Genomic DNA, 71,852 nt, shown 5'->3' with positions numbered 1-71,852 from the left:
TAAAGTTAAAGACCAGCTGACCTGTGTTCTGAGGGAACCAGGACAATGGAAAAATCACTGATGTTGTTACAGATTTCTTAAGCCTTTTTTCCCATTCCTCATCAGTAAATGGAGCCATCTTCTTAGAGCTGACTGAAAAAAAATTAGGTCAATAACATCAAATAAAATCATTTAAAATTCATCTTTATAGCTGGCTTCAAGGCAAGAACTTTGTCTCTCCTTTCTAACTATGCTCACTGAAGTCATATCCCAGACAATGTCTATCAACCATTTCCTCACCTTGGATATCACCACAAGTTATTTAATCTAATGTCTCCCAGAATCTGGTGTGGCAATACCAAGGTTACCCTGATGATAATCCCAGAAGCTCTGGAACCAAGTCAAAAAGTGTCACAATCCAGCTTTGACCATCAGCTTAACAGCACCACTCCAACTTTCCTTTTCCCCAATGCCCTCATCTCCAGTTTCCACCATCTTGGTCTTGGAGTTCATCTCTCCCTGACCCCCACTGAGGCAGGCACATCGTCCTAGCTTTGGAAATCCTCAGGAGTCTGGCTGCCTTTTGCCACAGCCGTATTCACACTTCCCAGATTTCGGCCATTGTGCTGTTCTCCTGGCTCCTGGACCCCTGTGACAGTCACAGGAGAAATAGGTGCAGTTTCATCCTCTCCCCAACCTCAGCTGAAGGAACCAGCCAGGAGATGAGGATACTTTGAATTCATCCATTCAACAAATGTCTGTGAAGTAATTCCTGTATGCTAGCCATCTTTGTAGGTACTGGCTCTATCATGAGATCAGTTATCCTAAGGGCATTTGGAATTAGCATCTTTCCTCATCTTGAATTCTAGGAACAATGGAGGAAAAATACCCAGCAGTCACAACAGTGGTCACAGTTTCTGTTTCACCTAAGATCACAGCAGGAACACAAACCACAGCCACCAGTTCCATTGTCACAGTTCCTAGAGCAGGGACTCCAGTGGCCTTCACATCCTTCTTCTAACACCAACCCATCATCTCTGAGGGACAGCTTTGGAAAGTCTTCGGCTATCAAATCCTGACCACAGAGGGGCAGAAGCCTGAAATCACCCACAACAAAGAAATCTCTCAGAAATTTCAGCCTTTAGTTGCCAGGAGTGTCTGAGAGGATGACATCCTCATCCTTGACCTGGGAAGTGTAGACCGAGCTCTCTGTGAGTGACAGGTCATACGTCCTCGTTCCTCCTCTGTGAGAGGGACTGTGGCTGCATCCGCACGAGCATGGGGGCTGTGCCCATCCTGAGACTGACACGCACAAATGGCCTGGGCTCCCTGCACAGGACGGCGAGGCGAATGGTTCTGTCTCTTTCCTCCAACATCTACACACACACCTTTCAGGGCACTGCTGCCCATCGGTGAGTCAATTTTCTCTTCAAGATGAATCTTGCCGTTGGGTGATTTCCTTGGCTCTCTACTGCCCTAGGCACAGCTGGCGAAGATCCCCACAAATCAGGAAATAAGAGCAGAAAACTGAAATTTTGTGGGTGATACGCTGGAGCAGGAGACTCTACTCAACTCACCTCAAAGTTAGCAAGTTCTCTAAAGATTCAAAAGGACACAACCCTGTTTGACAAGATTTTTCTCAAAGGAAGAAGATATTGGACTGTTCTCGCTCATCCACTGCCAATGGAACTGTACTTTGGCATGACTTTTCTGCAAAGAAATTTGGCCGTATGTATTAATGACATGGGGCTTACATGGTGGCTCAGACAGTAAAGAATCTGTCTGCAATGCAGGAGACCCCGGGTTCAATTCCTGGGTCTGGAAGATCCCCTGGAGAAGGAAATGATTACCCACTCCAGTATTCATGCCTGGAGAATTCCAAAGACAGAGGAGCCTGGCAGGCTACAGTCCATGGGGCTGACACAATTGAGTGACTAACTCTTTCAGCTTTCATTAATTGACGTGAAGACTTTTATAAGCCTTAACCAGGCATTCTACTTACAGAAATTTATGTTGAGGAAATGAGCTGAATAAAGAAAACAAAACAAAATATCATTCAGAAAGATAGTCATCAAAACTTTGTTTATAATAGCAATATACTGGAAACAGGCTAAGTGTCCAACAATAAGTTAATATGGGAATATTATTTGATGTAAAAATGATGTCCAGTGTTCCACAAGGGACACAGACTCTCTCTCTTCCCTCTTCCTCCACTCCCAACACACTAGCAACACACGGAAAGAACATAAAGTAAGGTTTATTAAGGAAAAACTTATGAGCAAAGGGTACATGATCCTTGAGCTCCCATTATTTCACAGAGAGGTGGTTACGGCCGGACACAATGGAGGAAGTGCTCTAGGAGAGAGACCTGCCCCAGTGCTGCTGCTGTTTGTAGGGAGAAGGGAATGGTAATAATGCAAGTATTCAGGTTGAGGGAGTGGCTTTGTTAATAAAGGGAAGCCCCCAGAGCCTACTCAGTGGTGTTTACCTACAACATCCAAGATCTTGCTGTTGACCTTATCTGGCCCAATCCCTGTGAGTCAGCTCTTCCAGGCCTACAAACGGAGGAAGACAAAGAACTGCCATCCAAGATAAAAAAGGTCTGCTTTCTTCAGGGTATCTGCACCAAGAATAAAAGCACGAAGAAATGCTTACTATATCAGATAAAATTTTTTAAAAGAATGCAAAGTTGTATATACTAGGTAACTATGTATTTTTTAAAGCATAAGAAAAATTATAGAAGGACACATAACAATGTGATAGTCTGGGTAGTAAGATTATGGGGTTTGGTCTTTCAAAGATTTGTATTTTACAATTTTTATATAATGAGTATGTCTTCTTTAATATATTTCAATATCATTTAACTTTGTCCATAAAGATTAGCCACATCACTTGTTAGATTTATTCTTAGGTACTTTATATTTGTCGCTAACAAAAACACTACCACCAAAAAACTCTTTTTTTTTTTGCTGATGTATAGAACTTACCTACTGAATCATATGGTAATTCTATTTTTATTTTTTTTAAGGAACTGCCATACTGTTCCTGCCATACTGACGATACCATTTTATGTTCCCACCAACAGAGAACAAGGGTTCCAATCATCCCACATCTTCATCTGCAAACAGGGATAATTTTACTTCTTTCACATTCCAACTTGGATGACTTTTTTTCTTTTTCTTGTGTAATTGTTTTGGCTAGAATTCCCAGTACTTACCTTGGACAAGTTACTTATTAAGATTGAGTCTCTGTCTCTAATTTGCAAAAGGAGGGCACTTAACTAGATCTCTAACATAGCCTGTTTCTATATAATTTCTTCCCTTTCTAGAAGTTACTTTTAATAGAACAAATTTTCTATATGATAATCTTTTACTTACACAAAAGTAGATGCTGGCTAGAATTTTATTCTATTAACAGTTGGATTCTTCTCAATATTGATTAAATTTTGTATTGCTTGACTTTTGGGCTATAATTTTTTGTATTATACAGCTTTCTTGGTGGTTCAAATGGTAAAGAATTCACCTGCAATACAGGAGGACCCAGATTCAATCTCTGGGTCAGGAAGATCCCCTGGAGAAAGGAATGGCAATCTACTCCAGTATTCTTGCCTGAATAATCCCATGAACAGAGGAGTCTGGAGGGCTACAGTCAATGGGGTTGAAAAGAGTCAGACACGACTGAGTGGCTAATACTAATATCCAGTACTGTGTTGAATACAAGTGGCAAAAATGGCACCCTTGCCTTGTTCCTGATCTTAGAAAGTTTGCAGTGTTTCACCATTGAGTATGATACTTGCTATGGCATTTTCATATATGACTTTCATTATATTGATGTAGTTTCCCTGTACTTCTAGTTTGTTGAGGCTTTTTATCATGAAAGAGTGTCAAATTTTATCAAATGCTTTTTCTGCATCAGTTTAAGTGACCATGTCATTTCCCCCCTTCATTTTGTAATATGATATATCACATTGATCAAGTTTCTTATGTTGAATCAATATTACATTTCAGAAATAAATCTCATTTGGTCATGGTGTATAATCCTTTTAATATACTGCTGAATTCAGCTTGCTATCGTATTGTTGAGGATTTTTGCATCAATGTTCATAAGAAATATTGTCATAAGGGATATCATTTTCTTTTCCTATAGTGTCTTTGCCTGGGTTTAGTATCAAGGTAATGCTGGCTTAAAAGAATAAGTTAGAAAGTGCTCCTTCCTCTTCAATTTATTGGAAAAGTTTGAGAAGGATTGGTGTTAGTTCTTCTTCAAGTGTTTGTTGGAATTCACTAGTGAAGCCATCAGGTCCAGTGCTTTTCTTTGTTGGTTCACTCTCCTTACAAGTTATAGGTCTATTTAGGTTTTCTATTTGTCCATAATTTAGTCTTGATAGATTTTGTGTTTCTAGGAGACACATTGATCATTTTATCTAGGTTATCCAGGTTGTTGGTGTATAATTGTTTGTAGTAATCTCTTACAATCCTTCAAATTTCTGTAGAATTGGTAATAATGCCCCCATTCTTATTTCTAGTTTTAGTAATTTGAATCTTCTTTTTTTTCCTTTAGTCCATCTAGGTAAAAGTTTATCAGTATTGGATCTTTCCAAAGAACCAACTTTTAGTTTAATTAATTCTCTCTATTGTTTTTCTATCCTCTATCTCATTCATGTTCGCTCTGATCTTTATTATTTCTTTGCTTCTGCTAGGAGTGTGCTTATTTTGTCTTTCAAAAAACCAAGTTTTGACCTTATTAATTCTGTTTTCAACTGTTTTTCTATCACTAAACTCTGTTCTTAATTATATTGTTCATTCAGCTTTCTTTTTCTTTTTTTTCTTTCTGGTTTTACTAGGCCATCTTTTCACTGAGGGTTCCAGGTTACGCAAAAGATACTCAATTTATAGAAAACATTTCTTATACATTATCCGGTATTTGCAGGTTTTGTAAAGGCTTGTCTCTTCTGCCATTTTGCTGGAAATGGAGCTGCATTACTTTCATCAATGAACAAACAAAAACCTTTACTTAAGAATTTGGGTTGTGCAATCATAAAACTTTTGATACTGATATTGATTTTAAGAGAGGTGATGCAGGTTCTGAGAAAGTTTAATTGCTGAGAATCTATAATAAGTTTAGTAAGTTTGGTATGTAAATAGCGTCTGTCTGGTGACTCAAAGCCAGATGAGAGAGCATTGCTTTTATTTATGTTCTTAGGGGAATATAATGTCTGATGATAATTGCAGAGCATATGTTTTCCAATCCGAACTAGAGAAACTGAGTTTTGCAAATTTACTGAGGAGAGAGCAAGTATAGAATATGGAGTCCTATAAACAAGTCTACTCATTATTCTGAATAAAGGAAGTCCCCTTTTAAAGTTGAAGCAGATTGCTCAGATAAGTGCTTAATAAACACTTGTGGAACTGAAAAAAAATAAAATAAAATTGAAGCAGAGTCATTTTGGGTGAAGTAGAAACCCAAGGACTTTCTAACACAGGTCTGCAGCTCAATCCGTGCATTTATCCATATCAGCTTAGAAGCATGTCGCCTGTAATTAGTTACTATTAATAAATAGTAGGTGAGTCACTTTCAACAATTAGAGCTACAGGTGAGTCACTTTTTAATTAATTCGAGCTGAGTCATAGTCACTCTCACTCACTTAAAATTGAAGCATAGCGGGCTTCCCTGGTGGCTCAGAGGTTAAAGCATCTGCCCATAATGTGGGAGACCCAGGTTCGATCCCTGAGTCGGGAAGATCCCCTGGAGAAGGAAATGGCAACCCACTCCAGTATTCTTACCTTGAGAATCCCATGGACAGAGAAGCCTGGTAGGCTACAGTGCACAGGGTCACAAAAAGTCAGACACGACGGAGCGACTCCACTTTCACATAGTGGACTTAACGATGTCGAATTAATCTCTGCTGTATAGCTAAGTGCCTCAGTTATACATATATATCCTTTGCCATTATGGTTATCACAGGATACTGAATATACTTCTATTTATTATACAGTAGGAACTTGTTTATCCATCAAATTGCTTTCATAAGAAGAGAAAGTGGTGAAGTTGTGGTCACCTCCGGGAATGACACTCAAAGCTATATTCTTTAGAAGTTTGCCTGTGAACTACATCCCTCCAACTAGTTGTGAGCACAGAGGTTAATTTTTTTTTTTTTTTTTAAGAACAGCAAGGGAGCTAATAAAACCAAAGAAAGTGTGTTCCTGAGAGAGGAAAAAATGACTCAAGGTTTCTTGGTTTCTTTTTGGTTTTGAAGACTTGTGGACTTTAAAGATAAACTTCAGAAGGATGTTACACTCTCCTGGCTGGCTGAGGCTTTGTCTGCAGCTAGTGTGAGTGCAGCCAAATATTTAAAATAAAACAGGTTGAAATTTAAACATTCTGCCTGGTAAATAAACTGAAAGCAAACAAACAAACTAGCCATGATCAATTAGATTAACATCATATTATGATGTGGCCAGGGCTACAGTATGTGTACTTACTCATGAGGTTTCTGCTAAATTGGGAAAAATGTAAAAATAAAAATTAAAAAAGGTAGAAATTTAATTTGCTTCTTTAAAAAATTCAGGTTGAAAGAGTTAACACTCCTTTACGCCATGGAGTTTAAAATAGTCTTGTCACTTCTCTAGTCTAATCCTGCCACCTTCCTCATAAGGCAGACAGCTATAAGTTGTTATATTCTTGAGATTTTTTTTTCTTAACTGTTTGAAGCAGCCCTGATCAGGTCACCTTACTCTGCAGGAATCCTGCTCGTCCATCCCTTAGTGTTTATTGTAGCATTTTTCTAAGCCTCCCTCCAGGCATCTCTAAACCTCTGACCGGGTACAAGTTTTATTGACCAGACCTAACCTGGGTTCATTTAGCCTCAGTGATGCCTGGCAACCTAGGAAAGCACACCACACCTTGAGGCTGAGTGCTTTCCTCCTGCAAGGATACTATTTACTCTCCACGGTGAAGGAACTTGTCTTCATCTTCTTGTCTCTCAGTGCACTCTTAAGGGAAAGAGTATTTGGTAACTTCAGCAAGAAGACTGGCCATTTCAACTAAAAAATACTAAAATTTGATTTTCTTAAAATTCTTTGGGAAAAACCGATGATGTTTTTTCATTTCAAAAGCACGTTCCCTTTATAGGATTTTTTTTAAATTAGTGTAGGTAGTTGACAAATTCCCAGGTGGATCAGATGTAAAGAATCCGCCTCCCAATGCAGGAGACCCTGGAGACGTGGGTTTGATCCCTGAATGGGGAAGATCTCCTGGAGAAGGGAGTGGCAACCCACTCCAGTATTCTTGTCTGGAGAATCCCATGGACAGAGGAGCCTTTCGGGCTACCACCATGGTGTTGCAAGAGTCAAACACAACTGAGTGAACACAAACACACATTCACAGTTGACAAAATTACTTTTGAGGCCTTGAATGAATGTCAGAGCACTCAGCACCTAGAGGAGTGTTTTGAATCTGGCTAATCATGAAAAATCCGCCCCCTTCACTTAAGTATTTAAAAAAACCAGCTATCCAAAAGGGAGAGAATATATATAGATATCTATGGCTGATTCATGTTGATGTTTGACAGAAAACAACAAAATTCTGTAAAGCAATTATCCTTCAATAAAAATAATTAATTAAAAAAAACAAAAACTGGCTCTTTTCCCCTTGGAGAAGAGAACTCTTTTCAAAGAAAGAGTAGTGTCTTAGCCTTAATGTTCATATTACTTAAGAGAACATCTCCTGATAAATGGGAAAGGTATTTCTGTAAAGAACTAAATACTGCAAATTTACTAAAACTGGATTCATTGTTGTATACAACAAATTGTATTGGAAAAAATTCAGTGTCGACCTAAGGGTTGAATCAAAAAGATGTTAGCTCTGTTTTTTTTAAGGAAAAATTTTTTAAGTTAAAGGTAGTTTTGGGGGGAAAATCAGATAATGTACCTGAACTAATGAAAATGAAATTAGATTGTCATCAATAAACTGCTACTATTATATCTCTCTCTTTAAGACTGGGTATAGACTTTTGTTGAGAGCATCTATAAAAAGGGCCATCCAATGACTTTTATGGGCCCTAGGCACTTTTGTCTTCCTGGGCTTCTTCCTCTGATTAAAAAAAAAAAGCTATATTTTATGACTGTGTTGGACTAATGCAATCAAAGGTGGATTCATTATTACATATTCATTATTATTACACTGATTTTTCCCCCTTCTGATTGAAAAGAAAGTAACAGGAAAGTATCCAAAAGTAGCTTAGGCTCCAGGCCTGGTGAGCTCTGTACCTCATCTACTTGCCGGCCTGCTGGCAATTGTAAGGCAATGGTGCCTTGAGAAACAGCTTGCTGAGGTTTGTTAAAACAGCTTGCTGAGGTTGGTCTGTTTTCAGGACCTCCCACATGATTTTACAACCAACCAGAACTCATATTACTCCCAGTCAAAAAGAAAAGTAGGGAAAGTTCTGGATTGTAGGTAGAGGGACCACCCAAAAAGATGACAGTAAAATGAAATAAAAAATATATATCTGAATATAAGAGAGTCCTCCCCCCGAAAAAAAAAAATTATTCCAGAGAAGAGGGAGTCACTTATACACTTGAGTCCTCATAAATTATCTTGTATTATTAAGTGCACCCCCAAATGGTTCGGGCTTCCCTGGTAGCTCAGTTGGTAAAGAATTCGCCTGCAATGCAGGAGACCCTGATTTGATTCCTGGGTCAGGATGATGCGCTGGAGAAGGGATAGGCTACCCACTCCAGTATTCTCGGGCTTCCCTGGTGGCTTCCCAAATGCTCTACACTGATAAACAAAGTCATGTGAGACAGTACAAGTAATTGACGTGTACTGTCAGCGGTGCATGTATCTAGTCATGTTAGGTATTCAAACACACAAGTTCATACTATTTCCTTTTTCTTGCTTTTTGAAGAAAGTACTGATGGGTCAGGAAAATTCTTAGGTGTTTGAGGCAAGATACAAGAAAGAAGGGCTTCCCTGGTGGCTCAACGGCAAAGAATCCTCCTGCCCATGCAGGAGACATGGGTTCAATTCCCAAGTTGGGAAGATACCCAGGAGAAGGAAATGACAACCCACTCCAGTATTCTTGCCTGGGAAATCCCATGGATGGAGGAGCCTGGCAGGCTACAGTCGAAGGGATCCCAAAGGGTTGGACATGACTTAGCAACTAAACAGCAACAACGAGAGAGAAAGAAAAAAAAACACAAGATTGTCGCTGGGGGTGGGGTTGGAGGCGGGGAGTGAAAACTTTTTAGAGATGGGATTAGGAGACAGGTGGGAAGGAAAACTGAGAGATGAACACTAGGTTAAGGAAAAGAAAAAGAGGCTATGAAAAATACAGAAGGCTAGTCATCTCCTTTATCATGTTTGAACAATATTTGTAAAAGATATGCAAAAATTTGAAATTTTGTGATTGAATAAACAGTGTGTGTATTTTAATTAAAACAATGTTCTAAGATGGAAGTTCATGTAGTTTGGCTTCCATATAAGCCTTATATGGGGAAAGTAGGCATATATTGAGCCAGTTACAATGACCAAACCCACAAAATTTATGGTAATGGAGAAAATCTTAGCACAAAGACATTCATTGCAGTATTATTTATGACTAGGTGGCACAGTATTGGTAGAAATCTTGTTGTTTGTTGTTCAGTTGCTAAATCGTGTCACACTCTTTATGACCTTGTGGACTGCAGTCCACCAGGCCTCCCTGTCTTTCATTATCTCCTGAAGTTTGCTCAAACTCATATTCATTGAGTCGGTGATACCATCCAACCATCTCATCCTCTGTTGCCCCCTTCTCCCCCTGCCCTCAATCTTCCCCATATCCAAGTCTTTTCTAATGAGTCACCTCTTTTCATCAGGTGACCAAAATATTGGAGTCTCAGGGAAATGGCAACCCACTCCAGTGTTCTTGCCTGGAGAATACCAGGGACAGCGGAGCCTAGTGGGCTGCCGTCTATGGCGTCACACACAGTCGGACACGACTGAAGCGACTTAGCAGCAACAGCAGCAGCTTCAGCAATGGTACTTCTAATGAATATTCAGGATTGATTTCCTTTAGGACTCACTGATTTGATCTCCTTGCAGTCAAAGCGAGTCTTAAGAGTCTTTTCCAGCACCACAATTCGATAGCATCAGTTGTCACTCAGCATTCTTTATGGACCAATTCTCACATTCATACATGACTACTGGAAGAACCATAGCTTTGACTATATGGACCTTTGTCTGCAAAGTGATGTCTCTGCTTTTTAATATGTTGTCTAGGTTTGTCATAGATTTCCTTCTAAGAAGCAAGAGTCTTTTCATTTCATGGCTGCAGTCACTGCCGCCAATGATTTTGGAGCCCAAGAAAATAAAATCTGTGATTTTGGAGCACAAGAAAAGAAATCTTAGACATGGTTTAATAATTAATTCTGCAGCCATTCATTATGAAGCACTGAGATATAGAGTGCTACATGTGAAAAATAATTGTGTTATAAACTCTCCAACTTCACAGAAGGAAACTCTCTTGTCTCATGAGTCCTTGTATCTTATATTTACAGGCACTGCGCAAACCCAGTGGGCATCTTCGACAAGCGGACACTGTCTGACAAGCAGTGTTACTGAGGACCTGTCCCCTTCCAGCATCAGCCACACACCTCCCACATCATCAGAACTGATGACAGGAACAACCTCAGCCAACATCACTGTAGGTCAAGCAAAAGAAATATCACCCTCTGTTACTAGCAAGTTTGATCCAGTCACCTCAGCAGTCTCAATAGCAGCTGAAGGAAAAAAACAATCAAAGGCATTTTCTTCCAGTTCCACGACTCGAGACACATCAGCATCTTCTCAAAACCACCAGGCTCAGCTCAGAAAGACCAAGGAAGAATCCCAAACCACCACCATCACAGCAGTGAGGCAGTCATTACCTTCATCCTCTTCAAGTGGACATGCAACACAATTGAAAACTACCTATGAGACATTCCTTTCAGGCAAAACAATCTCTTCAGTCGCATCCAGTGTGAGTCACATGCTTGTAACAAAATAAAAAATGTTGACAGCACCAACCTCAACAGACAGAATGTTTCCCCGTCAAATGTAAACAATACATCTCCAATGACATCAGCATCTTCTCAGAACCACCAGAATCCGAGCATGAAAACCACCAGAGGAACGCAAACCACCACCATCACAGCTGTGAGAACATCAACTCTTTCATCATTGACACATGCACACAAATCTACAGGAGGCACTTCCCAGAGGACATCTCCTTCAGGTACAACGACCACTTCATTCCCACCCTGTGTGAGGCATACACCTGCAGTAACATCAAAAATATCAGGAACAAAAACCTCAGCAGACACCACTGTAGGAAACCCGAGGAACACATCACCAACTCTACCGAGACATATCCATCCAGTCTCCACAGTGTCAATGACAACTGGACCAAAGATGCAATCAAACTTACCCTCTTTCACCACTTCTACCGGGAAAATATCAGCATCTTCTCAGAATCACCAGACTCCGACCATGAAAACCACCAGAGGAACTCAAACCACCATCATAGCTGTGAGAACATCAACTCTCTCATCATCGACACGTGCACACAAATCTACAGAAGGCACTTCCCAAAGGACATCCCCTTCAGGTACAATAACCACTTCATTCCCACACTGTGTGAGGCATACACCTGCAGTAACATCAAAAATATCAGGAACAAAAAGGTCAACAGACAGCACTGTAAGAAACACAATAGACAAATCCCCTTTTGTAACTGGAAGTTCTCCATTCACTTCTAAAGCTTCTACACCATGGCAGTCAGCAGTAAAATCTATTCCATTCTCTACCAGTTCTTCAACTCCACAAACATCTATGATTTTCCATCCTCACCAAAGCAAAGACACAAAGACCACAGGATGGCCCTATACTAAAAGTTCAATCTCTACAGATATTTCTCATGAGACATTTACTCCAGATAAAACAATAACACTCACTTCTTCATCCTTCAGTGACAGCCACACAACTCAGTCAGAAAAAGAACCATTGTCAACACCAGTAGCTGCCAGTACACTGATCACAGAATGAGCATCCACCTCCCCCACTAGTATTTCTTGGGTTACATCTAAAGTCTCAACAATAGGCAAACAGGAAGAACTAACCACATACCGCTATCTGAGCACATCTTCTCAGTTAACAACAGTGGCATTTTCCCAGACTCACTGGACACAAGGGACAGAGACCACTGGGGGTATTCTTGTCAGCAGCATAAGCTCCAATATGACTCAAACCTTCAAAACAGTCATGTCTGTATCTCCTTCATCTAAGCTATAATAGTTCCAACAAGGCAGTCAACCCCACTGTCTACCAGCATCTTTCCTCAAGAATCATCAGCTATTTCTCAAATAGTTTCCACACAAGACACACACACCACACAAGAATCCCAAACCATGAATTTATTCTCCCTCATGGTGAGCACAATCAAAATAACCTCATCTGCAACTTCTTCATTCAAACCAAGTGGACACTCAACCTCCGAAAGTGTTCCTCAGGGTACATCCACCACAGATGAAGTGACAACCGTCACCCCAGCACCCTCCAGGGAAAGTCACACAACTCAGCCCACTACCACTATCACAGGACTGTGGACAGCACCAACCACCCTGGGAACCTCGGGTGGCACCTCACTTTCCATAACAAGCACCACTAATTCTTCATTCTCTCAATCAGCCCCTGGCCCTGCAGTCATCTGGAGCTCCACCACCCGATTCACAAGTCACCCCAGTCCTCTGTCTGTTACCGGCACTTTGCCAACATTCACAGGCTCCACCATGAAGGCTGAGACATCAGGTAGGGGGGACTCTGGGGTCTTGGTCTCTTACAGTGGCCCAGTTAGCTCAATTCAGCCCAGAGGAACGCCTGAGAGAGAACGGTGCGCTCGCACTGCCCGGCTGGAAGTCAGGCCCATGAGAAGATGAAGTCAGTGGCAGGTATAGTGGGTAACAGGCTCACCATCCCCTCTACCCCAGGAGATAACTGCAGGGGTTGGTTTGGGCATGACCAGAACACAGGTTTCTAGCTGTCTCTCCCAGCTCCTAAAGTCTGTGACTCTCTTAAATTCTACTACTCTCTGACTGTCAGACCCACGCCAGTCTTCTTTCCTTGCCTGCCCAGGAAAAATCACAACCTCACAGAGGGCAGACAGCGGGGGAAGCACAGCATCACTACCCTCAACAACCTCCCAGACCCTTACACCTCCACTCCTGGGACTTCTACAGGTACCCACTCCACAGCTGCACCAGTCCCTGTTAACCCTGGGAAAGGCAAGTGATTCCATAGAGCTAGAGCCTCTCTGCCCTGGGAGGGAGAGGATGGAGCTAGATGTGGTGGTTGTAGTTGTGGCAGCTGGATTGTATCTACCAATGATGGCCCTTGTGAGTTGTTGGGGGTTCTGTGGATCCCTCCACGGCTCCATCTGGGTCATGGGAAGCCCAGCTGCTCTCCCTATCCACCTGATAGGGATGGATAACTGAGTGCTTAGTCTCATCCTGCTTGCTCACAGACTATGTTGTTTCAAATCAGAAGAGCCCTACAGGGGACAATGCAAGAGCATCAGAGTTGGGTGTTGAGGGCTGGCTTTGCACACCATGCTGGGCTAGGAGCTAGAGATATAGAAATGACCAAGGGGCTGTTTAGAGAGAGACAGATCTTCTGCCTCAGTTGATGCCATTAGAGGAACAAGCCCAGGATACTAGGTGCACTTATTGGAAGGCCCTGAGGGAATGTCAGAGGTGGATGCAAGGTGAAGAAGAGGCTTCCTGGAAAGAGTAAATAGGAACTGGGGAGAGGAAGTGCCCCATGTGGGCAGGAGGGTCTAAACAGCTGGAATAAAGGCATGGATAGGAAAAGCAGTCCTAGTGTCACCTGGGGAGGAGATCCCCAAGGAATTTGGGGTTACCAGAAATAAGGTGAAAAGTGCTGAGAAGCAAGGCTGATGTGTGAGAGAATCTTGTAGATAACAGATTGTGTAGATGCCATCACAGCTGGGGTCAGGAAGAAATTTGTTGGAGGCCAGGGGAGCAGTGTAGGGCTTCCCAGGTTGCTCAGTGGTAAAGAATCTGCCTGCCAATGCAGGAGATGCAAGAGACTCTGGTTCAATCCCTGGGTTGGGGAGATCTCCTAGAGTAGGAAATGGCAACCCACTCTAATATTCTTGCCCAGAAAATCCCATGGACAGAGGAGCCTGGCAGGCTAAAGTCCATGGGCTCATCAGGGAAGGCTTCTTGGAGGTGAAATACCCTACCAACCTTAATGACTTTGGGGCTCTTGAGAACTTCCTGCTCCTCTTTGCACCAGCCCAGGTGTTCTCCTCTTCCCCTACGGGCCAAGCGCTGGAGACCGGGAGTTCGTCAGGAGGACTGTGGATTTCACCTCACCACTCTTCAAGCCCCAGATCGGCTTTCCCCTTGGCTCCTTTCTCTCGGATTCCCTCTACGTGAGTCCCCAACTGCAAACCAAAGGACAGGACTCATGACCTGCATTCCACGGGCCCTGCTTCCCCTCCAGGGCTCAGAGATGGCCCTGTGACCATGACCAGCTATGACTATGATGCTTGTCAGGACCCTCCTATGTATCTGCCGCTGGCTCTGTTTACACACACTGTCTTTAATGACAAGGCGCCAGCTGAGGAAGGCAAGGAGTGAGGCTACACCCTGCCCCCCGCCCCTACCACACATACACATGTGGACAGAGTGTTGTCACCTCAGTAGAGAGGTCCTGGGGCCCAGTAATCTCTCCACTGTTTCCATGGCCCCCACCCCCACTTTTTTTGTTTTTTTTTTTTGAGTAGGAAGCCCTACTTTGGGATACTTGACTGATGCTGTTCAAATTTTCTGTAATTATTTTCCTGGTTCCCTGGCCCAAGTACTTCATGTTTCATAGAAGAGGGCTGAATGGCAGTTTTGGCCCTCAACGAGGGGGCAGAGACAGGACACGCTGTGAGAGAGCCACACAGTGATGGAGTGAGAGTATAAATTCTTTCAGCTCTAACTGATATGGCACAAGCTTCAGGCGTGGGGGCCAAGGGGATTTACTCAGAGGCCTCTGCTCTTTGGTGGGCTGGTCTATGGATGGGTCTGCCACTGAAGCAGGACAAAACCTACCACCTTAGGAAGCTCTTAAGATGTGAGGACTGGCCTAAGAATGAAGAGTTTTTGTGGGAAAACTAGGTACCAGGACTCTCCCAGCGGGCAGGGAGATGGATGAGACCATCCATTTCCAGGGGTTGTTGACATCTCCAAGTTCTACCCTCACGAATCCTAGGAGTTGGCCCAAGGCTGGGATGCTCCCTCCCTGAATGCTAACCAGAGGAACCTTTGTGCTCAGTTCACAGATAATGGCCAAATCATTTTCCTGAAGTCAGACTACCAGATATTCTCCTACCCCAACCCTCCCCTTAAAGGCTTTTCAGGCTGGGACTCTGTGGCGATGGTGGCTCCATTCTGGGACGATGCTGATTTCTCCAGCAGCCAGGGAACCGTGTTTTACCAGGTGGGCCTTTCAAAGCTCAGCACACAGGGTTCTCCAGCAGCCAGCAAGGAGAGACAAAGGCCTGTGTGGAGGGCCTTGCAAGTGTTCCTGCTGTCAGAACCCTCCTGTCAGTGGGTGGGAGTTGAAGCTTTTATGAGGGTGGGGAGGAATCTGATTAGGACACAAGCATGTTCGGAAGACTGCAGGTGGTGGATATGGGCTGACCATCCACTGTTTGATTTTAGAATGAGGTTGCAGGGGGTTCATTCTATTAAGGCCGAGTCAAGCAGGGCCCCTGCATTTGCTCCTGGGTTGGGTTAATGGTTCCACTCAGAGAGAGCTCTCAGTGTAGTGAAAGCTACTGCAGGCGAATACTGATTGTGCCCTGGCCATGGACAATACACTGTAGAAGGTCCAAATGTGGAGAAGCACACACCTGTCTTAATGAGCCTCTTGTTGGACCCAGAGAGGTACAAATGGATGCAGGTGGTTGCACCATCAGAGCCAGTTTATGCTAAGAGATGCACAAGTTCAAGTTAGAAGACTTGGGTTTCTGGGTCTTCACAATCCACTTCATACATGCCAGGTTTCCCTGCAGATTGATCTTCAGGTCACTAACTGAAAACATAAGTCTGGAAGGGGGAAGGATGGGAGACATGGGTGGACTAAAGTGAGTAGAAAATGGGGGGTTCCTCAGGAGTATTGAGATGGGATCCTCATTTCCTTTTCCGTATCTGCCTTCTTTTCCTAGGAATATGAGACTCTCTATGATGACTACAACACACTAGTGCAGAAGGTGGAGTCTTCAATTAATATGTTAACAAAGACTGGAAACTACAAAGCCAGGTGGATGCTAAAGATCACGTGGGTTCATGTCCCTGCCTATCCTGCCCGGGTGACCATCGGGGTGAGTGGACCAGTGGGCAGTGTCCTGTGAACCACCTGGAAGTCAGGCATCCTAGAATCCTAAGCAGGGACCACTTTTCTAAACTCCTCTCTGAGTCAAGGACAGATGGCTGATTAGAGCACTTCCCTCCCAGCCCACCTCTCTGCCTCCCTATCCCCCATCCCCACCACCTCCAAACCCCTCTGCTCTGTCTCCTGAGCACTTACCACATGTCAGGGGTGCCTCAGGGCTTTGCTTACATGCCTCACAGTAGCCAGAGCGCTGGGTATTAGAAGACGGAAACGTGGAGCATGCAATTTCTATAAGTAAAAAGTAGCTGTGCTAAGTCACTTAGGTAATGTCTGACTCTTTGTGACCCTATGGACTGTAGCCTGCCAGGTTCCTCTGTCCATGGGAGTCTCCAGGCAAGAATACTGGAGTGGGTTACCATGCTCTCCTCCAGGGAATCTTCCTGATACAGGGATGGAACCCACGATTCTTAAGGCTTCTGTATTGGCAGGCAGCTTCTTTACCACTAGCGCCACTTGGGAAGCCCCCAAAACGGCTGGCTATTGGCAATATTATATGGCTCAATCTAATGTTATTATCCACATATTAGAGATGAGGAAGATGATGGTTAGAGAGGTTAAGCAACTGCTCAAGGTGACCCACCTAGCAGATGACAAAGCCAGCCCTGGAACCAAAGTTTTTCTGACTCCAGACTCTGGCTCTTGATAGAAAAGCATCCATTGGAGAGGGTCCATGCCTCATGCTCCCCCTAGCCTTCCCTCTGGGGTCTCACCACTCTGACAGTTACAGAGTTCTTCCTTGTGTCTGGTTTAAAGTCACCCATTTCTTTACTGGCTCAGCAAGTTCATTGCTTATTCACTATGTAGAAGCACAAAGCTTGAAACCTGCCTTCAGAGAACCTCCAGTCTCACTTGCATGGTTCCTCTATGCTATTCAGAATGAGGGCACATTTGGATGATATCCTTAAATATCCCAAAGGAAGCTCCTCAGGCCTCTTTCAGCTCTGTGAGGTCTTGGCTAATCTCTGTGGTTGCTGAAGCTTTTTCAGACAGACCTTCTTCTAACAGGATTCCAACCCAGAATCCTTTACCTTTCCTCTCTGGAAAGAAGTCACAAAGAAGGCAAATCCATCACAGCAGGTGCTTTGACAGTTAGGGTGGAATCTCTGCAAAATTCCAAACTTGCCTGTATTTTAAGCCCATGCCTTTGCTCTCAGAGGTCTGGAAAAGGTGATGTGGGTGTCAGAGTGGGAATGTGGGATGGGTGATGGGACACCCCAGATCTCTCACAGGCATCCCTGTTTGTCTCCAACCAACCCCCAGACCAACACCTACCAGGCCATCCTTTCCACAGATGGGAGCAGGTCCTATGCCCTATTTCTCTACCAAAGCGGTGGTATGCGGTGGAATGTGACCGGGCGACCGGGCAACCCTGTCCTGATAGGCTTTTCTAGGTAGGACAGGGACGGGCTGGCAGCCCTGAGCAGATAATGAGAGGTGGTGCAGAGCAGGGCTTGCGCTGCACACACACTCTGTCCCCCAGAACTGGGCAGGACTCTTCCTCGCCAATGCTTCTGACTCACGCTGGTTCTGGTTTCCACTTCTTTCTGTTTCAAATGAAAAGATCCCGCTTCACCCTGCCATTCCCTTTCCTATCTCAGTTCCCGTGCATGGTGATGTTAAATTCCAGAGCTTTGACTTCTAGGATTTCCATTGACATTAGCTAACCACTCTTGACTTGTCAAGTATCAGTCAATATTTATTACACCAAGTACTTAACAGGCATTATTTCATTTGACAATCACAACCACCCCATGAAGGAGATACTATTTATTACCCATTCTGCAGGTGAGGACCCTGAGGTACAAATGGATAAGTCATTGCCCAAAGAGATGGAAAGTAAGTAGCAAAGCAGGAAGTCGAATACAAAATATAAGGCTGAAATCTGCCTTCCTGACTTTATTAAAACTTTTTATTTTATATTAGAATATAGCCAATTAACAATATCGTGATAGTTTCAGGTAGATAGCAAAGGGACTCAGCCATACATATACGTGTATCCATTCTCCCCTAAACTCCCTTCCCATCCAGGAACTCCCATCTAGAGTTCCCTGTGCTATACAGTAGGTCTTCGTTGGTTATCCATCTTAAATATACCAATGTGTACCTGTCGATCCCAGACTCCCTAACGATCCCTCCTCCCCAACCTTCCTCCCTAGTAACCATAAGTTTGTTCTCTAAGCCTGTGAGTCTGTTTGTGTTTTGTAAATAAGTTCATTTGTATCATTTCTTTTTAGATTCCACATACAAGTGATATCACACAATATTTTTCTTTCTCTGAATTATTTCACTCAGTATGATAATCTCTAGTTTCTGATGGGCTGAGAATTAACCTCTCACCCAACGGCACCAACAGCTTGTGTGGGGTCAGTGGCAAAGAAAGAAAGAAGAGAGATGGATGGGCTGTGGTTGTGGACGTGTGTTCCCAAGCGTGGGAATGGCTCATTCTCTAACACAACAGTTTTCAACCATGACGTATGTGTAGTCAGTTGTGAAGGTCCCATGTAATCTATTACTGGTAATTGCTGTAAATGCTTTTCTCCTAGAATGTGTTCAGGATTGCCGCATAATTACATTGCTTTCACTTGCTTTTGAACATGCCCTGGAGGAGAAAGGAGTGGAATTATCTAACTAGCTAGGAATTTCACATCATTCTGAGGGCACCCATGGAAGGTGTCACACCCACGTGCGTCATATGTCCCATGTCAAAGAGGAGAAAGGATCCGAGTGGCTGCTCTGAGGCATGACCCAGAGAGTCTGCAGGCCCCACTCGGGTTTCCTCCTTCCTGGAGCAGGGTTTAAGCACCATCCCCTGGGCAGGGGAGTGGGGTGGGATGGGAGTGGGGTGGCACACACATTGTCCTCCTAACTCAAAGACTAGCTCTTAACCTGCACCACCAACCATCCCCTATAGCACCGCCTCTCTGACACCTAGTTGAAGGGAAACTAACAGGAAGGAGGCCTGAAATGTTGCTTTCAACCCCTGTCTCAGGATCAATTCACTGCAGTTTGTGCTCAGATGTGAGATAAATTAGGTCCTCCCACTCCTCCCCCCTGCCTCCTCCCCTCTCCTGCTTAGCAGAGGGGGTCAGTGATTCTGGCTGGCTGACTGACCAACTGGCTCGATAGCTGACAGGCCAACTGATAACTAATGACTGGCTGGACAGACTGGGTGACTGGCTGGTTGACTTGCTGAATGAATGAGCAACTTGCCGACTAAGGGGAAGGACTCTGTGTGTGATGAAGGCCAAATATTCTTTTCTTTTCCCACAGTGGAGATGGGTATTTCAAAAACAGCCAATTGACATTCCATCCAGTATGGGAGAAGTATCGTCCAGACCAATTCCTGGCTTCCAACACAGGTAAAAGCACACCTTATCAGACTGGAGGGACTCAAGTCCTCCTCTGTCTCCCACTCCGTGTGCCGAGACAGTCCTCAAAGGGCAACTCTGCATGTCCACGAAAGGGTGCTTCCACACCCTCTGACCTCCCACAGGTGGGATCTGGACTGGCACTTCCCAGGGAGCAGCATACCTTCTGCACACTCTTGCAGTGCAGAGTGTCCTCCCTGGAATCAGCCCAAAGCCAGCAGGACTATGAGGGGGACCCAGATCCTGGAAGTGAGGACACGGGTATGGCAGGAGGCAGGGACATGAATGGGCAGTTAGGACAAGTCTCCAAGTGTCCTGTCCCAGAGCTGGATGAGAACCCACATGAGATCCCTTAATGGATCTACCAAGAGGAGTTCAGGGGGTCTGACATCCATTCAGTCACCATATATTGAGTACCTGCTGTGTGCTGGAAGCTGTGCTAAGAGCCAGAAGTATGAAAAATTTTAAAAGACCAACTCTATTTGCTCTCAAAGAGCTCTCACTTTGGTAAGAAGGCCAGTACTTTAGGCTCCATGAGCCTCCTCCATGACTTGTACTGTCTGGGGGCACCAAAGGGAAAGAAATGACAGTTTCCAAAGTGTGATAGAACGAAAGATATTTTAGCATTAGAAATTAGCCATGTGGACCATGAAAGCATAAATCCAGTTCTGTTCTGTGGCAAGAAAGCCTAGTAAACAATAAGCCAAGTCGGATCATTGGTGCCATCTGGTGGAGAAAGCTGTTCTATCAGATTGGTGGTGATTTAGTTGCTCAGTCGTGTCTGACTCTTTGTGACCCCATGGACTGTAGCCTGCCAGGCTCCTCTGTCCGTGGGACTCTCCAGGCAAGAATACTGGAGCAAGTTGCCATTTCCTTCTCCAGCAGATCTTCCTGATCCAGGGATTGAACCTGGGTTTCCTGCACTGCAGGAGGATTCTTTACTGACTGAGCTATGAGGGAAGCTCCATCCTATCAGATTAAGGCCCTTCTATCCAGATGCCTCTGCTTGTGACATAAGGGATGTGATTGTGTGTGTGTGTGTGTGTGTGTGTGTGTGTGTTGGGGGAGAATATCTGGTATGTTTCTCCTGATTGTGGAGAAAATACAAAAACAGATATCATAAAAAATGACTATCCTTTTCAAAACCTCATCAAACTTTAATCATCTTGATGATTTCTTCTTTTGTGTGGGAATAGGGTCTAAATCTCATACATTATGTCCTATTGAATTCTGCTGTATTCTGGAGCCCTGTTTCTCACTCATGGCAGCTAGGAGGGCAGTAAATAACTTACAGTTAATTAAATGTCTGGGCTTCCCAGGTACCGCTAGTGGTAAAGAACCTGCCTTCAATGCAGGAGACATAAGAGACTCGAGTTCGACTGTAGCTTGCTAGGCTTCTCTGTCCATGGGATTCTCCAGGCAAGAATACTGGAGTGGGTAACTACTATACCCTTCTCCAGGGGGATCTTCCTGACCCAGGGATCGAACCCAGGTCTCCTGAGTTGCAGGCAGATTGTTTATTGCCCCTCCAATGTGGTACCTCCTTTTTTCCAGCCTGGATGGTTGGGGACCCCCACATCACCACCTTGGATGGTGTCAATTATACCTTCAATGGGCTGGGAGACTTCCTGCTGGTCCGGACCCAGGACGGAAACTCCTCCTTCCTGCTGCAGGGCCTCACTGCCCAGACTGCTCAGCAAATGCCACCAATTTCATTGGCTTTGCTGCTGAATGCCGCTCCAGCAGCCTGCACCCTATCACGGTAAGTTGGAGGTGGGGGCACTCCCCTTACATGGAGCCTTTAGCTCAGGGACCTTCAGCTGGAGACTGAGGCCCAGGTGGAAAAAAAGGAGGAAGGGAAGGGACTAGAGGCAGTGAGGACACATCCTTGCCAGAGCAGTGGTTCAAATCAGGAGTTTGGGATTAACAAGTACACACTACTATAAATAACATAGGCCTTCCCCAGGTGGCTCAGCGGTAAAGAATCCGCCTGCAATGCAAGAGCCACAGGAGTCACGGGTTCGATCCCAGGGTTGGGAAGATCTCCTGCAGGAACGCATGGCAGCCCACTCCAGTATTCTTGCCTGGAGAATTCCATGGACGGAGGAGCCTGGCGGGGCTACAGTCCATGGGGTCACAAAAAGTCAGACACAACTGAAGCGACATAGATACCCAACAAGGATCTACTGTATAGTACAGGGAACGCTACTCAAGATTTTGTAATAACCTATAAGAGAAGAGAATATGAAGAATTACATATATATATATATATTCTATATATGTATGTATGTATGTTTGAATTGCTGTGCTGTACACCTGAAACTAGTCGGACACGATTAAGAGACTTTACTTTCTGACCCCAAAGCCCATGCTCTGTATGCCTAACATGATTTTGTAAATCAACTGTATTTCAATATAAATAAAGAGTCAGCCCTGGAGACAAGGGCTTAAGGTCCTGTGAGACTGAAGAAACAACATCCAGCACCTTTTATTCCTTAGAGTAAAAAAGGTATGATAATAATACCTACCTCACAGGACTGTTGTGAGATTTAAAAGCTAATCTCTGAAACGTACCTTGCTCAGAGCCTGGCCCAGGCCAAGCACCCTCATGCTTGATAGCTAGCATCACCTCATGGTCACACTCCCCATCACTTTCACCATCGTCCAAGCCCCAGGCTCCTTCCGCTGTTTCCGGCCCCATGCAGGTTGGGCTGAGGTCTCTGCCAACTCCCTTCCAGGTTCAATGGCTCCTTAAGCCCAATAACACAATCCATGTTCAGCTCAATAACCAGACCGTAGCATTTGAGGCTAATGGTGAAGATGCAAAAGGTAGGCTGGGCCTCTCCTGCCTCCCTGGCTCAGGGTCGGCGAGGTGCCCAGCTTTGGGGAGCAGGGTGCTGGGGTGGAGAGGCAGTGGTCTTGGGGCGGAGCAGCATGGTTGTCACCCCACGGTCCCTCCAGCAGCCGTGCCGGAGCAACTTCTTCACTGGAGCTAGGCCTTAAACGTCCCTCTTCACGTCTCTCCTTCCTCTGGGGCCTCATCCTCAGCCCCCAGGGAGAAGAGGGTGGGATGGGCCGAGAGCACGTCCTGTGAGTGTGCTTTGTAGTCACTGGAGAAGGACCGTGCGGGGCATCTCCCAGCTGCTTTCAGTCTCTGCAGCTTTAAACTTTACTGCTGACAAGTCCTGGGCCTCCAGGCCTCCAACACTGGCTTTTTGCTCATTTGTCTCCCAGCATTCTAGACCAGGAGATCTTCAACAGCTCTGGAGTCATAATGACCCACTACGGCTCCACGGTATCAGCCAGTTTCGATGGTGCTGTGGCCGTCTCTGTGCTCGCTAGCTCCAACATCCTCCACATCTCCTGCGGCCTTTCGAAGGGGTATCAGAACCACACTGAGGGCCTCATGGGTAAGGAGCGGGCAGCACTCTGCCTCTGCAGCAGAGCTCAGATCCCCAGCCCACAGGCAGCTTCCCCTCCAGTGCACCTGCGGACATCCCGAGGAGGGTTTTCCTTTCTCAGCGGAGGCGGAGGTGGGACCTCTTCAGGGGCCTTTGAGGCTCACTTCCCGTCCTCCCTAAGCTGCAGGCCCAGGGCAGCCGAGGGGCCACTGAGGATGGGCTCTGGAGACCATGGGGCCGGCAGCCACCCTTCCCCCACCTCCCTCTCTCCCTTGGGCTTCACACCCTTCTTCCATCCCCCACATGACCTCCTTTCTTTCTGCACTTCCTCCTTTCCCTGAAACAGAGGGTAGGCTCTGAGGTCATAGTCCTCTCCCCTCCTCCTGAGCAGAGCAGATGCCACCGAAAGGGGCTTCCCAGCCCCCTGCTCCTCCCTACCTCGCTCTGTGCCCTGCTGGATGCTGCCTGGGGGAGGGAGGGCCACCTCCCAGGGTGGCTGAGTCCTGCTCCGTCCCTCAGGTTTCTGGAACGGCAACCCAGATGACGACTTCAGGATGCCCAATGGCTCCACCATACCGAAAAGGAGCTCCGAGGAGATGCTTTTTCACTATGGAATGACCTGTGAGTCTGGGTCTTAGGGTCTTTGAGCAGATGGGGCAGGCCCTGGGTGAAGGAAGCTGCTGTATTGTCTCCCTCAGGCCCATGGGAATGAGACTTCTGTCCTTCATGAGAGAGGAGTAGAAAGGAAGAGACCTGGGGATGCTGGTGCCACCGCAGCTTTGTCCCCGCCACCCCAGATTGGTGCCCTCCATTCCCATCCCACCCACAGTCCTACCTGGAAGAGAAGATGAGGGAGGTGGGTGGACCTCACTCCCTAGAGCAGAGATTTCCAGACTTAGAATCTGGGAGTCACTCTGTCCTCCCCAATCCCAAACTATATAAAGCGAGGGTAAGGGGTGGACATAGGAGGCACGAGTGATAAAGAATCTGCCTGCCAATTCAGAAGACTTAATATACAGGGGTTCCATCCCTGGGTTGGAAGAATCCCCTGGAGAAGGGCATGGCAACCCATTTCAGTATTCTTGCCTGGAGAATCCCATGGACAGAGGAGTCTGGTGAGCTATAGTCCATAGGGTCACAGAGTCAGACATGACTGAAGTGACTTAGCACACAGCACACACAAGGGGTAGACACAATAGAATATAGCTGGAGTCCCACCCTGGTACCACCACCATTGCATCACATAATGTGTTTTAGGGAAAATCAATGGAACAAGTCTTTTTGGCAAGAGGGATGACAGTTTGCCTTCCAGCTTCACTCCTGTCTTCCTTTCACAACTGCTGCGAAACACATCCTTGAATAAAAATTTGACCTCTTCTTGTCATGGAGATGATCAATGCATCTTCGATGTCTTGGCCACAGGAAGCGAAAACCTCGGAAATGACACTAGGGAGATATTTAGACTCTACCAGCAAATGAACACTACCCTGAGTAAGTGGTGTGAGGCCTGGGGAGGTGTGTGCAGAGTTAGGGCACAGATAAGGGGATGCCCTTCCATGACACTCCTTTGAACTACACATTTGTAAAATTTAACAGATTCTTTTGCTCAAGCTATTGCTTTATTCAAACCCTCCCATGACTCCCCAGCTCACTCTGTCCTTAACGATGATCTTCAAAGCCCTATCCAGTCTGATCACATTGCCTCTCCAAACTCTTCTCCTAGGACTTCCAGCCCCACTCCCTCCACACCAGCCCCACTGGCTTCTTTGTATTCCTCAGACATGCCTGGCTCCCTACCAACTCAGTCTGCATGTGCAGTTCTCTTGGCCTGGAACACTTTGCCCCAGGGTACCTGGCAGGCTACCCCAGGTGCCTGGCGCCCCTCACCTCCTTCCGGTTTCTATCCAAATGTCACCTTCTCAGCAGTGCCTTTCTTGGCTAACCTGTCTAAAATTTCACATTCACCCACACTTCCTATTTGCCTTCCCTGTTTTGTTTTTCCTCCTTAGCATCTATAACTATTAGTTAATAACATATTTTCTAATTTTCATAGGCATCTTGTTTATTATTTGTTTGTTGTAGCATCCTTACTACATAGAACAGTGGCAACCATAGAGTAGGTGCTCAATAAATATTTGTTAAGCGACTGGCTGAATGAGTGAATGAATAAACAACGAAATGGAAATAGCAGGGCTCCAAAACACAGACGCCAGTGAAAAGGTTATACTCCCTCTCTGTTCCTGACAAACACAATGCCCGTGATGTTACCCTCATGGTTTTCAGTCCTCTTCCAAATGTAAAACTCCTCAATAGTCTGAACAACACTGTCCTCTGATTCACTTCATATCACACCCAGCATAGCATTCTGATCAGGAAAGAACTTGCAATAAATCCTGTCTGGGGAGAAGGTTGGGCAATACAACTGCAGCCTGATCTTCATGGGTTGTGAGCTGGTGCACAGACTAAGTCCTGTTTCTGGAGATGGGTCCCAGCCCGAGGAATGCCTCCCACAAGCCAGAAGACTGAAAAGAGACGGCCTAGAAGGTAAGGGAGTATCCCGTCTTAAACCTCACATCCCTTCTTTGTGTCTCAGATCAGTACCCACCCTCTATCAAGGGTCCTGATGTGATAAAAGCCTACATGGGACAGACCACAGTAGTTAATTACACCAGCAACGCTAAGGACATCACATTCACCCTCAGAGAAAACTGCACGGACTTCAAGCTCTTTGGTAAGAACACTGGCTGGGGGTTAGCGGCTAAGGTCAGAGTTAAACTTTGGGTAATTTTGCATTATTATATCCTGTGCAACTTCATGTCACTTCTTCACTGGAATATCCAGGACCAGCACTTCTTAGGAATGATTGCTATAATTCAAATAGGTGCCCCACCCCCCAACCCCAGTGAATAGCAGTGATGGGCTTATGGAGATTTGGCCAACTAGTTAGATTGCCTCTGGGCATATACAATTTATTCAAAGATTCATTTCATCTCAGTCTTGAAATATGTTATCATCTTCATGTAATCAACAAATTATTAGAATAAATATACCAATTAACAGGTACTAAATTTAAAACACTGCCTATCTATTAAAAGAAAGATATCACATGGAACAAGATTTAAAGAAATACAAACCTTTATTTGGTCCATTTCTCACTATTTTTATGTTTGTCAACCGTGTTTACCTCAATTTGTCTCTCCTTGTCTGCTTTTCTGTGCTTGGGCCAAGGAAAGCTTCATCTTTCTCTCACAGGAATGGTGTGAAGACCCCATTTCAGGCCTGGAACCATGATCTGGCTCAAGAGTCAAAGCCCAGAGAGCTCCCTGGCAGTCCAGTGTTTAAGACTCAGCACTTACATTTTCACTGCCATGGGGCTGGGTTCAAACCCGGTTGGGGAACTAAGATGCCCCAAGCTGTGCAGCGTGGTTGAAGGAAAAAAAAAAAGAGTCACAGCCCACAGCATGCAACTTGTCTTCTGTTGCCAGCACTAATTAAGCTGGTGACTGTTCTTGGCTAAACCAAAGCCCTTAGGGACCTTATTATGAACTCTGAACACCTCTCTGACTCATTTTCTTTCTCTGTGCATAAGAAGGGACTGCTTTGGCTGCACCCTGTTGCTCTACATGGCATCCTCCCAGGTGTCAAATTAATGGCACCAGGAAATTTTCCCGTCCACTTGGCTCCTATCCTGAAGAGTGATGGCCTAGAAGTTATACTTGTCTGGTCCCTACTATCAGCTCTTCTCAATCTACTATTTTCAGGAGATGTTCTTAAAAACACAAGACATGTTGGATCAGAAGAGTCCTTATTGATAAGTAGCAGTGTTTCACTGTGGTCTGCTGTCTGAAGTTGGCTGGCCAAAATTCTAGGAGATGAGGGCAGTGAAATCAGGGCGATGGTGGGGCTGTTGTGAAGCTGACGTCAGTTTGGCCTGCAGTTTAGCCTGGGGAAGTGTTGGGAGGTTGGGAGGAAGAGTTGGGAGGTTCCTGGCCTTCATCCTCTGTCCCCCTCCTGATGAACCATTCTGGTGCAAGCCCAGGTCTCTTCAAGGGGCAGGCAACTGCCTTCTCCTTGTGGAGTGCTGCCCCACAGCCACTGAGTTGGGCTGGTCCCACCTCCAGTTTGGAGTACAATCAGGACCACCCCAGGAAACTAGCCTTGCTCAAGGAAACGCCAGAGAAGATCAGAGGGGTGGTCTGAGAAGGGTGGGGGAAATCCAACATCTGCACCTGAGGTATCAGACAGCAGAGCAGATGGGGCTCCCAACTCCCAAAGATCTCGTCTTCCTCGGGACAGAGAACGGAACATTGCTATGGACACCAACGTTGCTGGAACCATTTACTCTGGAGATTCTAGCAAGCAGTGCCCAGGGAAACTTGTCATCTGTACTCAAGCCAAGGACAGTGGTCTGTGAGTGCAAGGCAGAGAGCCAGTGTTTGTACAACCAGACCAGCTGGGTGAGCAACTCCTCCCTAGAGGTGAGTGTTAGAGAATGGAGTAGGGGCAGTTTCCCTGTGGAGGGGAAAGGAAGTGGGAATTGAAAGGATATTTTCCTTCAGCCCCTTTGTATCAGGTGTGTGTTGGGAGGTGGGTAGTGAGTAGAGCAGATACCAATCTCGGGTCACAAACTTATGAAAGTATACGAAAGAACTTTCTTTAATGCTTGTAGCTCAACTGAATTTTTATCTCCCAGCTCCCATTCAGCCAGGTTGGTAGGAAACTTCCACCTCAGGCTTTCTTGGAGTTTCCCAGTTGTTTCCAACTCCATGGTTCTGGAATAAGGCAGTGAAGCATGGGGTAGGAAGGTGCCTGTGCAGTCCCTGGGCCTGAGTCTACACAGATTCCAGCTCCAAGAGCCCTCCCTTCAGGCTCCATGGCTTCTGTACTTTGCTCAGACAAAAGAAATCTCCTGTAAGTTGGCTTAGGGTCCCATCTGCATAGAAGCACTGCACAGATACTTTTTTTTGGTGGGGGGGGGTGGGGGGGTCATTTTTACAGTATTGGGAAGAGAAGTACAGATCCCCTCTGATCTTAGTCCCCTCCAAACCCTTTTTTCCCCCTTTTACTCTCTTCCTCCAACTGAAAGAAGCATCTCTTTCGCAGTTGGGAGAAAATCCTTCTCCATTCAAGTTTCTAGCCAAGATACCTGGCTTAAGTAATGGATTTGGCCCCATCTCTTTTGTTTTTTCTTGTCACTTTTGAGAGCAGCCAGAAAGGAAAGTGTTTGGCTGGCAACACCCCATCACCCACCACTTCTTTCACGTCTTACACATACACACCCTCCTCCTGAAGCATGAGCAGAGAATCCCCACTTGAAAGGACCGAGATAAAGGAGTCCAGAAAGCAGAAAATGAAAAAAATACAGATTGGGGGGGGGGGTTAAAATCCATATAGTATTTTAGATATCCCAAGATACCTAGTCTTGACAGTAGAAAGTGTTGAAAGGTTCCATTTCAGGGAGCTTTCACGTGTCATCCAGTAGGGGAGATAGAAAAGAGAGACATGAACTTGATGAGAATCTGGTTGCTTCCCCCACTGTGCCCTTGTTCTAGTTACTGCTTGCTCTCAGTAATACCCTGCTCAGCAGCAAGCCTCCTTCTTCTTGGTTGGGAGTCAGCAAGGGAAAGGAGAGCAGCAAACTGTGGCTTACGTGGGATCCAGTATTCCAGAGATGGTAAAATATTGTTTTAGCCACCGTCTTACTCTAGAAAGGATTTCAGGCAAGGGGATTTGCTGTGAGAGGGAAGAGGCTGGGACCCCAGGGCAGGGGCCGGGCACAGAGCTCAGGATGGCCCAGGGAGGCCACACAGCCTGGAGGACAGACAGCCTGCCCTTGACAGGGTCGGGTGGGCCCAGGGCCTGTTCGAGAGGGTGGTCAGTGGATACCGACATAATTAAGACAGGGACGTGGGATCCATTGGTTTTCAGACCAACAGGGTGGGTTACAGCAACACCCCAGAAACCCTTAATGGTCCAGCTCCTTGGCCGCCCAGTGATCAGCAACCCATTCTAGGCAGCGGACTGCAAGTGCGATGGCAATAACTCTGGTCGCTACTGCAACTACTCCAAGGACCCCTGTGATGAGCAGTGCTTCCCGAATGTGAAGTGCATTTCTGGAAAGGGCTGCAAGGCCTGCCCCCCGAACCTGACTGGGGATGGACGTCACTGTGCATGTGAGCTGGGAACGAGGGCTTGGCAGGAGGAGGTTCTGGGGACAGATGACGTCTCGAGGGAGGGCCTAACACAGCTGGGCAAAGCATTTCTCCCCACACTACAGTGAGCCTCTAGAATGTTCAGTGCAGGTAGGTGTGGTAAGGAGGCGAGGTGGGTATGGTAGGTGTGAAGCTGAAGGAGAAGAGGTTGTACAAGCATGGGGGAGGGACCAGAGCAGAGCAGCCCTGAGTCACTGTTGGGAGAAACCCAGGGCAAGAGACTGAAGATGGCCTGGAGAGGGAAGACTTCCAGCAGTATCCAGGGAACCAGAAGCCAGTGGGGTGGGCCCTCAGGCTCCTGGGGATTTTCAGATATGCCAGGCCCAGGGTCTCTGCATTTCCCCAGTCAGGACATTTGGGGACAGAGGCTGCTGTGGGCATCTGGCAGCATGGGTGCCTCATCTTTCCTTTGAGTCCTCCTCCCACCATGACCTCCTTCCTTGACCTCTGAGCCACCAGAGTCACTGGGGACATCACGGTGAGGTGTCCACTAAGCCCCTGAAGTGCCTCAGTGAAATCTAGGGACCATTACATCTTTGGAGCAGAGACCAAAGAGGGTAAAACTACAGCCTCATAAATGCAGAAAAGGGGATGGAAGTGAAGAAAACAGGCTGGTGGGCTTTCCTGAAAGAGGGTCCTTTCCTGATGGGGAGGGTCTAATAAACATTCCATTCCCTCAGCGGAAGTGAGAGAACCCTTACCTGGCAGAGAAAAAAAGGGTTACCTGGCAGAGAAAAAAAGGGTTGCCTGGCAAAGAAATGCCTGGAAAAAGAAGGATAGTTTGGGGTTCAAACAGAACATAGTTTAAGTGGGCTTTGTGAGAAAGAAAGCTAGCCTGTCCTGGGAGCAGGTTTCCGTGGGCTGGGGCCTGCCCCCTGCTGCCTAGTGTGGTGCTGCTGACCTCTCAGCTCCCCCTGCAGCTCTGGAGGAACCCTTCCTCTGTCAGAACGAGTCCTGCCCTGAGAACTACTGCTACAACAACGGCCTGTGCTCCATCTCCCACACTCTGGGCTGCCAGCCCATCTGCACCTGTCCTGCGGCCTTCACCGACGCCCGCTGCTTCCTGGCTGGGAACAATTTCACTCCAACCGTCCATCGAGGTTAAGACCAGATCCTCTGCCATCCCCACTTCTCTCACCTTGGGTGAAGATGGGGGACTCCAGGGGCCAGGCTAAGTCCCTCAAACCCACAGGACAGAGCTCCAGATTTCCCTCAGGTGGTGGTAGCTTGTAGGCTATGGGAGTGAGTGGGAGGCAACTGTCACAGCGGGAATCGCCGGCCTCAGCGGTCTGCTGAGTAAAGATTGAAGGTGACCTCACAGCTCAGCACAAGTCGGGGGAACCGTGACCGTAGTCCAGCGTACACTAGCGTGAGGGTCAGCAGACTTGGCCGCTTCTTCTGTGACCTTCTGTCAGTGTAGGATAGGGTGGTCTCTGGGCTGGGTAAACCTGTGAGGTGATTATAAATCTGCTTTTCCCATCTCCAGAGCTTCCTTTAAGGATCATCCAGCTCTCGCTCATTGAAGACGAAAATGCCTCCCAAGCAGATGTCAACGCCTCGGTCAGTGCTTCAGGCCAGCTCTGGGTGGGGCGCGGGCCTTGGCAGGTTCAGGCAAGGTTTTAGCCCTGGCTTGTGCCTTCTGAGTGTCAACTGGAGTCCATCTGAATTCTACTGCCAGAGGAGGCAGGAGCCTCTTGTTCCAGAGAAGGCTGAGGGTGAGGAAGGCAGGAAGGCCCAGGATGAAGATTTCCAAGAGTGCTGAAATGGCCAACTTGCAACGAATAGAGTCCAGGGTGACCGGGTCAACACGTCCTCTCCTTCTGAGCATCCCTCGGGACCTGCACTTGGATATTATATGGAAGAAACAGGGCATTTCACATCCAGGAAACCTTCCTTGACTTCCCTAAGGGGCTTCCTCTTCCTGGCTCCCATGCCCTAGTCCATTGCCCAATCACAGGCACAGTAGCACAGTAGTTGTTCCTGAGGCTCTAGAATCCTGCTGCTACTGCTGCTCAAGTTGCTTCTGTCGTGTCCGACTCTGTGCGACCCTACCAGGAGCCTGCCAGGCTCCCCTATCCCTGGGCTTCTCCAGGCAAGAAAGCTGGAGTGGGTTGCCATTCCCTTCTCCAGAGGATCTTCCCAACCCAGAGATCGAACCCGGGTCTCCTGCATTGGCAGATGGATTCTTTACTGCTAAGCCACCAGGGAAACCCATATAGAATCCTAGCTGGGCTCAAATCCTGGTACTACCACTCACTAGAGCAGGTATAATGATTAGACAAATTATTTGATCTTCCATCTGTAAAAATAGAAATGATGATAGTACTTAGGTCAATGGTTTGTATGAAGGTTTAAATGATGATGTAAAGTGCTCGGTTCAGTGCCTAGAACACAATGTGTTAAAAAAGAATATCCAAATAACTATTACTGCTGCTATTACTACTACAGCACTCTACACTCTGTTTGGTAAAATCTGTTGACATTTGTCTACTGAGTCACACTATGACCTTTGAGAATGGGCTGTTCCTAAGTCATACTGACATCCCCCGCACCTGACTGTCCCCTGCTGCTGCTGCTGCTGCTGCTGCTAAGTCGCTTCAGTCCTGTCTGACTCTGTGTGACCCCACAGACGGCAGCCCACCAGGCTCCCCCGTCCCTGGGATTCTCCAGGCAAGAACACTGGAGTGGGTTGCCATTTCCTTTTCCAGGGCATGAAAGTGAAAAGTGAAAGTGAATTCGCTCAGTCGTGTCTGACTCTTAGCCACCCCATGGACTGCAGCCCACCAGACTCCTCCATCCATGAGATTTTCAAGGCAAGAGTACTGGAGTGGGGTGCCATTGCCTTCTTCGGACTGTCCCCTAGGTCTGACTAAATATAATCAATGTTCAATATACACGTGGGGAGAGAATGAATGGGTAAGTCAGGAATTAGAGGCAGGTCAGGGGCTATTCATTGAAAGTCCTTCATTCACCAACAAACTTCTATTAAGCAGGGATGTGTGCCAGTCACCAGACTAAGCTGGGGTGTGGGGATGAAGAAGTGATAAGAAACATTCTGCTGGTCCAGTGTCCTCATATTCAAAGAAGGAAATAGGGAATTCCCTGGTGGCGTAGTGGTTAGGATTCTGAGCTTTCACACCTGTGACCTGGGTTCAATCCCTGGTCAGGGAACTGAGTTCCTGCAAGCCAAGGGGCTCCACTAAAAAAAAGAGAGAGAGAGAGAGAGAGGGAGGAATAAGTTCATTAAAGTGGGAAGGGTCTTCTCTGTGGGCTGGGCCTCACTCTTGCTTCCACTCCCCACCCAACCCCCATCTCTGCCCTAGGTGGCCTATAGACTGAAGAACCTGGAAGTGTGGGCCTTTCTCTGGAACAGACAAGTGGATCAAACATAAGCGGGACTGTCCCTGCCTGGTCCCTGGGTCCTCCCCCAAACGCCTCTCCCCTTGGCGCCTCACTGTGCCCCTCCCATACAGTAAACCCTCAACAGCACCAGCCTCAGGAAGCTCCCTTCACCACTGGAACATCATCTCTGCGTTCCAGTACCACCCTAAGGGCCTGTCATTGACTTCCTGAACAACCGGCTGCTGGACGCGGTGGTGAAGGCCTTCTTACCCCCGGCTCCCCAGATGAGGGGGAAGAGAAGTGGCAGGCCCAGGAACAACGTGGCCTTCCACTCCATCTCCAGGAAGGACGTGTACAGTGTGAAGGCTCGTGAGTCACTATTTGGGGGATAGCTCCTGGGATAGGTGAGGGGGGAGGTAGGCAGTGGGAGCTTGTCACAGGTCTGCAGCCCACACAAACCCATGGCTGAAATGTATTCTATAGTGGGCCACAGATAAGAAGCAAGTCAATTTAGTTTTTTTGTTGTTGTTGTTGTTTGTAATTTTTGAGAGAAATTGTGAACATTTTACCCACTAGTCTTCTATATTCAAGAACAGGAGCACAAAGTACTGCTTGGTGAGTCCCCATGTGTACAATCCCCAACTGCTGCTTTCCATCGCTGCCAAGGGTTTTCTCTCTCTAAAACTGTTAATGATTTGGTTAAAAGGCCATTGCACTTTATAAACATAAACGAAGACATTATTTCTGCCTTTGCCCCCCACATGGAGATAGTTAAATTGAAACCTGGAGACCTGGCCCAGGGGCAGAGAGACTCCCTCCCTGAAAAAGTGTGACCCTCTGCAAAAGCCATCCCCAATCCAGGTCTCAGTACCCCCACCTGGAAAATGAGGTGGGATTTCTGAGGTCCCTTTCAACTCTGACAGCCCCTAATTATGCTGGAACAGGAATAATATCTTGGTTGGCAAACTTGCCAGAGAAGGAAAGAAATAGCTCACCCTATTTTTTGAAGTCAGGCAGAGAGCTGGCAGGGACTATGCTAAATCCAACAGAAGCTGCTGTTACTTGGATCAAACAAGAGCTTCTTCTAGAATCCAGGCTAAGGCTCCTCCCTCCCAGCGGCAAAAATTTGAAATCCTTCAAACTACTATGTGTATATGTGTGTGTGTTTGGGGATGGGGGGAGGTAGGGTTGGGGATAAAGGAATAACTACTCCAGACCTGATTGACTTTTAGTAGCAAAAACAAAAACCCCACAATTTTTATGACACAAGTACAATATATTTATTATAGAAACTTCAGGAAACACAGATTAACAAAAAGAAAAAAAAATTACCTATAATCCCAAACCCAAGAGACAAATTCATTTTGCTCATATTCTTTTGAACTTTCTTGTATGCATAGGAACCCTCACACATATCAATTTATTTATTTTTTTTAAGATAAGAGGATCAAGTCATGCCTAATGTTTGATAACCTCCTCGTTACTCAAATTGTGAACATAATGCCTTGTCTATTGTATACACATTCCATTGGATATTTTATAACACACAATATTCATTGGAAGGACTGATGCTGAAGCTCCAATACTTTGGCCACCTCATGCAAAGAGTTGACTCATTGGAAAAGACCCTGATGCTGGGAGGGATTGGGGGCAGGAGGAGAAGGGGACAACAGAGGATGAGATGGCTGGATGGCATCACCAACTCAATGGACATGAGTCTGAGTAAACTCCGGGAGTTGGTGATGGACAGGGAGGCCTGGAGTGCTGTGATTCATGAGGTCGCAAAGAGTCGGACACAACCGAGTGACTGAACTGAACTGAACTGAACATACGTGCTATATTTTAAACAGAATGTTATACTAACAGTGACTAGTTATTGAGGGTTACTGTGTCAGGCATCAACTGAGTACTCTGCATATATTATCTCATTTAAACATCGAAGCAAGGTAGTTTCCTTTTAAAAATAAGGAAACTGAGGTTGAAAGAGTTAAGAAACTTCTCCCAAATCACACAACTAGTTAGCAGTAGAGTTTGAGTTTCAGTTCAGTCTGGCTGACTTCAAAGCATACGCTCTTAACCAATGCATATCTGGAGCTCATCAGTTGCACAGTATGCTTTGTTTAACAAAACCACTCTCATGAAACGTTGCTGCTCTTATAAACCATGCTTCTCTGAACCTTCATGAACATATGTAGTTTTCCTGTGGTTTCCAATTATGTCTCAGGATAAGTGCCTGAACATGCAATTCTTCTTCGAAAAAGTATAGGCTTGCTATTAATCGGTTGCTTTCCATGTTCCCTTGCGTCCTACCCGACAGTGAATGTGAGCATGCTGGCAACTTACTTCCAATGCAATGGCTACAAGGACTACCACCTGGTCTGCAGCCCCCAGGGTGGCTTCACCTGCGTGCCCCCCTGCAGTCAGGGCTACTGTAAGCACGGAGGCCAGTGCCAGCACCTGCCGGATGGGCCCCGCTGCAGGTACCTCATGGTGTCTGAAAATTAGGATGATTCCCTTTGCCACTGAGAGAACAGGGATCAGAGAAAAAGGGAAATGGAAAAAAATGTCTGAGTGCCCACACTGGGTGGAGAATAAAGATAGTCTATTACCTCTGCAACTCAGACCAGCTACTGGGGGGCAGGTGATATGCCCATTTTAAAGATGAGAAAACTGCAGCTTAGAGAGGATAAGAAACCCAGTAAGTTAAGTAGCAGTATTCAGGCTCCAAAGCCAAACCCTTACACATGATTTTACTTCTTGGGTGGAGAGCCTGCTGTCTCCTGGTGGAAATGGAACCCTCTGTCTTGGGTCTAGACCCGGCCCTCCTTAAGATTACTACTCAAGGGTGGTCCTCTCAAACTAGCGCCCTTTGTCCTGTTGTCTCATCACCAATAGTGAGGGGAGCGCGATGAGCCAAAGGCCTACTAAGGAGAAGGGCAGCGCCACCCGGGCCCTCTTATCACAAGAGCGCCCTCTGTCTTCGCTAGTACCCACTACACTTGCAGATACAACCAGCCCGCTCCGCACCGGGTCCATGGAGGACTAGGGGCAGGGCTGGGTTTGTGTCTGCGCATGCTCACCTGCGACCAGCCCCGCCCCCTCCCTGCGGTCCGGGTGGAATGGACCTTCTGTGAATTCACCCCACAGCTGCCTGGGTTGCCCGGGGTCTTCCATCATCTGGGCAGCAGGGCTGACTCCACCCGTCCCCTAGATGGGGGCCCAGCCTGCCGGGAACACCTCCTCCTTGGCAGGAGAGGGGGGATGGGGAGGATCAGCGCCAGCCTCCTCCCCTGCTGACCGCGTCCCCTCTGTCCCCAGCTGTGTGCCCTCCTCCATCTACACGCCCTGGGGCAAGAGCTGTGAGCAACTGAGCATAAAATTCCGAGCCTTCTTCGGGATCCTCTTCGGGACCCTGGGTGCCGTCTTGCTGCTGGGGGTCGCGGTGTTTGTGGTCCTGCGCTGCTGGGGCCGCTCCTGGGCCCGTTTCTCCTACCCGCTGGACTCCGAGAGCTGAGGCCTCGCGTCTAACACAAACACCGGCCTAGGATACCTCCGGACCCACCCCAGCTTCACCTGTACACACTTTCAGGCATCGTGCTTTTGGGATACTGAAAAAGGAAGATGACTGATGACGATTCATTATTCTTCAAGAAGAATGATTAATGGGAATGAATAATAAAGACCACACCTGGTTAGTACGGAAGACACAGAGGCTGACAGGAAGAGGTCATAAAGATCTACTCTATAAATAGATGGGTTCTCACCAGACCTAGCCACAGAGAGACCCACAGAAACACAGAAGTCACATATCAGAGTTGATGAGGTGGTGGCTCTAAATTAAAACCCAAAATACATTTGCATACAAAACTCTCCAGTTCACTTCTAATTAAAGCCTATTTAAATAAAATCCCTCTGGCTTTTTGTATTTCCAAAGTCATGGATTTCATTCATGATTTTCCTCTGGTGGCTGAGGGCCTTGGCACGGAGGGTGGAGGGAGCAGAGGTCAATTGGACTCAGTCCTCCTTCAGCCCTCAGTTACTCCATGTTGGGAAGTTGGGTTGCTCCAGCCCAGACTTGGATCTTTTCTTCAGCCTCCACATCACTTTCTTCCCCTCCCCACAACACAAGCCAACGCCTGGCTCTCTGAGGAGGATGGTGAAGATATCCCAACAAGGAGTATCCCCAACTTTTTCCGAGGATCCCTCCCTGCCTTGCTGGTCTGCTGCTGACTGTGTTCCCTGGAGGAAGGATTGAATCATGACAGCTCCCTTTCCAGGAGCCACTCCATTCTTAGATCTAGGGTCCCCAACCCATGATGTGCTTTCTCTGTCCTTTCCTGGGTCCCGGTCAGAGCTTTTGAGCTGCCCCATCCCATATTCCTTAGCTTCATTCTGCTTGTTCCCAGGAACCTGATCAATTTCCACCCCATCCTTCTCTCTTAGCAGGCAAAATTTCATCCATATCTGGTAGAACAACTCCAGCAACAACTGGTTCACACCTCCTTCGTCTAGAGCACCTCAGTTCCAACTCTATGCAGAGACTAGGTAGTTGCCTTTTCTTATCCCAAACCCATGAAGAGAGAGAGAATCTGATTGGTCCAGCTTATGTCAGTTGTCCATCCCTGATCCAGTCAAGTGTAGCCATAAGGTATAAAAGGTGGTCACATGATACAAACTTGATGTTCAAGCTCAGACTTGTAGATGTGTGTGAGTGATGTTGAAGGAAGTTCCCAGAGAAACTTGATCTCTGATCTGAGCAGAGGCTCCAAACTGCTTTTCATTAGAGAATGACTTCTCCCAGCAGATGAAGCTCCTGTCACTGTGTACAAGGCTATTGTTTTACCTTCAAATGCCCCATAGTGTAATCAAGTCTCCACATAGAATCACATTCGTTTAATCGCAGCATTCATGTGTCAAGAATTAAGCACATTGAAATTTCCTAGTAGTCCAGTGGTTAGGACTTTGCACTTCTGCTACCTCCACTAGAAGGGGCATGGATTCAATCCCTGATTGGGGAACTAAGATCCTGCATGTTGCATGGTTCAGTCAACAAAAGAAAAAAAAAGAATTAAGCACATAGCTCAAATGGGTTCACTGGTGAATTCTATTTAACTTTTCAGGAAGAAATTCTACCAACTCTATAATCTTTCAGAAGACTGAAGCAGAGGAAGTCTTCCTAACTAATTCTGTAAGATCAGCATTTTCCTAATAATAAAACCAGAAACACATCAGAAGAAAAAAACTATACATTAATCTCTCATAAATACAGATGTAAAATTCTCAACAAAATATTAGCGAATCAAATCCAACTATGAATAAAAGTATTATACACCACAACTGAGTGGCATTTATCCCAGGTCTGCAAGGTTGGTTCAGCATTTTTAAATAAATTAATGTAATTTATCATGTCAGAAGACTGAGAAAGAAATCATATGATTGTATTCATAGATGCAGAAAAAGCATTCAACAAAATTCACCACCTTTTTAAGTACTTCCCAGGTGGCTCAACTGGTAAAGAACCTGCCTGCCAACACGGGAGGCATAAGAGGTGTGGGATCCATTCCTGGGTCAGGAAGATCCGCTGGAGGAGGGCAGGGCAACCCACTCCAGTATTCTTGCCTGGAGAATCCCATGGACAGAGGAACCTAGCGGGCTACAGTCCATGGGGTCTCACAGAGTCGGACACAACTAAAGTGACTTAACACAGTGCAGCGCACAGCATAACACAATTTTATGACCAAAATTCTCAGCAGACAAGGAATAGAGGAGAACTTCCTTAACTTGATAAAACCTTCTTTCTCTTTCTCTCCAAAAAATCCTACAGCTAACGTCAAACTTAATGCTGAGAAACTCAAAACTTTCCAGCTAAGATCAGAAATAAGACAAGGATGTCCCCCTCTAGCTTCTCTTGCCTCTAAGGCAAGAATGTCCAAAATCACTGTAGATGGTGACTGCAGCCATGAAATTAAAAGATGCTTGCTCCTTGGAAGAAAAGCTATGACCAACCTAGACAGCATATTAAAAAGCAGAGACATTACTTTGCTGACAAAAGTCTGTCTAGTCAAAGCTATAGTTTTTCCATTAGTCATGTGTGGATGCGAGAGTTGGAATATAAAGAAAGCTGAGTGCCAAAGAACTGATGCATTTGAACTGTGGTATTGGAGAAGACTCTTGAGAGTCCCTTGGACTCCAAGGAGATCCAACCAGTCCATCCTAAAAGAAATCAGTCCTGGATATTCATTGGAAAGACTGATGCTGAAGCTGAAACTCCAATATTTTTGCCAGCTGATGCCAAGAACTGACTCATTTGAAAAGACCCTGATGCTGGGAAAGATTGAGGGCAGGAGGAGAATGGGATGACAGAGGATGAGATGGTTGGATGGCATCACCAACTAGATGGACATGAGTTTGAGCAAGCTCCAGGAGTTAGTGATGGACAGGGAAACCTGATGTGCTGCTGTCCATGGGATCAAAAAGAGTTGGACATGACTGAGCAACTGAACTGAACTGTCACCTTCTTACCACTACTTTTACTTGTACTGGAAGTCCTAATTCAGTAAGACACACACACAAAAAAAATTGGGAAGGAAGAAATGAAGCTATCATTGTTCATAAATGACATGATTGTCTATGTAGAAAATTTGAAAGAATTTTTTTAAAACCTTATAAAACTATTAAACAACTATAACAAGGTTGTAGGATACAAGATACACAAAAGTCAATTATTTTCCTTTATGCCAACAATGAACAAACAAAATTTGAAATTAAAAGCACATTACCATGTACATTAGCAACCAATAGAATTAAATACTTAGATATAAATCTAACTAAATATGTTGTTGTTTTAGTCATTGAGTCATGTCTGACTCTTTTGTGACCTCATAGTCTCTAGCTCACCAGGCTCCTCTGTCCATGGGATGTCCCAGGCAAGAATACTGGAGTGGGTTGTCATTTCCTTCTCCAATGAATCCTCCCAACCCAGGGATGGAACCCACTGCATTGACAGGCAGATTCTTTATTACTGAGCCAGTAGGGAAGCCCAATAAAATATGTACAATATCTATATATGGAAAACTATGAAAACTGATGAAAGCTATCATAGAACTAAATAAATGGAGAGATACTCCATGTCCATGGATCGGAAGACTCAATATTGTCTACAAGTTGTTAATAGCTCTTCCAGCTCAATCTATAGATTCAATGCTATCCCAGTCAAAACCCCAGCAAGATTTTCTATAGATAATGACAAACTGATTCTAAAGTTTCTGTGGAGAGGCAAAAGACCTAGAATAGCCCATTCAATATTGAAGGACAAGAACAGAGGACCTGTATTACTCAACTTGGAGACTTTTAAGCTAAGTACTTTATAAACTACAGTAATCAAGACAGTGTGCTATTATTAAAGGAACAGACAAATCAATGGAACAGAATAAAAAACCCCACAAATAGACTCACATGAATATAGTCAACTGATCTTTGACTAAGGAGCAAAGGCAACACAATGAAACAAGATAGCTTTTCAAACAAATGGTACTGGAACAACTGAACATTCACATGCAAAAATATGAATCTAGACACAGACTTTACACCCTTGACAAAAATTAACTCAAAATGGCTCAAGACATAATGTAAAACACAGAGCTATAAAACTCCTAGAAGGTGGAGAGGGAGGTGGGAGGGGGGATCAGGATGGGGAATACGTGTAACTCTATGGCTGATTCATATCAATGTATGACAAAACCCACTGAAAAATAAAAACAAACAAACAACCAAAAAAAAAAAAAAAAAAACCTCCTAGAAGTTAACATAGGAGAAAACCTAGATGACTTTGAGTATGGTAATGACTTTTCAGGTACAACACCAAAGGCATGATCCATGAAAGAAAGAATTGATAAGCTGGACTTCATTAAAATTAAAAACTTCTGTGACAATATCCAAAGAATGAGAAGGTAAGCCACAGACTGGGCAAAAGATTTCAAAAGATAACATCTGATAAATAACTGTTATCCAAAATATACAAAGAACTCTTAAAACTCAGGAACAAGAAAACAATCTGATTAAAAAACAGGCAAAAGACCTGAGCATAGACCTCACTGAATAAAATACATGGATGGCAAGTAAGCTATGAAAAGATGTTCAACATCACACATCATTAGAAAACTGTAAATTAAGACAATAAGATTCCACTACACATGAGAGGCTTCCCTGGTGGCTCAGTGGCAAAGAATCCTACTGCCAATGCAGGAGATGTGGGTTTGATCCCTGGGTTGGAAAGATCCCCTGGAGAAGGAAATAGCAACCCATTCCAGTATTCTCGCCTGGGAAATCCCATGGACAGAGGAACCTGGCAAGCTATAGTCCATGGGGTCACAAAAGAGTCAGACATGGCTGAGGGACTAAATAACACACACCTATGAGAATGGCCAAGATCCAGAACACTGACAACACCAAATGCCGTAAGGATGTGGAGCAAAAGGATTCTCATTCACTGCTTCAGGGAATGGCAAAATTATGTAGCCACCTTGTAAGACATTTTGACAGTTTGTTACAGAACTAAACATACTCTCACCATATGATCCAGCAGCTGCACTCCTTGGTATTTACCCAAATGAACTGAAAACTTACATCCACTACAAAAACCTATACATGTACATTTATGGTAACTTTATTCATAATTACAAAATTTGGAAGCCACAAAATTGTCTTTTGGTATCAGTTCAGTTCAGTTCAGTCACTCAGTCATGTCTGACTCTTTGTGACCCCATGGACTGCAACACACCACGCTTCCCTGTCCATCACCAACTCCCGGAGCTTGCTCAAACTCATGTCCATCTAGTTGGTGATGCCATCCAACCATCTCATCCTCTGTCATCCCATTCTCCTCCTGCCCTCAATCTTTCCCAGCATCAGGGTCTTTTCAAATGAGTCAGTTCTTGGCATCAGCTGGCAAAAATATTGGAGTTTCAGCTTCAGCATCAGTCTTTCCAATGAATATCCAGGACTGATTTCTTTTAGGATGGACTGGTTGGATCTCCTTGGAGTCCAAGGGACTCTCAAGAGTCTTCTCCAATACCACAGTTCAAATGCATCAGTTCTTTGGCACTCAGCTTTCTTTATATTCCAACTCTCACATCCATACATGACTACTGAAAAAAACCATAGCTTTGACTAGACAGACCTTTGTTGGTAAAGTAATATCTCTGCTTTTTAATATGTTGTCTAGGTTGTTCATAGCTTTTCTTCCAAGGGGCAAGCATCTTTTAATTTCATGGCTGCAGTCTACGAAATGGTATATGAATAGATAAATGAACTATGATACTTGAGACAATGAAATGCTATTCAGCACTAAAAAGATATAAGCTATTAAGCCATGAGAAGACATGAAGGAAAGTTGACATACTCTATGATTCCAAATATATGACATTCTGGATAAGGCAAAACTATGGCATTGGTAAAAATAAAAGCGGTGGTGTCCAGGGTCTTAAGAGGGAGGGAAGGATGAATCAGCAGAGCACATAGGATATTTAGGGCAGGAAAATTACTCTGTACATCACTGTGATGGCAAATGCATCTTATAATACATTTGTCAAAACCCATAAAATATACAACACCAGGAATGAACGTTAACATCAACAATGGACTTTGGGTGCTAATAATATGTCATCATAGGTTCATTGATTGTAACAAATGCACGCTGATGGAGGATGTCAATGGTGGGGGAGATTGTAAGGTGTTGGGGGAAGGGCCTATACGGGAATTCTCCATACTTTTGGCTCATTTTTACTATGAACATAAAACTACTCTAAAAAATAAAATTTATTAACTAAAAACCAGTAAAAATTCAAATAAAAGAATTAAGCACATACAGAAGAGAAATGGGTTGGGGGTGGGCATTATCCAGCTGTTAGAAAGAAGGGAATGTAAAACAAAGAGGGAAGGATGATTTAAGCGTAATGGACTGGTGAGACTGCGACGCCCTGACGACTGCAGTCAGTCCCAAGCTATGCGATGAGGACTTTATAATGTGACTTGAGGTGGGTTGGGGGCAGGGGCCCCCATGAGAAGAGTCATGTCCGACTCTTTTCAACCACATGGACCGTAGCCCTACCAGGCTCCTCTGTCCATGGGATTCTCCAGGCAAGAATGCTGGAGGGAAAATGGATTAAAGATCTAAACGTAAGACCAGAAACTATAAAACTCCTAGAGGAGAACATAGGCAAAACACTCTCCGACATAAATCACAGCAAGATCTTCTATGACCCACCTCCCAGAATATTGGAAATAAAAGCAAAAATAAACAAATGGGACCTAATGAAAATTAAAAGCTTTTGCACAACAAAGGAAACTATAAGTAAGATGAAAAGACAGCCCTCAGATTGGGAGAAAATAATAGCAAATGAGGAAACAGACAAAGGATTAATCTCAAAAATATACAAGCAACTCCTGAAGCTCAATTCCAGAAAAATAAATGACCCAATCAAAAAATGGGCCAAAGAACTAAACAGACATTTCTCCAAAGAAGACATACAGATGGCTAACAAACACATGAAAAGATGCTCAACATCACTCATTATCAGAGAAATGCAAATCAAAACCACAATGAGGTACCATTACACGCCAGTCAGGATGGCTGCTATCCAAAAGTCTACAAGCAATAAATGCTGGAGAGGGTGTGGAAAAAAGGGAACCCTCTTACACTGTTGGTGGGAATGCAAACTAGTACAGCCACTATGGAAAACAGTGTGGAGATTTCTTAAAAAACTGGAAATAGAACTGCCATATGACCCAGCAATACCACTTCTGGGCATACACACTGAGGAATGCAGATCTGAAAGAGACACGTGCACCCCAATGTTCATCGCAGCACTGTTTATAATAGCCAGGACATGGAAGCAACCTAGATGCCCATCAGCAGATGAATGGATAAGGAAGCTGTGGTACATATACACCATGGAATATTACTCAGCCATTAAAAAGAATTCATTTGAATCAGTTCTAATGAGACGGATGAAACTGGAGCCCATTATACAGAGTGAAGTAAGCCAGAAAGATAAAGACCATTACAGTATACTAACACATATATATGGAATTTAGAAAGATGGTAACGATAATCCTATATGCAAAACAGAAAAAGAGACACAGAAGTACAGAACAGACTTTTGAACTCTGTGGGAGAAGGTGAGGGTGGGAAGTTTCGAAGAACAGCATGTATATTATCTAGGGTGAAACAGATCACCAGCCCAGGTGGGATGCATGAGTCAAGTGCTCGGGCCTGGTGTGCTGGGAAGACCCAGAGGAATCGGGTGGAGAGGGAGGTGGGAGGGGGGATCGGGATGGGGAATACGTGTAACTCTATGGCTGATTCATATCAATGTATGACAAAACCCACTGGAAAAAAAAAATCTACAAACAATAAAAATTAAAAAAAAGAATGCTGGAGGGTTGCCATGCCCTCCTCCAGGGGATCTTCCCAACCCAGGGATTGAATCCGATCTTATGTCTCCTGCACTGGAAAGTGGGTTCTTTACCACTAGGGGCACTTGAAAAGCCCTTTGGGTTAGTAGTTTCTTCTTCTTCTTTTTTTTTTTTTTTTTGCCTTTTTAAACTTTTTATTTTGTAATGAGGTATAGCTGACTAACAAGCAATGTTGTGATAGTTTCAGCTGAATAGTGAACTCAGCCATACATATACATGTATCCATTCTCCCCCAAACTCCCCTCCCATCAGGACTGCCACATAACATTGAGCAGAGTTCCATGTGATATCCTTGCTGGCTATTCATTTTAAATACATCAAGACATGATTGTTATAGCTACTTTGTGTCATCAAACCTGCTAAGAGGAAACTTGATAAAGCAAAAGCAAAGTGGAAATAGGGAGCAAGGCACCTAGACCTAAAGTCTTTCCTCCTCTCAGCCATGTTCAGACACCAAACTTCTTCTTCCACTGAGAGAGGAAGAGGGAGCAGAAAGACAGAAAGTGCGTGATGGATGATCCTATCAGAAGCAGCAGCACTGTCCAAAGCCTAAGAGAAGGTTGGAGGCTTGCCACAGCAGAAGGAAACTCACAGACTGGGAAAAGGGAAGAAGTGGGGACACTGGTAGGAGAGGAGGCATTAAAAGTAGGGTTGCCAGATTGAGCAATAAAATTACAGGAAGCCCAGTTAAATTTACAAATAAAAATTACAAATTATTTACAAATAAAATTTCAGCATAAAATGCCTATGAACTATTTGGGACATCCATATATTTTCAAAAGCATTCATTGCTTATCTGAAATTCTACTTTAACTGGTTGTCCTATATTTTATCTGGCAACCTGGTCAAAACGGCTGGGATGCTGTGCATGTAGAGAGAGGGTGTCATGGCAAAGGAGGATGGCACCTGGGAAGAACAGGCTTAGATCAAGGACACAGCTGCATGTTTCCATCAACTTCCTGGCTCTGTGATTCTGTCACTTATACACCTGAAATGAAGAACTGATGGGTTTTTCTTCAGGGTTGCAGGCAGAGAAGAAGGAGCAGACCACTCATCCCCACCTCTGGTTGGTGGCAGGCAGCTGAGACACTCTCACTGGGCACTGGGGGTCAAAGGAAGCTGTTTGGGGAGAGGTTTGGACACAGATACCCCTGCCCAGACTTCCCTGCTGTCAAGGAACCTTCCAAAACCTCCCTGTGGGCCCGAGGAAAGCAGTTTTTAATGACCAGGGTGATGCATGATTGATCACTGACAGGATATACCGATGTACTTATTTATTGATACCAAAAACATGCCCACTCATTGGAATTTGGGGTGCATCCATGGGATTAGTTACCATTCACTGCTTTCTGCTGACTGGTGGCTGGTCCACCTCACAAGAGATGAAGGAAGGACAGGCCGAGGCAGAGGCTTCAGTTAAAGTCGATCATCAGAAAAGTTCCACCTGCTGTTGTCCTCATCGTGGCCTTGCATTTTTGCCTTCTGAATCTGCGCTGAGTCACAGGTGACTTTAAACAGGCTGTCTTGTTTAGTCCCCACCCACCTTTGTCTTTATGAAATATGTGGCATCTTCATCTCACATATACACACTTTTGAATCTTAAATAATTGGAGAATTTTCTCCAGGCACTGCTGGTTCTTGCTGGTTTGGTAACATTACTTCTGCTAACTTTAGTCATCTCCAGTAGCTCTCTCTCCCTCCCTCTTTCTCTCTCTTTCACACACACACAGAGAAGCACAATTAAACTCTTACACCTTAATTCCTAAATACTTCTATCAATAGTTGGTGTAGCCCATATTTTACAGATATTTTTGGCTTCCGATATTAGAAATCACCACTGTATGTACATGTATGTCCTTATATGTATGTAATTAAGATTAAATTATCCACTTTAATAGGTATCATCTGTTTCAAAGAAAGGTATCAAAGAAAGGAAAAGAACTATTTTAAAATTGGATTTATGTAACAGCAGTGTTAAATAAGCTGTTCTCCATTCATACCTAACTATAGTGTAGCTTAATTATAACTTTTTTTTCCAAATATATATCATTACATTTATCAAATTTAAGAAATTAAATATACATTCTATTACTTCAACACTGAATGCCATTTTCTTACCTTTTAAAGCCCAGTGCTCATATTTCAAGGTCATCTGCTCACATGGCCCATCACCTAAGTCATTCAGCAAATATACAAGTGCTCTCCATGGCTCTGTGCTAGGTTCTGTGGCTACAGAGATGGGTACTATATGGTGATTTGTCCTGATTGAACAAAACTGTAAATAAATAAATCATGACATGGCATGTTAAGTATTAAGAAGAAATGAAGAGACTAAGAAACTAGCGCCTCTTTAGGGAATTTGAGGAAAGCCACCATGAGGAGGTACTGAATGAACTGAGCTTCTAAGCATGAATAGGAGTTTTCCTTTCCCTACTAACTTTAATCCATGTGGAAAGAGACATCTTTGAATTCCCCAAGGCACACAACGTGGTCTTCCTTCTGTTGTTGGTGTTGAACAAATACACTGAAATGAAAGTTTACATTATTTTTGTCCAATCTGCTTTGTAAAACTCCACTCTGCAAAAGGAAGTGGGTCAATTAAATACACATACTCCCCTATTCAGAGTCATATCCTAGTTGTTATATTTCCTTCTTTTACTTAACAAATATTTACTAAGAGCCTTTTTTGTTTGTTTGCTTGTTTTTTACTGAGAGCCTTTTATGTGCCAGGCACTGTCCTAGACACAGGGATACTGCAATGTATAAACTCTTCATTCTAGGTGAAGAAAAAATAATAAGCAAGACAAATAACGTATGTATTATATCAGGTTGTGATCAGTGTTACAGAGAAAAAGCAGAGGAGAGGGGTCAGTTAGACCCACTAAGAAGGTGGAGGAGGTGGAGGAGTTAACCACGTGAATGTCTGGAGAAGCGTTCTAAGCAGACTGAGCATGCATTAGGACCTGACACATTTGAGGAACAACAAATAAGTCAGTGGGACTCATGTGCAGTGAGCAAGTTCAAGAGGCTGGAGGAGTTGAGCAACTCACGTAGAGTTCTGCAAGTCACTGTAAGAATATGGCTTCTTCTGTGAATGACATGTGAGGATTTAGAGCAAAGGAGTGACAGAGTCTGCCTTACATTATAGAAGGACAGCTCTGGCTGATGTTCCAGGACTAGACAAGGGGTGAAGGGTAAAGGTAGAGACAGGGAGACCTGTTAGGAAGATACTAGTCAACCAGGTGAGAGATGATGGCAACTTGGACGAGGTTGAGAGCAGTGGAGATGGGATCACATGCTGAGCACATTTTGATGACACTAGAGTCAACAGAATTTCCTCATGAACCGGATATATAATGTGAAAAGACAAACCCAGAGAAATAAGAAAGAGTTCCTTACAATTGACATTAACTGAGATGAGGAATATTGCTCTTTACAGCATCGGACCTTGCTTCTATCACCAGTCCCACAACTGGGTATTGTTTTTGCTTTGGCTCCATCCCTTCATTCTTTCTGGAGTTATTTTTCAACTGATCTCCAGGAGCATATTGGGCACCTACCAACCTGGGGAGTTCCTCTTTCAGTATCCTATCATTTTGCCTTCTCATACTGTTCATGGGGTTCTCAAGGCAAGAATACTGAAATGGTTTGCCATTCCCTTCTCCAGTGGACCACATTCTGTCAGACCTCTTCACCATGACCCTACCGTCTTGGGTGGCCCCACATGGCATGGCTTAGTTTCACTGAGTTAGACAAGGCTGTGGTCCTGTGATCAGATTGGCTAGTTTTCTGTGATTATGGTTTTAGTGTGTCTGTCCTCTGATGCCCTCTCGCAACCCCTACGGTCTTACTTGGGTTTCTCTTACCTCGGATGTGGGGTATCTCTTCATGACTGCTCCAGCAAAACGCAGCCGCTGCTCCTTAGCTTGGAGGAAGGGTATCTTTTCATGGCCGCCCCTCCTGACCTTGAACGTGGAGTAGCTCCTCTCAGCCCTCCTGCGCCCGGCAGCAGCCGCTCCTTGGAGGTGGGGTTGCTCCTCTCGGCCGCCGCCCCTGACCTCGGAGGTGGGGAAGCCCCTCTCCGCCGCCGCTCCTGCTCCTGCGCTGTCGCAGCCTGGCACTCTCGGTCGCTACCCCTGACCTTGGGCGAGGGGTGGCTCCTCACGGCCACTCTGTCTGCGCGGTCCGTCGCAGCCCAGAAAAACATCTATTTCTGCTTTATTGACTACACCAAAGCCTTCGACTGTGTGGATCACAATAAAGTGTGGAAAATTCTGAAAGAGATGGGAATACCAGAGCACCTGACCTGCCTCTTGAGAAACCTGTATGCAGGTCAGGAAGCAACAGAGCTGGACATGAAACAACAGACTGGTTCCAAATAGGAAAAGGAGTTCGTCAAGGCTGTATATTGTCACCCTGCTTATTTAACGTATATGCAGAGTACATCATGAGAAACGCTGGGCTGGAAGAAGCACGCACTAGAATCAAGATTGCCGGGAGAAGTATCAATAACCTCAGATATGCCGATGACACTACCCTTATGGCAGAAAGTGAAGAGGAACTGAAAAGCCTCTTGATGAAAGTGAAAGAGGAGAGTGAAAAAGTTGGCTTAAAGCTTAACATTCAGAAAACTAAGATCATGGCATCCGGTCCCATCACCTCATGGGAAATAGATGGGGAGACAGTGGAAACAGTGTCAGACTTTATTTTGGGGGGCTCCAAAATCACTGCAGATGGTGATTGCAGCCATGAAATTAAAAGATGCTTACTCCTTGGAAGGAAAGTTATGACCAACCTAGACAGCATGTTAAAAAACAGAGACATTACTTTGCCAACAAAGGTTCGTCTGGTCAAGGCTATGGTTTTTCCAGTGGTCATGTATGGATGTGAGAGTTGGACTGAAGAAAACTGAGGGCCCAAAAATTGATGCTTTTGAACTGTGGTGTTGGAGAAGACCCTTGAGAGTCCCTTGGACTGCAAGAAGATCCAACCAGTCCATCCTAAAGGAGATCAGTCCTGGGTGTTCATTGGAAGGACTGATGCTGAAGCTGAAACTCCAATACTTTGGCCACCTGATGTAAAGAGTTGACTCATCGGAAAAGACCCTGATGCTGGGAGAGATTGGGGGCAGGAGGAGAAGGGGACGACAGAGGATGAGATGGCTGGATGGCATCACCGACTCAATGGGCATGAATTTGAGTAAACTCTGGGAGTTAGTGATGGACAGGGAGGCCTGGCGTGCTGCGATTCATGGGGTCACAGAGAGTCAGACACGACTGAGTGACTGGACTGAACTGAGATGAGGAAGATGCAGGCAGAGCAGGTTTAGGGGTAAGCTGAGTACTTTCATCTTGGAAATATTGAATGTAAGGTGCCCCTTGGTGGAGATCCACTCAGAACCATGCATGTGGAGAGGCTGAACGTATACATTAACAATGGTTTTGTTAGATACAACTAGACAACTCCAGACAACTAGAGGTGGATTTTAGATGTTTCTTTCTTTCTCCTCCCCTCCTCCCCTCCTCTTCTCATTTCTTTTTTCTCCTTCCTCGGTCCTTTTGAATTTCTCTAAGCTTTAAAAGCAAGTTTTACCTCTATAATGGAAAAGAAGTCCACATTTAATTTTTAAAAGACAATATGACTTGCGAGTTATGAGGGAGGAATGATTGAGCACTGCTTGTGTCGAGAACTTGAAATTCAAGTCAATTTACCAAGCACTCTCTGTGATCCTATTCCAGGCCAGGTGTTCTGCTAGGTTCAAGGAATCCTGAGATAAATAGATGTGGTTCCTGCTCTGAAGGAGTTTGCAGTTCAGCAGGTTCCAGGGCCAGCACTGTAATCAAAGTTCAAGCCAAGAACCAGAAGAGCATGAAGGAGGGAGGTAGTCGTGAAAGTGCACATAATTCCTGTACCATATAAAGTTATCCCTGAGCCACACCAAGTATACTTTTAATGCAGGATGCAAGCACACAATAGGTGAAAGATGGGTGATCAGCTCGCTCTTTACTGAAGCACAACACACATGCCAGGGGAAGCCCAAGGTCATCTCTGCAACAAGAGGCAGACCCCACCCCCTCCCTACACACTACCCCAAGGCATACGTGGGCCAGGGTCCCACTACTGGGTCTGGGTAAGGCCGTGATCTGCCGATCTACATGGGAACCTTCCAGGTACATCTCTGCACAGTAACATGGATCCAGACGTGGTGGGGCCCAGGTCATAGGCAGCACTGCTTCCTTCTGCATGCAACTGTGCCTAGTTGCAGCTGGTTTTCTTCAGCCACTCCTGACATGCAGCAGGGAGACTTGGACAGGAAATGTAAGCAGGTCCAGGTTATGGCTGAGCTGTTAGGCAAAAGGAGAAGGTCGTACTTCTAGCCCTTGTGGCCCAAGAGCTCACCACAGGCCAAGGACAGGAAGGGACAGAGGACGTATGAAGAGGCCAGCAGCACTTCCTGAGCTTCTTGCAGGCTGGACATAGGCTATGTCATTCCTACCATTCAAATCCCACAGTAACCTTATAAAGCAGGGACTTCTCTGGGAGCTCCTGCCTGTCAATGCAGGAGATGTGGTTCCATCCCTAGTTCAGGAAGAAATCTTGTAGAAGGGAATGGCAACCCACTCCAGTATTCTTGCCCGGGAAAATCCTATGGACAGAGAAGCCTGGTGAGCTATAGCCCAGGGGGTCGCAAGAGAGTTGGACACGATTTAGCGATTGAACAACAAAAAACCTTATAAAGCGGGTTATGTGTGTGTGGGGGGGGTGTGTATGCACATGTGTATGTGTGCTCAGTAATGTCCAGCTCTTTGCAAACCTTTGGACTGTAGCCCACCAGGCTCCTGTTTCCATACAATATTTCAGACAAGAATACTGGAGTGGGTTGCCATTTCCTCCTCCAGGGGATCTTCCCTTCCCAGGGATTGAACCTTCGTCTCTGGTGTCTGCTGCATTGCAGAGGGATTCTTTACTGCTGAGTCATCAGGGAAGCCCCATAAAGCAGGTAGTACTAGCCTCATTTTACAAGGGAGGAAAGTAATATGAAGTAACTTACAGAAGTTCACACAGTTAGGAACTGGAGCTCATCCTCAGATCTACCTAACTGCAGAGCTTCTTGTTTGACCTCTGAGCTTTCACCAGTAACCAGCTCACAACAGGAACTGATACCCAATAGCTGCATGGCCTGGTTCCTACACCTCAACTGATCTGCTCCTATCTCCACACCTTCTTTCTGACTCTGAAATAGTTTCCAGTTTGAAAGGTTCAAATCTGACATAGCTCTGGCCGGATTAACACTTGCTACTTGGATTATCATGCCCTGGGAATCTGTCATTTATTTGGCTGTCCCTCTTCAAAACCCCATGCTGTGTTCATTGTTTAGTTGCTAAGTCATGTCTGACTCTTCTGAGACCCCATGGACTGTAGCCTGCCAGGCTCCTCAGTCCATGGGATTTTCCAGGCAAGAATACTGGAGTGGGTTGCTGTTTCCTTATCCAGGGGATCTTTGCCACCCAGGGTTCAAACCTGCATCTCCTCCATTGGCAGGCAGATTTTTCACCACAGACCACCAGGGAAGCCATGTTCAGAGACTTTCTTACGGGAGTCCTAAGTACCTCCTTCCGCTAACAGACCTATTGAGTCCAAATATTCCCTCTTCCCATCATTCCTTGGCAGCAAGATGTGGACATAAGAGTTAGGCTGAGCTGACTCATTCTAACCTTCCAGTGACTCACACCATCCCCCTAAACCGTAATCCCAGAATTCCAGCACTAGAAGCTTTGTCCAGGGATCTGGGTTTTAGGGGAATTTTCCCAGCTTCTACAAATACAATCTCGATGTCCCTCTAGAGCATACATCTATGATTTTTTCCCCCCTTCTGTCTAGCATCCCTATTTCTTTTGTGGTCTCTCATTCCATTCCATGTGGTTCAGGTCAGGCTGTCAGTTGTGGTAGCCCTTCTACGTCCATGAGATCAGTTCTTCCTTAGGAGGCACTTGGGAGAGATAAGTGCCTTGTGAATCTGGCGCTGTCACAACTGCCTTTCCTTACATATGAAAGACTCTGAGAATGAAGGGAGCAGAGCTAAGAGGGGAAAAGAAAAAGAAAATCCTGATGATCTTGTCTGAGCTTCTGGATCCAGCCAGACCTGAAGCTGGACAGCCACTTCTAGGTTTTTCAGCCAATTCCCTTCCTTTTAAATAAGCTCCGATGCGTTGGGTTGCTGCCACGTGCAACTAAAGTCCTGACTATCTGCCCATTAACAACATTAACCTTCTCCCAGGGACCAGAAAGCCTGATCTTCCTAGGGCCTAAGGAAATTGGGATGAGGGAAATAATTTTTTTTATATATAAATAACAGAGAGGGGAATTTAGTACTCAGAAAAAACAGGCAGAAACAAAGCCAGGGAGAGATTCTTAGATTTCATTCCTAATACTCCACAAGAAACTAGACCCTCCCTAATGTAGCAGCAGCTCTTCTGTACCCTGCAGCTCTTCCCCAGCATCTCCAAGAACCCCTCGCTTTCCTTCACTCCCCAGCACAAAAAGTGCCTGCTCACCTGATTCATCAGCCTCTCTGCCACTCTGGGGTCAGAGAGGTCTTCAAGGGAGGCCACGCTCAGCCTCAGGAGGAGGAAGCCTCCATCTGCGCCTGCAAGTTGAGAACCGTGAGAAGACAAAAGCATGGGTAAGTCATTTCCGGAATCAAGATGTGAACTGTGGTCCCCAGCTTCTGTCCCTGCTCTGTAGATGTGCGCTTACTCTCATGTATAAGTGTCTCTGTGTTCACACAGAGCGTTCCCTCGCTTCACTGCAAAGAGAGGATTCCTTCTCTCCAGTAACTGGACCCATCATAATGTCTTCCTAACAAGAGGGAAGAAAATGAGGAGTAAAGGCCCCCTCCATGTGTGGAGAAGTCAAAAGAGTAGTGTGAGGAAGGAGAAATGAAAGTGAATCTAGAATGTTCTGAAGGCCTGGGGGCCCTGGATGAAGCTGTTGGGAACGGGACCAGCCAGAGAAAGGCCGCAGAGAAGCTAGTCTCTAAGGGGATATGCTCGGCCAGTTCATCCAGCTCTAAGGTGGCAGCTGTCTTTCAGTCCAGCCTTCCTGACTTAAAGGCTTTGTAGACAACTTCATTCTTTCCTTGAGCCTTAAGCTTTACCTGCCACCTTTTAGTCAGTTCTTCCTATCAGAGTACTATTGGAATTAATCCAGGAATTGCACTTCTAAAAATTTATCCTACAGTAAATAACACAACTGAAAAATGTATTATTTACTGCAGCACTTTTTGTTTATGATAACAAAATACTGGAAATGACCTAAATGTCCATCCAGAAAACACTGGTTAAAGAAATTTTGGTAAAACAAAATACTGAGAAGTCATACCAAAAGATAGCTTTGTATCAAGAGATCTGTGTTTATCACATGTTCCATTTGCATAAAAAAGAAGATAGATATTGTCTATAGCTATATGATACAGTATCAATATCTATATTATATTGCTATAATATAAAGATATCTTCCCTCTTCCTTTTTATGCTTCCATGTGCATATTGCATGTCCAGAAGAGGATTCACAACAAAGTGATACCATCAGATACATGTGAAAGGCAAATTGGGTAATAAGGGGACAGCAATAGCAGAAAGACATCTAAGATGTAATCTATGTACCTATTGCAATTTAAATCATGTCAATGTATCATCTAATCAACACATAATAAATGAAATCTTTTTAAAAGAAAAATATTAATACTTTAAGCTTTTAAAATAAAAGCACAATAGGAGACTCTGAGTTTTGGAATCAATCTGACTTTCATTTGGAATTCCACTGTTACTTTTTTAACAGTCTTTAAATGTATTTCCTCACTTGTCAGTTAGAGTAAGAACACCCACTCCATAAAGTGGTTTTGAAGGTTTAGTTAGGGGAAATAACATGCAAAGCCTGCCATCAGAGAGAACCGTCAGCTGCTGCCATGCTTACTGGCTGTGAAATGTTTTTATATCACCTCTGCCTGAAATTCAAAAGATATTCAGTAAGGTGGTTGTGATTAATATTTTTATTTCACCTTCCCAAAAAAAGCCTGGCAAGCAGAGGATACTGCTGGGATGAGGCATGAGGAAAGATGATGGGAAGTGGAGGTGAAGTCTCCAGGCTGACCAGAAGCTGGGCTGACTACCGACAAGGGACTTCTTCCCTAAAGAAGTTGTCTCAAGATGTAGCTTTCAACTCCCAAATCTTTGTCCAATTTATTGGCTGATTTTTAAGTCACCATTTACACTAGGAAGTGTTGTTTAACTGCTGTCAGGTCCGACTCTTTGCAACCCCGTGGACTGTAGCCCGACAGCCTCCTCTGTCTGTGGGATTTCCCAGGCAAGAACACTGGAGTGGGTTGCATTTCCTTCTCCAGGGGATCTTCCCGACCCAGGGATTGAACCTACTTCTCCTGCTTGACACCTGGGAAGCCCCCACCATTTACGTTACCAATTCCATAAAGTGCATCCTGCGAGCTAAACTCTCCCAACTTCCACTTGGTGTGGCTCTGACTGAGCCAGAGGCTTTCAGAGCATGAGGACTGTGTCTTTTAAATAAAATTTGGCCCCTCCCTGGTGCACAGTAGTTATTCAACAGCTAACCTCATGGAATGGCAGAACTGGAAAGGACTTCACTGCAACCCCCTCCAGGTACTGGCAGTGAAACTGAGGCTCAGAGAGGAGGGGACCTGGACCAGGACCTGTCCTACATCACTCAGGGCAAAGACAAGATCCCAAACCATTTCTCCACACTTCCGGTGCTGAACTTTCTCCATACCCTACCTTAATTCTGCTTGTTACTGGTTTTGTTACTAGAATATCATGAAAAGGTGACATGTGAGACAGGGCTCAGAAGAAGTCTCCAGATTCATTTTCCTTTCCCCCATCTCCTTAAACATGCAGAAGCCAAACTCCAAATTCCCAAAGATTACACGTGGGGGAGCCACTCACCTGGAGTAATATCTGTCCACCTTGTCCGAGCAGTGGTGGCCGGGGTTGTTGAGGGCTTCCCTCCACCTGCACTGGCTGTTTTCAAGGTCTTCTCTGAGTCTGTGGTCTTGGCTGAGGTGACTCTTGTTTCTGAGCTACTACTGGTTGTGGCTGTGATCATGGTTGAGGAGACACTTGTTTCTGGGGTGCTGTCGGCTGAGGCTGTGGGGCTGCTGTTGGCTGAGGCTGTGGTCTTGGCTGAGGTAACACTTGTTTCTGGGATGCTGTCAACCACAGGCAGACGGAAAGAAGGAAGAGAGCTCCCACTGATGGTGGGAATGGACCCACTGAATGTGCTGTGTGTGGTAGAAGTCTCTGAGGAGGTGGAACTCGTGGTGGAGGTTTCTTCGGAGAAGCTGTAGACCATAGCTGAGAACCCAGCAGGGGAAGTCACTTTGTTTACTGTTGTCGCATCCTCTGTGAAGACTGTAATTATCCCTGAGATACTGGTGTCGCTTGTTGTCTCAACAGAGAGGGCCGAGCTTTCTTCCAAGAGGTTCCTACTGACTGTCACCAAGGTTCCACTTGGGGTAGTGGCCTTGGCTGCTGTCATTTCCTTTTCTGAGGTGCTACTGAGGCTGACTGTGACAGCAGGTGTGACTGATTCTGTGGCGTGGGCTATTGTCCAGGTCTCAACAGAGGTTGTGTTCCTGGTAAGGTGTGATTTTGCTTCAGTGGAGTCAGGCAAGGCTGACCTCTCAGAGGTGGTCAGGGCCTGTCCTCCTGTGAAGCTGTGATCTATGTGTGAGGTCCCAGGGATGGTGGCAGTTGGTTCTGTTTCCATAACTCTGCAGTTGATCGCCTTGATGTTGGTGATGCAGGTAACCAAGACGTTAGTCAGAGCAGTGATGTCTGCTGACAGGGCTTGTGAGGTGGTGACGGCTGGAACTGAGCTGTCAGAGGAGGCACTGCTCTCTGAGGATAGGGCCTCAGCTTCAGACATGTAAGTGAATTTCAAGATTCTCTTTGCTTCTTCAGAGCTGTCAAAAGTGCAAAGGTTCTCAAAGACAACTTTCCAGAGCCCACTGCCTATGACAGTGGTCCTTACACATCCCATGGGGCTGCCACTTGTGGATGATGTTGCCATGGGAGTAGTGATCACAGCCATGAACTTGGAAGGCTTTCTTGTCATGAGACCCATGGTCTTGTCTTCCCTGGTCTCTGCTTCTGAAACAGTGCCGCCTCTGATGAAGGTCCTGTCAGAGATTTGGGTGCTCAGGGTTTCAGTTTCCCAAGAGGCGTGGTTTGGCACAGAGGGATCAGTGAGGTCAGTAGCCTGAAAGACTTCCTCTGAGCTTGTCCAGACCTCCGGAGTCACAGCGGGCACTTCTGTGTGGCCTGATCCACTGGGGCCTGTATTGGGTAAAAGCAACTCTGTGAGCTGTGAATCCCAGGGCACTGACTTGACACAGGCTCTTAGATTTATCCCTGGGCACTACTGGGAGGAAGCAGGGAGGAGGGATCATTTGACCTTATTTTTCAACTATATTTTCAAGGAAGAGGAGGCAATATTGGGAAGGCAGGCCCATGTAGCAGCCATGGAACTGGGATTGCCCTGACTGAGGTCCCCTGATGGCCCACTTGAGGCAAGCCAGCCCCCAAATCGAGACGCTTATTGGTCTGAAGTCATCAAAGTGAAAGTGTGGGCCAGGATCCCAATTCAAGAGGGAGCAAAGAAAATCAGAAGATCCAAATGAGCCAAGAACGGTGGAGCAGGAACCACAACTCTCAGAACTTTCTGAAAGAATCCTTGTCACCTTCCTATCGATTTTTTGGAGCGAACTTCAGGAGTAGTGGAGGACAGAGACGCCTGGCATGTTGTAGTCCATGGGGTCACAAAGAGTCAGACAGGATTTAGTGACTGAACAACAACTCCATAGGGCAGAACGTCTCTGCTCACTTGAATGACCCTCTGAGGTCATGTGAGTGGAGGGCCAGCAGCCATTTGTTCCCCAGGGGAGGCTGCAGCAGGATTATTTATGAGCTGATAGACGCCTCTCCTGTCTGTCGAGGGGGAGGGGCCGAGGTATCTCTTGAGGCTGCTGCTGCTAAGTCGCTTCAGTCGTGTCCAAATCTGTGCGACTCCATAGACAGCAGCCCACCAGGCTCCTCCGTCCCTGGGATTCTCCAGGCAAGAATACTGGAGTGGGTTGCCATTTCCTTCTCCAATCTCTTGAGGAGGGTTGCCAAATTTAGCAAATAAAAATGCAGGCTGCCCAGTTAAATTTGTCAGATAAATAAAGAATAATGCTAATGATAAATATTTTTTAGTATGTGTATTTGTCATGTAACATTTGTTGTTGTTCAGTCTCTCAGTTCTGTCTGACTCTTTTTGACCCCATGGACTGTGGCATGCCAGGCTTCCCTGTCCTTAACCATCTCCCAGAGCTCATTCAAACTTACATCCATTGAGTCAGAGATGCCATCCAACCATCTTGTCTTCTGGTGTCCCCTTCTCCTCCTGCCTTCAATCTTTCCCAGGATCAGGGTCCTTTCTAATGAGTTGGCTCTTTGCATTAGGTGGCCAAAGTACTTCAGCATCACAGTCCTTCCAGTGAATATTCAGGGTTGATTTCCTTTATGACTGACTGGTTTGATCTTCTTGCAGTCCAAAGGACTCTCAAGAGTTTTCTCCAACACGACAGTTCAAAAGCATCAGTTCTTTGACACACAGCCTTCTTTATGGTCTCTCACATCCATACATGACTCCTGGAAAAACCAAAACTTTGACTATACAGACCTTGGTAGGCAAAGTAATGTCTCTGCTCTTTAATATGTTGTCTAGGCTTGTCACAGCTTTTCTTTCAAGGAGAAGCACCTTTTAATTTCATGGCTGCGGTCACCATCTGCAGTGATGTTGGGGCCCAAGAAAATAAAGTCTGTCACTGTTTCCATTGTTTCCCTATATATTTGCCATAAAGCAATGGGACTGGATGCCATGATCTTCATTTTTTGAATGTTGAGTTTTAAACCAGCTTTTTCACTCTCCTCTTTCACCTTCATCAAGAGACTCTCTAATTCCTCTTCACTTTCTGCCATAAGGGTGGTGTAATCTGAATATCTGAAGTTATTGATAGTCCTCCCCGGAATCTTGATTCCAGCTTGTACTTCGTGTAGCCTGGCATTTCGTATGATGTATTCTGCATAAAAGTTAAATAAGCAGGATGACAATATACAGCTTTGATATACTCCTTTCCCAATTTTGAACCAGTCTGTTGTTCCATGTCCAGTTCTAACTGTTGCTTCCTGACCCGCATACAGGTTTCTCAGGAGGCAGGTCAGGGGATCTGGTATTCCGTTCTCTTTAAGAATTTTCCACAGTTTGTTGTGATCCACACAGTCAAAGGCTTTAGCATAATCAATGGGGCAGAAGTAGATGTTTTTCTGGAATTCTGTTGCTTTTCTATGCTCCAATGGATGTTGGCAATTTGATCTCTGGTTCCTCTTCCTTTTCTAAATCCAGTTTGAACATCTGGGAGTTCATGGTTCACTTACTGTTGAAGCCTAGCTTGGAGATTTTGGGCATTACTTTTCTAGCATGTGAAAGGAGTGCAATTGTGTGGTAGTTTGAACATTCTTTGGTATTGCCCTTCTTTGGGACTGGAATGAAAACTGACCTTTTCCAGTCCTGTGGCCACTGCCAAGTTTTCCAAATTTGCTAGCATAGTGAGTGCAGCACTTTCACAGCATCATCTTTAAAGATTTGAAATAGCTCAGTTGAAATTCCATCATCTCCACTAGCTTTGTTTGTAGTGGTGCTTCCTAAGGCCCACTTGATTTTGCACTCCAAGATGTCTGGCTCTAGGTCAGTGATCACACCATTGTGGTTATCTGGGTCATTAAGATCTTTTTTGTATAGTTCTTCTGTGTATTCTTGCCACCTCTTCTTAATATCTTCTGTTTCTGTTAGATCTGTACCATTTCTCTCCTTTATTGTGCCCATGTTTGCATGAAATGTTTCCATGGTATCTCTAATTTTCTTAAAGAGATCTCTAGTCTTTCCCATTCTGTTGTTTTCCTCTATTTCTTTGCATTGTTCACTTAGGAAGGCTTTCTTATCTCTATTTGCTATTCTTTGGAACTCTGCATTCAGATGGGTATATCTTTCCTTTTCTCTTGTGCCTTTTGCTTCTGTTCTTTTCTCAGCTATTTGTAAGGCCTCATCAGACAACCATTTTGCCTTTTTACATTTCTTTTTCTTGGGGATAGTTTTGATCACTGCCTCCTGTACATGTAATATTTAAGACATACGGAAAAAGTCATTAACTGAAATTCAAGTTTGCCATGTGTTTTATCTGGTAACCCTACTCTTGGAAGGAAAAGATAAAAGCATATGCACACTTTTGGAGGGTTCTGATGGTTTAAGATGGCCTTTTTGAGACCTACTGTCCCAGAAGTACCCAAGGACCCACAGGAAGGCCAGGACCATTTGGTCATCTCTACCCAGGATATCAGAAGAGGCTCTTGGCTTGTCCTCTTGTGTCTGCAACTGGATGATGACGGAACACTGGGCTAAGAAGCAAGAGACTGCGCTCTAGTCATAGCTGTGTTGCCTGCTAGCTAGAGTCTGATGATTTACTGGTGCAAATCCTGACTCTGTCTCCTAAGAGTGAGCGTCTCCTACCTGCCTTGTCATGGGGGTGAGCACCAAAGAGGAAGGGGGAATACAGCTTCCATTCCTAAGCCTTCCAGGAGTCATTAAGCATCCCTCCCTGACCATGTCCTCTCAAGGAGTCACCTGAAATCACACAACCTACTTTCATACAGCGAGAGTTTCAGGCTGTACCCACATACTGATTATGTGGTCATGGCCCTCGTTCTCATTGCCCATTCAGTGTTGTCTACCTACACACACAACTCACACTTTTGCAGGAATATACTTGTTTCTCCTCACTTCAGTTTCTCTGAGGCTCCTCAGTCCCCACAGCTGGAGGCAGAGCTTCTCTGTGGCAGCCCACACAGCCCGAAACCCAACCGTGGGGTCTGATGCTGACTTCCTCTGACACATTTTCTTCCTTTCTTCGGAGCCCAGTGGTGCTATCCTGCTGTGGAACCTCCTCAGGCTTCCCAAACCCATCGCCTGTTCGTCTTCGGGGCTCTTACAACCCCCAACCCAACTCTCTTACCTGCCCAGGGTCTTCTCAAACAGAGCAAAGCCCATCCTGGCCCTTAATAGCTCTAGAGTGCTGCAGCTCTCCTGAACCATTCCTCAAATCAAACTTGGGGAGAGGAAAGCATGTGGACTTTGGACCCAGAATTCCAGTCCCCTCTCCTCTGTTTGCTTGCCGCTTACCAAACTTGTGACCCGGCCAAGTCTCCCGGCTCCATGCCTGCGTTGTCCCATCTGTACAATGGAGCTTGAGGGACCTATTTCACTAGTTGGAAACACTACATTAAAAGTGAAGCACACGCTTGGGAGATAATGAGTGCAGGAGGCAGTGTGGTCCAGTGGTTAGGCATGGTGTGTGGAATAAACTCCTGGCTCTGCAAAGTTACTTCATGCTGGTTAGAAGCCTCACTTGGGCTCCTCACTTGGGGGGCAGAGGATAAATAAGGGTGAGAATGTATCTCTCACAAGGTTATTGTGATGATTAAAAAGCTAGTGACAGGGGTATGTGCAAAATCTCTGTACCTTCCTCTCCATTTTGCTGTGAAACTAAAACTGCTCTAAAAAAATTAAGTTTTGAAAGACAATGTGTGATAATGATGTGTCACTGTAGATTCCTCAGTTGTAATACATGTATATTTCTGGTGAGAGATGTTGATAATGGAGGTGAGAAGGTGGGAGACAAGGACTCTTTAGAAATCTTTGTACTTTCTGCTCAGTTTTGCTGTGAACCTAAAACTGCTCTAAAAAATACAGTCTATTTTTACAAAAGATAATGCATGTGACAAGCTTGGCACCATTTCTATTACAGGTCAGTGTTCATTCTTTTCTTTCATAAAAGCCCTGCCTCTCTCAGAATCTACCCTCCACAAGCCATCTGTGACTTGCTTGAAAACCTGTTTTTACAACAAGCACCTACTATATAACACAGGGAACTCTGATCAACGTCATGTGACAGCTTGGATGGGAGGGGAGTTTGGGGAGAACGGATATATGTGTATGTATAGCTGAGTCATTTTGCTGTGCGCCTGAAGCTATCACAACATTCTCAATCAACTATACTTCAATATAAAAATTTTAAAAATTTAATGGACTTTTAAAGGAAATCTGTGCTAAAACATTAACTTGAAGGAGGAAGAATCTTGTCAAGCTACGTTCTTTGGCTTTAATCAGATTTGTCACCAGCCTACACCCTCTGACTCCCTATTCTTCCCTCCACACATACTCACACTCGCACAGGCATAAAAACAAACCCATAGCAACCTCACATTTACATAGGCTGCAGCGTTACATGCTTTTAAGCTGACCCTTTGCCACTGTGTATTCTTTATCAATAACAGTCATACTTCAAGTGGGACTTCCCAGGTGGCTCAGTGGTAAGAATCCATCTGCCAAGGTAGGAGCCGAAGAAGATGTGGGTTTGATCCCTGGGTTGAGAAGATGCCCTGGAGAAGGAAATGGCAACCCACCCTAGTATTCTTGCCAGGATAATCCTATGGACAGAGGAGTCCATGGGGTCACAAAAAGTCAGATACGACTGAGAACACACGCACCCAATACTGCAAGTATAGTTTTATGCGTGCTCAGTCGCTTCAGTCATGTCCAACTCTTTGCAACCCTAGGGACTGAAGCCCACCAAGCTCCTCTGTCCATGGGATTCTCCAGGCAAAAATACTGGAGTGGGTTACCAAGCCCTCCTCCAGGGGATCTTCCTGACTCAGAGAGTCTGACCCACATCTCTTATGTCTCCTGCATTGGCAGGCGGGTTCTTTGCCACTAGCACCACCTGGGAAGGCTGTATAGCTTTTTGATTGATTGTAACTAACCCAAGAGAGCTACTTACACCCACAAAGAGATGTAGTATAGAAACTCCCACCCAGAGTCAGGAGAGAAGCCCACAGGCAGCCTCTCACCTCCTTACCTGCAGAGCTTCTGGGGGCCCCAGCCTCCCAGCAGCAGAAGAAAAGGGGCAGAGCCAAGCACCAGAGAAAGTTCATCATAGCTGGGACTCCAGCCACCATTGCCAGCAGCTCTGCCCACTCCTCTCACTGCCGCCTTTTCCTGCTTCCTCAACCTGCGGAGGCTGGGCAGGCCACCTGCCTAGGTGTGACTGGCTAGTTTCCAGGATGCAGCCAGGTGATCTCAAGTGCACAGGCTGAGAGCTGGCAGGTTGTGTGTCAGGACTGACAAGGAGCCAACCCTCCTGCCCCACTTGCCCACTGACTCCTCCTCTCTAAAGTTTGAAGATACGGAATCCTTTCCACTCTGATATTCACACCCTGGTTCCTGCAGCCAGGGAAACCATGGCAGAAAGTGGTTCATATATGCTCCCCCTTCCCACAAGCTTTCCCCTCTCCCCACCTTGTGCATGGGACTTTGACTTCTAGTTAGAGAGACATAGGTTTTATTCCTAATTCTGGATTTATTACCTCTATGAATGTGAAAATGAAAGTCTTGCTCAATAGTGTCCGACTCTTTGAGACCCTATGGACTATACAGCCCATGGAATTCTCCAGACTGGAATACTGGAGTAGATAGCCTTTCCTTTCTCCAGAGGATCTTCCCAACCCAGGAATCGAACCCAGGTCTCCCACGTTGCAGGCAGATTCTTTACCAGCTGAGCCTCAGGGAAGCCCTAATACCTCTATGGTCAAGGGCAAACTAAAGAGCTTTCTGAACCTCAACCTCCTGATCTGTAAAATGGGCCTAATCCTTAAATTACTGGGCTGTTTTTTGAGGATCACACACAAAAAAAGGCTCTAACATAGCACCTACATATTTGGTGCTTATTGAAAACACAGACATTTTAAGGACTCAATAAACGAACCCTGATGTCCACTCAGATCCTCAAGTCATAGGAGGAATAGCCCCCTGAGGTTTGCAGGAGACAACTCTCTAGTGTGGGGAAGGACTCTGATCCCTAACATCCTTCTGTCTTTACATCCTGGGATCCTACATCCCAGCCAGCAGGATCATGTCCTGGGCCAGCCAGTAGGTGCAGGGCAGGGAGAGCACACCTCGAGGAAGGGAAACGGTATGTGTGCTGGTCTGAGTCCCCAGACCTGGGAGGGGGGACACTGAAGATAATGATTGAGGGAAGTTTGGGGATTTAGCCACAAGAAGGGGAATGAGGCTGCAGAATATATTTCCAAATGTCCCAGTGAAGAATCTTATCCCCTCGAAGGGCCCAGGACGTAGGCTGTTATGGCCATAGCCAGAGGCCAGAAAAGGTACCTTGGGGGTCTCAGGGTCAGAGTTTTGTGGAGAAAGCAGTTCTAGAGCAGAGGAAAGCTTGTTGGACAAGCATCAAGAAATCACAAAAATCTCATGGCTGGAAGGGACTTTAAAGTGAAATCCAGAAGGTCTAGGTTCTGTTTCCAGCTCCTTCCTTAATTATGGCCTTGGAGCTGTGTGATCTTGGACAAGTTATTTGGCTTCTCTGGGCCTCTGTCATGGCCTCTGAGGTCATCTTGGCCATGATGGCTGAGGTTCTACTTCATGTAAGACACTGCCTTCTAGAATTTCACCCTGGGGACTTCCCTGGCAGTCCAGTGGTTAAAACTTCTCAGTTACAATGCAGAGCGTTTGGGTTGGATCCGTGACTGGGGAATAAGATCCCACATGCCATGAAGCATGGCCAAAAGATTGTTAAAAATAAACTAAAAACAGAACCTCCCCCATGTTGGGATAAAGGGCTCTGTGGCCTGGAAGGAGAAGGAAGTTATTCTAGGGCATGGGGTTGGGGTGAGGGGGTTGGGCAGGAAGACTCAATGAGAGGAGACCAAGGGGGTCTGTCTGGAATGCAGCCCAGCACTTGGGATCAGGGATCCTGGACCCCTGTTCCAACCACACTGTCAATCTGTAGAGTCTTCCTGCCAGGTTGAGCCCTTCCACCATCCTGCTCAACCTCAGTCCTTCACTTTATAAAATGGGAGAATGAATTTCCCCTTGGGGGAGTTTAGGAGGCCCTGGGGCCACAGCAAAGACCTGAATTCTGTTTGATCAGATCTAGTAATGAGTCTAGCGGTCTGCAGTCCATGGTGTCTCAAAGAGTCCGACTCAACTGAGTGACTGCACATGCACATAGTAATGAGTGAGTGATTTAGTGTGAAGTTTCACCCTTGAGAAAACAGAGGAGAAATTCAGCAAGAATATGCTACTTTCTGCCACCTCCCTCTCCTCCTGACCCACCTGTCTGCCCCACCCCAGTGAGGAAAGAGACTTCCTCATTCCAGCAGCTGGTGGCTTAAACTACAGACCGAGATACTCCAGGTGCCCTTTTCACCGCCCCCCCCCCTCCCCACCATGGAATTTCCTTCTCTATTTCCTTTTTCTTTTCATCATCTAGTAATCAACAGCTCAGCTCCAGCCCAGTTGCCTATGTTGGGACCTAACCAGGAATCTACTAGAAGGGAAGACTGACTGAAGGCTTTCCTGGGTTTTGCTAAATTTTGTCAGTCCATCTTCCTCTGTACTTGGGGGACTTTCCATGGCTGGACACATGACTGTTGACCTTGAGGCCATAATAGTCTTAACAAGAAAGCTCCTGAACATTTTGTTCAGCCCAATGCAGGTCTCACTCTGAATGAGCATAGGAGGCTAGTTTTATTAATTTAGCAAAGTGTGGAGCGCCTTACTAGATGTCAGACACTGTTCTAGGCACCCAGGATACATCACTGAGTAAAACAGATCCCTGCCCTTGTGGAACTAACTCCCCGGTAAACCAAGAGAGTTCAAACGATAAACATAATAAGTAAGTGAATGGTATAGGGATGAGTATTATGGAATATTATGAATATTATGGGGAAAAGGGGGGAAAAGATAGGTAAGAAGAACCTGGTGTGTGTGGCATGCAGAGATGAGGGGCAGGTTGCAGTATTAAATAACACCATGGGATCTGAGCCATGACTCCAAGTTGGTGAGAAAGTCAGTCAAGTGGATACATGGGGAAGAACACTCCAGACAGCAGAACTCATAGAGAAATATCCAGAGACTAAGGCAGGACCTAGATCAAAAAACAGCAAAGAGCCCATGTGGCTGGAACCTCATGAGAGAGCAGAGTTGGGGGTCGGGGGAGCAGGGTGATAAGGCATGGGTGATAAAGGGCCTTGCCAGCCTTGGGGGGGTGGTCTCTGAATGAGCTGGGAGCAGCCCCTGGGGAGTTTTGAGCTGTGGAGTGATGAAATCTGACTTGGGATTTGGAAGGACCACTCTGGCAGCCCTGTGCTGAAACAGAAACTGGTAGTTAGGAGGTTTTGTCCTAATCCAGGTGAAAGACGAGGGTGGCTTTGACCATGATGGTGTCAGAGGAGGTAATGAGAGTCAATCAGATTCTGGATATGTTTTGAAAGTAGAGCTGACGTGATTTCCTGCTAGATTGATGTGGGCTGTCAAAGGAAGAGAGAAGTCAAGAAAACTACAGATTTCTCAATCTGAACCAATGGAAGGATGGAGTTGTCATTTGGGTCTGGCTTTCTCATCAAGAATATTTAGAACTCCCTCCTCCTCAATAAGCCAGTGCACATTTTAGGGATGAATTCAACTCAAGACAAGGGTATCCACTAAAGCCTAAGCACTAGCCTGCAAAGGGTCTGATAAAAGAGTTAACCCAGTAAAACATCCTCAAAATATAAGGTTCTAGATCTGCTAGGCCATTGAACTATAGCATAGCCCCATAGGCCACAGAAAACAAGCTCTGTGTTTGTTGGGAGGCAAACCTTTTTCCTCTTCCAACCTGGGTCCAGTGACTGGAGGCCAGCTAACTGAGAAAAGAGAGATAAACAGGAGAAGAGATAAAGTTTACTTACACGTGCACCATGGAGCTGTTCAGTAAAGAGTAACTCACTGAATAACCAGAGATAAAGGTTTCTACACCACCCTTAACAAAGGCACAGAGCTTAGCACTTCTGTGGGAAAACATGGAAGGTATTATTGGCGGCCTGTCTCCATGGCAGCTGAAATTGGTTGGAAAATCCCTTGGACAGGGATTAATGGCAGCTGTATTTTTAGAAGGCTCTGCTTTAGTCAGATAAGAGAAGTTCAGATAACATTTATTTCTGCATCCTCTGTAGGTCAAATGTTTCCTCTTTCAAATAATCTTTATGGGACTTCCCTGGTGGTCTAGTGACTAAGACTCCAAGTTCCCAATGCAGGGGCCCAAGGTTTGACCCCTGGTCAGGGGAGTAAATCCCTGCAACTAAGAGTTCCAGTACCAAACTTAAGATCCTGACTCAGTGTAGCCAAATAAATGAATTTTTAAAATATTAATCTTTTATCAACTCTGTGGGTCTGAGTGAGTCTCCACAGGTACTAAATGTGTAGATAAAGAGAGGTGGGAGGAAGCATCTAAGTTTGCAAAGCCCTGAGAACAGACCCCTCCATACCCTAACACCAATTTCCTTGGGTTATAGCATGGAAGCCTCTGTTTCTGGGGAGCCCTCTCTTCCTTCATTTATTTTATTAGGGTATAACCCACATAGAGTTAGCTCCACCAATCTCAAGTAGTATACAGCTTGGTGAATTCTTAAAACTCAGCATTCAAAAAACTAAGATCATGTCATTCAGTCCCATCACTTCATGGCAAATAGATGGGAAAAAAAATGGAAACAGTGACAGACTTTATTTTCTTGGGCTCCAAAATCACTGTGGACAGTGACTGCAACCATGAAATTAAAACATGCTTTCTCCATGAAAGGAAAGCTATGACAAACCTAGACATCGTATTAAAAGGCAGAGACATTCCTTTGCCAACAAAGGTCCATATAGTCAAAGCTCCAGTTTTTCCAGTTGTCAAGTACGGATGTGAGAGTTGGACCATAAAGAAGGCTAAATGCCAAATAATTGATGCTTTCAAACTGCAGTGCTGGAGAAGACTCTTGAGAGTCCCTTGAAAAGCAAGGAGATCAAACCACTCAATCCTAAAGGAAATCAATCCTGTATATTCTTCAGAAGGACTGATGCTGAAGCTCCAATAACTTTGGCCACCTGATGTGAAGAGCTGACTCATTGGAAAAGACCTTGATGTTGGGAAACATTAAGGGTAGGAGGAGAAGGGAGCGACAGAGTATGAGATGGTTGGATGGCATCACCAACTCAATGGACATGAATTTGAGCAAACTTCAGGAGATAGTGAAGGACAGGGAAGCCTGGTGTGCTCCAATCCATGGGGTTGCAAAGAGTTGGACATGAGTGACTGAGCTGAACTGAACACCCAGGATGCATTCACTACTCAGATCAGGATATAGGATGCTGTCAACATCTCAGTAGGCTCCTTGTGTCCATTTCCAGTCAATATCTCTCCAAAGACCACCCTTCTCACCTCTATCACTGAAAACTATTTCTGCCTATTTTTGAACTTCGTATAAATGGGACTATGCCTACATAATTTCTTGCATCTGATTTCTTAACATTATGCCTGGGAAATTCACCCATGCTGTTGTATATAACAGTAGTTCATTCTTTTTTTGTTTTTAGGTAGTATCCATTGTAGAAATATACCACAATTAATTTTTCTATTGATGGACTTTTGAGTTATTTCTAGTCTTTCACTATTCTGAGTAATATCACTATCAATAATCTTGTATAAGTCTTGGGTATGTATACGTCTCGGGTATGTATACATACACCCAGGAGTAAAATTGCTGGGTCACATGTCTAGCTTTAGTATACAGCATCACACAGTTTTCTAAATTAACTGTGCCCACTCATACTACACCAGCAACATATGAGAGTTCCAGTCTCCGTGTTCTTATCAACACTGGTACCACTGGTCCTTTTAATTTTAGACATTTTTGTGGACATGAATTTCTCATTGTGATTTCGACTTACATTACAGGAAGCCCTCTGCTTTCTCAGGGCTTAGCCCAGGTTGTATGCCACTGCCAGGGAAATGGCTTTCACAGGAAAGATACTAGAGGGACACAGGGAGGAATGATGGAGGCCTGGGTAGAAATCAAATTTGCATGCCCATGTGCACCACCTGTACACTCAACTAACGAGGAACCTGTACCAGTACTGGAACATCTGTGGGGACCCTGGTTGGGGTGGGGGATAATGTAGGAGAGACAGGAAAGAAGGAGATGGAGTTTCTGGGCATTCGGAAGGAATGAGCACTGACTCAAGAAAGGAGAAAAAGTCTGCAAATCAGCATTGTTGGGCTCTCTATGAGGCCCACAGCCTGATCCCCACTGGAGAGGTCACATTCCACAGAGCCTTGCCCTGAAAAACTCTTCCTGGCAAGGAAGAGAGATCTCAAGCTCTGAAGGTGTGGGACCCCAAACAGGGTCCAGGGCTGTCTCTCCCGCAGGTTCCTGCATCCTTGTGGAGGAAAAAACATCTGTGGCCGGAAGAGCTAAGGCATAAAGCATGTGCTCCACAGAGCCAGGATGTGGGACAGCTTTCATGCACCATTTCAAGTCCTCTTTGCCTTGCTGCCTATTCCAGCCACTGCTGCAGGGACCAGCTTCCCAGCAGTGAGCAGGCAGAGCCTTGCCACGTGCCAACTGGCCTCTGTTCCAGGACCTCCCTGATACCGAGGCTTGGGATGCTTCTGAGAGCTACTCAGACCTCAAACACAGCAGTGAAGAACTGGGAGAAATGGGCTCTGGGGAGCAACTCACAAACCAAGGGGAATGGGGGCCCACAGACAGATGTTCCCTGTTTCATTGCTGGGACGGATGGTTCTCAAACACGCTTCTTGGAAGGTCCCAAGGATGGAGTGGCCATCAGCCATAGCAGGGGCCAACTAGTTAACACCTCTTTAACTGGCTCTCCTTTCTCTGTGCCATTTCCCCTTTCCCCACTCCTCTGGATCAGGTCCCTAAATAACTCATTCAGGCTCTGCTTTCGGAGAAACTAAGCTAAAACAGACCCACTAGCCAATAACTAGGTTCTGTGCTGACAGGGCCTCCTATGCTATTATCATTTACTAGAAGTCAGTGTTCAGATTAGCAAAGGTCTAGAGCAAGCCTTGGATGGGGAGGACCAGTCATTCTGTTTAGCTGGAACCAAGGTGTGGGAGAGGGACCAGCAGGAGATAAGACCAGAAATGTGCCTTGAGTCCATGGAGAGGAGGACTCAGCAGGCCATGCATGTGAAAGTGAAAGTGAAGTCACTCAGCTGTGTCCGACTCTTTGTGACCCCATGGACTGTAGCCTGCCAGTATCCTCCATCCATGGGATTTTCCAGGCAAGAATACTGGGGTGGGTCGCCATTTCCTTCTCCAGGGGATCTTCCCGACCCAGAGACTAAACCTGGGTCTCCTGCATTGCAGACAGACGCTTTACTATCTGAGCCACCAGGGAAGCCCCCACGCATGGGAGGTTAGCTTTATTCTAGAGATAGTGGGAGGCCAGGGGTGGTTTCTGAGTGAGGGGTACTGGCAACACCAGAGCTCTGCTTTGTGGGGGTACGATGTGGTACAATGTGAGCTGAGACCAGTAAGGGCAAGAGGACTAGTAAGGGGCTGTGACCTAGGACTTGGGCAGTGGGATATGAAGGGGGCAGATGTGAACTCAAAATACTTGGCACCTTGCAGAAGAAAACCAGGGCATAGAGACATGAAAAATGCTCCTGAGGATTGGAGTCCAGGAGGCTGGAAGGAAGGGCACTGTGCACAGAGCAGGAGGAAAAGCAGGTCTGGGAGGAAAAGATGGTTTCAGTGGACCCCAAAGCCAGTGGCATCATTTTTTCTAGTACTCTGAAATCCTGCTCAAGGAGACCCCAAGGAGGCCGCTCCCAGCACACCAGAGGAAGGTCCCCTGCCACTTTTGACCCTGTGGGAAGAGAAGGGGGTGGGCAAGAGGTCACAGGCCTCAGGCAGGCTATGTCAGGACTCAGGCAGTACTACAGAGCCCAGGAAAGAATACTGAGGACAGAGGCAAGAATTATTCAGTCACAGCACCACTAGGCTTTCAAGATATATATTTATGATATTTACTGTAACCATCACAAAACAATAAACATCGTGAGCCAAATTTCTGTTTTATAACTTGTTTGATTGATTTTATGCACATTTAAACATGTTTAGGACAACAGCGGAGAAGGCAATGGCACCCCACTTCAGTACTCTTGCCTAGAAAATCCCATGGATGGAGGAGCCTGGTAGGCTGCAGTCCATGGGGTCGTTAAGAGTCGGACACAACTGAGCGACTTCACTTTCACTTTTCACTTTCATGCATTGGAGAAGGAAATGGCAACCCACTCCAGTGTTCTTGCCTGAAGAATCCCAGGGACAGGGGAGCCTGGTGGGCTGCCGTCTCTGGGGTCGCACAGAGTCAGACACGACTGGGGTTTCCTCTGGTTGAACCAATGGGGAGACACACAGGGTGGCAGGTGGAGAACTGCAGCACCACTGGGCCTGTGTTGCAGCCCTGGCAGGCGCAGGGCAGGAGGCTGAGCTCTGCTCCAGGGGCCCTGTTGGTAGAGGGTAGGGAAGGAGCTCCAGGCCGGCATCAGGCTCTCTTCTTGAGTCCCTTCATGGTGATCAAGAGGGGCAGCCCGGGGAGGTTGCTTTGGAGAAGCTGCCGGACCTGAGTGAACAGTAAGTGAAGGCCTGTTTTATTATGTTTCCCCAAATAACAGTGCTCTCTTGTTCATCTGCCAAGAACCAGGCCTTTGCACAAGAACCCTACAAGGCAAGCTCTAGGATACAGATGGGGGAAGGAAGGCTCAGAAAAGTCAAGAAGGCTGAAGGCTTAAGTTTAGCCAGGATCTGAACCCAGGTCTATCTGGATTCAGATGGCCCTTCCAAGCTCTTACCATTGTCCTGGCTGCCTTTCTTTCTGCCCAGTGCTGTAGCATGCCAGGGTGGGGGCCAAGAGCTTTCCTCCAATGCTGGGCAGAGCTGGACAGATCAGGGCTGAAGCCAATACTCAAAAAGAAAATAAAGGACAGAGGATGATTTAAGGCAGAGAACAGCAAACCACAGTCTGTGAACCAAATCTGTCTTTCTGCCTGTTTTTTTTGTATAAATCACAAGTTAAGAATTTTTTATTATTATTTTTTACATTTTCAAATGGTTGAAAAAAGTCAAAAGAAGATGGTATTTCCTGACACATGAGAATCATATGAAATTTAGTGTCAGCGTTCACAGGCAGGAACCCTGGCTTCTACCATAAACCCGTGGTTGCCATGGTGCCCTACCCACCTCAGGCCCTTTGCCTACTTTGGTAATTGCTCCTTATTTGGGTCCTGGTGGCCAGCAAGGAGCAGCTTGCTGGCCACCCCTTCTAGGGGCATCTCCAGGGCATTCACATGCTCTGCATCCAGTCTACATTGCTTCTGACAGCCCTGGATGGGTTCTCCATCCTCAGCACCACCTGCAGCATCATGCTGGTAGTTTGAGGAGCTGAGAAAACATGGTGAAAGCTCCTGTCCTCATCCCTGCCTCCCACCCCTTCCTGTCTGCCCTCAGAAGTCTACACAGGACGGGTCAAGAGGCATCTATACTACAGGAGAAGCAAGGACCGTTAAGG

At 45.7% G+C, this 71,852-nt stretch overlaps 2 protein-coding genes across 2 annotated transcripts; one reads left to right on the top strand and one right to left on the bottom strand.

Annotated features, from left to right (window-relative positions):
- The first annotated feature begins 12,782 nt into the window (after positions 1-12,782).
- On the top strand, positions 12,783-38,604 carry MUC4 (mucin 4, cell surface associated). Its single transcript, XM_065942113.1, is given in 24 exon segments — positions 12,783-12,801; positions 13,126-13,200; positions 13,203-13,274; positions 14,313-14,446; positions 15,337-15,501; positions 16,232-16,387; positions 17,719-17,849; positions 19,729-19,817; positions 21,381-21,515; positions 21,518-21,588; positions 22,565-22,655; positions 23,069-23,236; positions 23,747-23,848; positions 24,485-24,718; positions 25,821-25,958; positions 27,524-27,705; positions 29,241-29,400; positions 30,360-30,539; positions 30,926-30,999; positions 32,763-32,839; positions 32,913-32,986; positions 32,989-33,150; positions 35,099-35,261; positions 36,100-38,604. Coding segments are annotated over 24 exon segments (3,048 nt in total). The 3' UTR covers positions 36,296-38,604.
- An 11,418-nt stretch (positions 38,605-50,022) lies between these two features.
- On the bottom strand, positions 50,023-62,534 carry MUC20 (mucin 20, cell surface associated). The gene is made up of 4 exons (XM_065942928.1): positions 62,300-62,534; positions 55,233-56,624; positions 52,812-52,903; positions 50,023-50,600 (listed from the first exon to the last, which is right to left on the bottom strand). Exons 1-4 carry the CDS (start codon positions 62,397-62,399, stop codon positions 50,532-50,534), a joined length of 1,653 nt encoding a protein of 550 aa, XP_065799000.1. The 5' UTR covers positions 62,400-62,534; the 3' UTR covers positions 50,023-50,531.
- Positions 62,535-71,852: the final 9,318 nt, after the last annotated feature.

Source organism: Muntiacus reevesi, chromosome 8 (assembly GCF_963930625.1).
Source record: "Muntiacus reevesi chromosome 8, mMunRee1.1, whole genome shotgun sequence".
In the NCBI taxonomy this organism is placed as follows: Eukaryota; Metazoa; Chordata; class Mammalia; order Artiodactyla; family Cervidae; genus Muntiacus; species Muntiacus reevesi.
This window is presented reverse-complemented; position numbering and strand designations above follow the sequence as displayed.

Coding starts and splice junctions, on each gene's coding strand:
- MUC20 (XM_065942928.1), bottom strand. CDS start 62,399: ATGGTGGCTGGAGTCCCAGCTATGATGAACTTTCTCTGGTGCTTGGCT. Junction 52,904..55,232: donor GTGGACAGATATTACTCCAG/GTGAGTGGCTCC, acceptor CTCAACTTGCAG/GCGCAGATGGAGGCTTCCTC. Junction 50,601..52,811: donor CAGAGAGGCTGATGAATCAG/GTGAGCAGGCAC, acceptor TTTGCCTAACAG/CTCAGCCATAACCTGGACCT.